At 39.9% G+C, this 66,120-nt stretch overlaps 1 long non-coding RNA gene across 1 annotated transcript; it reads right to left on the bottom strand.

Moving 5' to 3' along the window:
* Nucleotides 1–3,122: 3,122 nt before the first annotated feature.
* Nucleotides 3,123–30,055, bottom strand: LOC125484714. Its single transcript, XR_007263532.1, has 2 exons — nt 29,957–30,055; nt 3,123–4,229 (listed from the first exon to the last, which is right to left on the bottom strand). It is a non-coding gene; the product is annotated as an uncharacterized LOC125484714 (long non-coding RNA).
* Between the last annotated feature and the right edge of the window lie 36,065 nt (nt 30,056–66,120).

A 66,120-nucleotide genomic window follows, 5' to 3' on the forward strand; every position in this document is an offset into this window, starting at 1 on the left:
GTTCTGAGGAAGGGTCACTGGACCCGAAACGTTAAGTCTGATTTTTTCTCGCCGATGAAGCTCTCAGCCTGTTTCTGAGGCAGACTGGTGAATATTTCAGAGTAAGCTTTGAGTCCCAGCTAAGACCAATACTGTCAGCAGATCCAAGAAGGTAAGGGTTGATACCACCAGGAAAATACTTCTCTCCATGGCACTGTCAAACGTCAGAAAGATTCTCAAGCAGTAAATTATGATGCAACCATATACTGTGAAAATTTAAATTTGAATGGATACTTAAATGTGAATGTTACACATTGCTAATTCTAAAATTATTTGCTAAGAAAGTTGCCTTAGTGCGATATATATGAATAAAGTAAGGATGGAGAACTCTTTCAGTGCATTGGATGGAACTGAGATTTTGTTTTAAGGAAATTATACATCAGTGGCTATAACACTAACGCACATTTTAATATGACAAACACTAATGTTCTTTTACTTCAGTGAGACAATCTGAGATATTGTCTGTTGGTTATTAAACCCATGGGCTTAAATCTTGAACATTCTGTCTAGATAGCCATTTTATCATAAATAATAGATTTTACTGAAAGCATTAGGTATGCCATAAAAATGTTAGCCCAATAAAAGATGTCACATTAATACTGCCCGTATTTCACTACTGCTTGCTGGTTTCAAATAAAGTCTGAAAGAATATAATTAATGTTGCCTTGGTCTACCCTGTTCATTTTATGGGTCTCTAACATTTTTGAACCTTTTTTATCCACAGATGAAAATGTATATTCTTATAATTTTGGAAGGTGGATTTTTTTAATGAAATAATTGCTTCTATTTTCAGAAGTGTTATGGGGCATAGAATGGATACTGTGATGTACAGTGTTAAATACATAAACAAAGTATGTATTTGGATTCCATTTTCAACTTGCTTTTACACAGGAACTTCTTATAATGTTGGTCTGCAATGGGACAGGGAAATGGGAGGTTGGGTCCAGTGCAGGGGCCAGAATACAGGCCCACAGTGGGAAGAAGGAGTAGATACGTCCAGAGTTGGGGAAGGGGTATTCGGATCCCAAGTACAGGGAGACAACTCGAGTATGAAATGGAAAAGTGTGGGCCCGATTCAGAGTGGGGAAAGGGAGGGGGAGCAAGTACGAAAAGGGGAATTGGGGGTCATGTCTGAAGTGGGGGAATGGAGGTCAGCTGCCAGGGAGGTTGTTTGGTCTTGGGCATAGAAAGGTAATGTTGTGCCCAGTAGTTGGGATGGGGGAAGGATGTTCAGTTTGCAGCGTGAGAAGGATTGTTGGGTCAGGGTGTTAGGGGTGTAAGGGGTGCAGAGTAGGTACAGTTCAGGGTATGTGAGGTAAATTGTAGTGTTCAGTTTAATAGTTACTCAGAAGGTACACTAGATATTTAATAGTTTTTTTTGAGTAACTATTTACTTAATTTATAGAACCATCAAATTCTACGGTTTAAATGATATTTCTGGAGGGTTCTAAATGTAGTGGAATGCTCAATTTCCCAGGTATACCCTTCAGAGTCTGCTACAATGGGGATTCCACAGGGTTCCTGGTGCAATTTCCACCTATGCTTCAGAAACAATTATCTGGCCATTGGAATATCCAAGCCACTGTATCCACCTAGTCCCCTTGTGATCCCTTCCCAAGCAGCAGGGAATCTGCCAGCTCCAGAGATGAAATCTTTGCTACAATGTTTCTTAGCTAACCGGGAGCTAAATCTATCAACTAGGCTGGCTTCTCCGTCAAGGGATCCTGTTGTATTAAAGGCACACACACTCTAGTTAAAATCCCATGATATTTGGACATACACAGGCTTCCCAGTTTCCTGACAACATCTGATTAGAGCTCCCACTTCAGAAAAGATCGGCATCATTGATTTTTTACAAAATATGTCCATAACTCTTTAATGTGAAAGAAAAAGACTGAAAGTTAAAACCTAGATTTCCCTGGGAGTGTTATATTAATGTTGACATAACTTGTGGAGGACACAGATGGAAAGATCGTGTTAAGGTAGTCAGAGGCTGTGGTTAATGCGCAGTAGACACATTTAATATTCCCGCCATGGTGGTTGAATTTAAAATTTACTAATAAACCCTGGAATTGAAAGTGACTCTCAGTAATAGTGAAACTATCAATGATTCTTGTAAAGCATATTTTTATTCCCACAAATATCTTTTACAGAAGTAAATTTGCAGTTCTGTGCTGTGGCATGTGGGCGAGAACAGTAACTCAGTGGTTAGCACTGCTACCTCACAACGCAAGTGACCTGGTTTCAATTCCAAACTTGGACAACTGTCTGTGTGGGGTTTGCACATTCTCTCTGTGTCTGCGTGGGTTTCCTCTGGGCGTTTCCCAAAGTCCAAGGATGTGTAGGTTAATTGGATTGACCATGGTAAATTGCCCATAGTGTCTAGGGTTGTGCAGGCTAGCCATTGGAAATGCAAGGCCACAGGGATGGGGTGGGTCCTGGTGATTGGATGCCATCACATGGAGAGCTTCAAAAAGTGATTGGATGAGCAACAAAAGAGGAAAAAATGCTGGCTCACAGCAAAGGGGCAGAGAATGGGTCTAACTAAGTTGCTCTCACAGAGACTTGGCAATAGGCTTGATGAGCAGAATGTCTTCCTTCTATGTTGCAAATATTCTATTATAATATAAAAATCTTGCAATTCATCTTCCTTAAAATATAAATCATAACAATAGTCATAAATGTTTTAAAATGAGTTGTTAATCTGTTATGCCTGTTACCACTGTTACATGTTTCAGAAAGTGTACAGGCCTATGTTTCCCATGCAGTATGAAAGTTAAAATCTACTTGTTATTTTTCTCCTGACAGTGAAACCTCCATACCAAGCTTAGCTTAATGAACAGTTTCATTCAATAAAAATTATGGCTCCATGACAAGCTTTACTAAATTGATAACTTAAAATCAATGTTTCTCACTAGACCATACCTGGATAGAATACATCTTTGGTCAACAATGACATAAAACACAATAGAAAAAATAAATCTACATTTCTGTGACTGGCTAATGGATGATCATACTTTTATGGCATCGATTGAACAGGGTACTGCCAGCATCCCAAGATAACAAATGATAACAGTCTTATAAACCATTAGCTAATTGCAGATTTTATTTTTTTTTTACTTGGTTCAGCACCAGCTTCTTGAAACAAACTGCAATACAATAATGGACTAATCATGGCCACAGATTATGAATCCATTGGAATACTTGGTTTGATGCCCATCACTACATTCATAATGAATCATTCACAATGAAGGAGAGACAAATGCCAATGAAAGTAAAGGTTTTCCGAGAAAAAAATAATTTATCAAATGACACCCATACTACCATGAGTCAAAGTTGCCCATTCCCACGTCTCAGGAATACTTTTGACCAATACAGTTGACCATTTGAGAACCTCTCCAAAGTTAAAAAAAAAATGCTCGTTATAAAGAGAATATTGCTTTACTTAAAAACTTTAGAACTATCGATTTAAATTCATTATGTACATGCATCGGCAGTATAAGACTGAACTAAACAGAGAATGAAAGTCTTTTGGTTCAATCTGAACTATCATTTAAATGATTACACCCATAATTGAAATGCCATTGCATGGAGAGCTTCAAATGAGCCTTATGCATTTCAATGTGAGCTGCTTCCTGTATTGGTGTGCAGTGACCTTTGCTATAAAATGGACACGCATGATTGCCACACAGGGATTAGTTCAACCTGTGTGTGATATCCTCTTCAAACAACCAGATCAATAAAACTTGCAAGATTGGTGAGATTTAGGAGAAAGCGGATGGACCTTCCATCTGATAGTTGAGCTAGGAGGCATTTTCTAGTTCAAAGGCCAGACTTCTTTAATGTCTTGGTAGTTAATGGACTTGAAGAGGAATTGTTGGTCTGAAAAGACTGGGTTGCCACTGATGTTGTGTATGAGAGGGATTCCTGGGTTGGAAGGAGGAAAAATTCCATAATGTTAGTGGTCTAAACCTAACTTGTGGAGCACAGTGAAACAGTTCTATTGCTCCTGGATCTGCAACGGTAAGAGTTTTCTATTTAATTGGAGCTCTGTGTCTGCTTTGGGTGGTATGTTTTAACACGTGTTTTGACGAACTTGCCAGAAGTTAAATGCCAGCCTCTGTCTCAACTCAAGCATGAAGAATGGCCACTTAGTCAAGGCACCAATGAGTTGCTCTTTTCTTCTGAGCCTTCAAGAAAGCAGAAAACAATGTGTTAAAACAACTATAAATTTTAACAATCTACTTCACCCACCACTGTCTTCAGTTCATTGCTCAGAATATGACAGGTACAACGTTACCCAGAATTAAGAATGGATAATCCATGTTCAAATTGATCCTAAGCATCACAAACATTTGGGATTTTGGTACTTATTGATTTTCTATGATTATTTTGGCATGACTGAAGTGAATGGCAATGAGAAATATTATATAGCTAACAACATTGTGTGTTGTAAGCATTGCATCTAGATAATAGCTCCTGGTGATGCCAAGAACATACAATGGAGAGCTTTGTTACACATCTCTATATTGTTGGTCATCATAAAAGTAAAACAGGAGTCCAATTTTTGGTCTTGTATCAAAGTGGTCCATATGGATAGGTTCTGCAATGAGCATCTATTCTACCAGTTTAAAAAAAACAAGGAAAATATGGAAGCACTTTTTTTATTTTCCTCATTATTAGCAATGCTTGCTTAGCTATTCAATCAAGATTTAAACATTTTGCTTAATTTTTCCATTTTGCAGGTTTAGTCATTATCTAATTCCAGATCATTTGGTATTAGCTTAACCTCTTTGCTTTCTCTCTCATAGGTGGTTAATGTTGCATGGAAACTTTTCCTCTTAATTTATTATACAAGTGGAAGGTGATATAAGTTCCAGGTGGGAGCAATTTTCTCAGATTATTTGGTCAGCAGTCAATTTTTATCTAAGCAACATATCTAGCAAATATTTAGTCATTATTTGATGTACTGCAGCTAATATCTCTACCTGGAACCTTCTAATAGTACACACCAGTAATAATCCATGAAAACATTTCCTCTCAAACATAATGAGCTATTAAAGGAAAACCAACAAATTGGCAGATGAAATGTCAGATGATTTGCAATTAAGTAAAATGAGAAAATGACAAAATAAATGATGAATTCCTCTCACCAACAGATAAAGTGTACTTTTAGAACTCTAACCATCCAAAGCTTGGACTTTCCATTGGTATTTTCGACTTAATGTATCCAAAATCGACACAACTGCTAGAAAACATTGATGACTTTTAAGCACAAATTATAGTCAGTACAGTTCAAGCTATTGCCATCTTCCATGCTAATTTTAAAAACATTGCTCGAGATGTCAGCCCTACCTATAGCATATTCCTTGTTCCTCAAAATTAATTAATTTCATTCAGCATTCGACTGAAGGCAGGGTCTTATGTTGGACCTTTTTGGTGCTAAGACCTTTGTAATCATTCAATATTTATTAATTTACCAATGCTTTAGTAAATTACTTAAGCTTAGTTCCAATGAGACAATGGTCATCAAGAATCTGCTACCACCCTTCGTCTATTGCAATCTCTAATACTGCAGTTAAAGTTGACCCCACTCTTGAAGATCTAACTGTACTGTGACAGGTCTTCTTTGACTGGCCTTGTTTTTTTTCCCCATCTGATAACATTCATTTGACTATCACTCTGGCATGGCATATACCTGAGAAACAAAATTGAGGTCCTGTCAGCCTCAGTCATCTCCCTATAGGCACCTCTGAACAATACTGGGTCGCACTTTTCTCGTTGCTGATTTTGTTCCTCCAAGTAGTACCCATGACTTTCCATAGTCCTCGCTGGTGGTAGACAGCTAACTTACATGACACCTTTGCTGTTCTCTTCCATGTCTCACTGGCTTGGATTTTAACTGATACCACATTGGACATGTAGGATCTCAACTACATGGTCATGTTAGAGTTGTTGGATGCCTAAGCCATGTAGAGTTGCTGAAAGACGAATGCTGCTTTGATGATTCTTGTGTGGAACTTGATCTCTAAACTATCCTCCCTGAAGATGTTAGCTGGGGAAGTGATTGATGTCCTTGAAGCTCTGTCACCTGGTTGTGAAAGGGTTGGTGCATTATTTTCATTCAGTCATCATTGTCTTGATTTTTTCCACAACTGATGTGTGGCTGACCTTGAAACTCCTGAGCTCAGTCATGGTGATCATATCTTGGAGTGTGCGTGATTCTTTGAGCAGCAAGGCAATGTCATCAGCAAAATTTGGGAATGTCAACTTGTTTCTGTTGCCACAGGATACTGAGTCTGCAACCACCCTCACCTTACTCATGATAAAATCAATGACCAGAAGGAAAATGAATAGGGAAGGAATGCAGACTAGCTGTACTCCCATGATGATAGTGAATGAGTTCATGGATCCCATATTAATTTTACTCAACAGCTGGAGGCTTTGAATTTGTACTTATCCCCTTCCAGCAATCCATACTATCTTGTGATGTACTACAGTCAGTGCTGAGGGATGCAACCAAAAGCCTTCTTGCAATCATTGATCTTGATTAAATGCAGCTTCTGATATGCTAAACTCTTCTCTACCATGCCATTAACTTAAAGATCTGCTATCAGCACGATCTGTCACCTCAGTAACCTTCACAAAGGTTACCATCTACTTCTGCTTTCAATCTATTGAGGAGAAACATGATGAAGAACTTGCCATGTACTGACAGCGGTGTGATGTCCCTCCAGTTGTTGAAGTTGCTGAGGTTCCCTTTCATTGGCAATTTTGATATTGTACCCCATCTCTTGTCATCTAGGAGATCCTTCTCAAAGAATGACTCCTGTATCCCAATATAAATGGTAACAGTTCTATATATATATATTCCATAATTTAAAATTGGATTACTCAAAGCTTTGAACACTGATTTAAAGTGCTTAACATTTTTTGTGAAAAGTCCATTTCAGGTGTTAAACAAAACAACCAAATTACCATTCTTAAATATAATAAGAATCCTTTAAAAACATTTTTTTAAGCAATTATACATTAAATTCCTGCCCGATAGTGGGGATTTATGACAAATTTTCAATTGAACAATAAGTATATGAGTCTGACTGGATTCTCTTTAATAAAATAATGTATTTAAAATTTGAATGTAAATTACATATCATAGATTAATATGTTTCTTTGATAACTAAAAGATTTTTTCCAGGATGATACTGTAGGTAGGGTTACAGGGTAGTTCTTGATTTAGTGTGTGATGGTGTGAAATTTGTGACCATCTGTTTTACATCTTACCCGATGTTAATTTACACAGTTCAAACTTGAAGTAAATTTTCGCTGTGATAGCAGGAAACTAAAATATGACATTTTTTTTAAAAAAATGCAATTTACTTGAAGAAAATGTAGACCCAAATATTTGTTCCCAGGTGGGTTCACAAAGAAGGCAGAATTCCTAGCTCCATGACACTGACATCTAAAAATGACTATCATAAAGTTAAACTCCTCATTTTGAGCAATCAACTCTAGCTGAGAGGGGGCTCTATCTTCAATTTAATCTTATCACTTTAGAAAATCAATCTCAAGTGAACAGGCTGTCCACCCCAGGTCAATAATGGCCCTCTTGTGGCGTAACGGTAGTGACCCTGGACTGAGAGACTTGGGTTCAAGTCCCACCTGCTCCAGAGGTGTGTAATAACATCTCTGAGCAGGTAGAACAGAAGAACAGGTTTAAAAAAGTCCACACATTACATGGGCAGCATCGTGGCTCACAGTGCCAGGGGTTTTTTTCTCCCTGTTTGCACTCCTGTGTTTGTATGAAACTCTTGGGTACATATGTCAGTGCTAATTGGTATGTTTTTAATATTTGTTTTCATCTGTTCAGCATTAAGCACAATAAAGACTATTTCCTTTCTCTTAAAACTTACTAGAAAATCTGTGAGTTTCTCAGAGAAACAACATTTAGACAGTTAAGCAATCACGAGATCGACAAGAAAATTCTTTGGAAATCACCTGTTCTGGCCAATCGCTTCTCACCTGGCTGTTATTATTATATGTATGAATGGAAGCATAGATTCTTGACTACAATTATTGAGCTTTTATATATAAATTATCTTTAATTACAGCTGTTTACAAAGTTGTTGGCTGGACAGAAAATTGATTTAACAAATATGATGAAAGGGTTGGATTATTCGGAGCAAGGAGCTATTTGGTACTCAGGTGGTTCTTTCCTAGACAGAAAAAAAGATCAGAAACGATAAAACAGAAATAGTGTAAATTTGTGCTTAGGTATTCCAGTGAGAAAAGATTGATTTGCAAAAGGCTGCAAATTAGTGTCACCCTCGTCATTGTCAACTCAGTCACCTTGCTTTTATTACTGCTTTACCTTTCTTTTGCTTTACAGTTGTCATTAACTATATTTTCAGATGACAAACCACGAAATAATGAACGAATATTTAATATAAATGTGTCATTTTGTTGAATTTTGAAGGCGTCATTCTTGAATCCAAAGCAATTATATTACTTATTCATTCATGCAATGTGGGCATCACTGGCAAAGCCAGCATTTATTGCGAATCTTTAAGTGACCTTGCGAAGGTGGTGGTGAAATGCCTCCTTGAACTGCTGCAGTACTTATGATGTAGATGCATAAATCATTGTTTTAAGGAGGTAGTTCCAGTTTGCACCCAGCAATGATTGAGGAACAGTGATATATTTCCAAGTTAGGATGATGGATGATGTGGGGTGGGTAAGGTGTGGAAATTGCAGGTGGTGGTGTTTGTTGTGCTAGCTTGTCTTGTCCCTCTCACTGGCAGAGATTATTGGCTTTGAAGGTGCTTTCGAAGAAACCTTTGTGACTTGCTAGGTTGCAAGCTGCAATGTGCCAGTGTTGGAACAAGTTAATGCTTAAGATAATAAATTGCATGGTGGTCAAGTGGGCAGTATTGACTTAGATGGCAACAAGCTTCTCAAGTATTATTCGAGCTGCACACATCTAGGCAAGTGGAGAATATACCGTCACGCTCCTGATTTGCGCCTTGTAAGTGTTAGAAATGCTTAGGAGGGATGGAGTTTGGGGGGTGTGGTGAGGGTAGTCAGAAGGTATATTACCTCCGGCAGTCTGACCTACTCTTAAAGACACAGCACTTATGTCGCTGGCCCAGTTAAATTTCTAGTATTGATACAGACAAGATTCTTGGCAATACTTCTGGCATAATTTACACATTGAAGTGTATAAGTGATGTTTAGCACTTCTTAAGGATGCAATTTGAGTGAGAAATTTTATTTCCAATTTATTTAGTTTTATTCAAAGCATATGACAGCATTATTTTGGAGACAGGAAGAGACTGCACTTTTGAAAGGACTAAAGAGAAGTTACTTTTTACTGATGTTTTAATACATTGCAAACCAGGTTTATTCACAGTAATAGTTACAGATGAACCACCCACACATCCAGGAACAGTCCTTATTCAAGAGTAAACTGACAGAACATGAAAACCAGTTTATTCCACATTGAGAGCTTTGATGACAGTCGAGCAGAGGTATGGAACAATAGGGAAAGTAATATTAGGAGTGACATGGGGATGTGAAAAGTACACAGGCTCCCTGACGGGACTGAAATTCCAGGTCAAAATAGACTAAGAGCCTTTGATAAATTATCAAGATTGAAAGAAATCCCAAACATGTCATTACACAGAAAATAAGACTGGGCTTAGTCGATGAAATACAGCTACGGTATAGTTCAATCAAGGCACAAGTAATGGCAGATGCATTCTGAGGAGTAGCTGTGGTTCAGGGCCATATAAAACGATCTCACTCTTGTAGATGTAGGATCTAATGCTATAGATATAACCAACACTTTACCAGTAAATGTAGGCAAACTCAGATAAAACTATGCAATAAAAATCTGACAAGTTCTTCACAAAGGTTCAAACAATTCTATCTCCAAGGGTGTTCAAAATGTGTTCAAGCACATCAAGTGCTGAAGAGTTATCATAAGTAAAAAATACTTGACAATAATGGAAGATCTGTAGGTGTACAACCATTGAATGGTTATATCAAAGTCGACACATAAAGAAATCCTACAGAAACTCAGTGGGGTCATTTATGTATTACAAAGCGCACAGCAAGGGCACAACAATTGATGTGGTGGTCAGGAGTTTTGAAAGGTATATAGAATTACATGTTGCCATGACAAATCTGTGCCATACGCTGTCAAATACCTACATATTTCATTAAGATTCCCAGAAACACTTTGGAAAGATTTAGCAACGGATTTGTTTAAATTTAGATGAAGGATGGGTTTAGTCCAAGTTGATCATTATTTAAGAGTTTGAAGTGGCAAAAGTCCATTCAACTACAAACAGACTCTGTGACTTAAAAAAGATGTTTGCAAAAGATGGATTAACCTGAAGAGTTAGTATTGAACAATGAACATCAATTTGTGGATGAAGATTTCAGGAAGAGCACTTTGGAGCCTAGTGACAAGTTCTCCCCTCCATCCTTGGTTGAGCAGAGGCAGTAAAAATGATCAGGACTGTGAAGCTGAGACAACAAGGTGCAGGGCTGGATGAACACAGCAGGCCAAGCAGCATCATAGGAGCAGAGAGGCTGACGTTTCGGGCCTAGACCCTTCATCAGAAAAGGGGGAGGGGAAGGGGGTTTTGAAATAAATAGGGAGAGAGTGGGAGGCGGATAGAAGAGGGATAGAGGAGAGGATAGGTGGAGAGGAAACAAACAGGTCGAAGAGGCGGGGATGGGGCCAGGAAAGGTGAGTGTAGGTAGGGAGTTAGGAAGGGGATAGGTCAGTCCAGGGAGGACGGACAGGTCAAGGGGGTGGTAGGAGATGGAGGTGCGGCTTGGGGTGGGAGGAGGGGATAGGTGGGAGGAAGAACAGGTTAGGGAGGCAGGGACGAGTTGGACTGGTTTTGGGATGCGGTGGGGGGAGGGGAGATTTTGAAACTTGTGAAATCCACATTGATACCATTGGGCTGCAGGGTTCCCAAGCGGAATATGAGTTGCTGTTCCTGCAACCTTCGGGTGGCATCGTTGTGGCACTGCAGGAGGCCCAGGATGGACATGTCGTCTGAGGAATGGGAGGGGGAGTTGAAATGGTTCGCGACTGGGAGGTGCAGTTGTTTGTTGCGAACCGAGCGTAAGTGTTCTGCAAAGCGGTCCCCGAGTCTCTGCTTGGTTTCCCCGATGTAGAGGAAGCCACACCGGGTACAGCGGACGCAGTATACCACATTGGCAGATGTGCAGGTGAACATCTGCTTGATGTGGAAAGTCTTCTTGGGGCCTGGGATGGGGGTGAGGGAGGAGGTATGGGGGCAGGTGTAGCACTTCCTGCGGTTGCAGGGAAAAGTGCCGGGTGTGGTGGGGCTGGAGGGGAGTGTGGAGCGGACAAGGGAGTCACGGAGAGAGTGGTCCCTCCGGAAAGCAGATAAGGGTGGGGAGGGAAAGATGTCTTTGGTGGTGGGGTCGGATTGCAGATGGCGGAAGTGTCGGAGGATGATGCGTTGGATCCGGAGGTTGCTGGGGTGGTACGTGAGGACGAGGGGGATTCTTTTTTGGTTTTTATTGCGTGGACGGGGTGTGAGGGATGAGGTGCGGGAGATGTGGGAGACACGGTTGAGGGCGTTCTCGACCACCGAGGAGGGGAAGTTACGGTCCTTGAAAAACGAGGACAACTGAGATGTACGGGAGTGGAATGCCTCATCCTGGGAGCAGATGCGGCGGAGGCGAAGGAATTGGGAATAGGGGATAGCATTTTTGCAGGAAGGTGGGTGGGAGGAGGAGTATTCTAGGTAGCTGTGGGAGTCGGTGGGCTTGAAATGAATATCGGTTTCGAGGTGGTTGCCCGATATGGAGACAGAGAGGTCCAGGAAGGGGAGAGAGGTGTTAGAGATGGTCCAGGTAAATTTAAGGTTGGGGTGGAAGGTGTTAGTGAAGTGTATGAACTGTTCGAGCTCCTCGTGGGAGCACGAGGCGGCACCGATACAGTCATCAATGTAACGGAGGAAGAGGTGGGGTTTAGGGCCGGTGTAGGTACGGAAGAGGGATTGTTCCACGTAACCTACAAAGAGGCAGGCGTAGCTTGGGCCCATGCGGGTACCCATGGCTACCCCCTTTGTCTGTAGGAAGTGGGAGGAATTGAAAGAGAAGTTGTTGAGTGTGAGGACGAGTTCGGCTAAGCGGATGAGGGTGTCAGTGGAGGGGGACTGGTCGGGCCTGCGGGACAGGAAGAAGCGGAGGGCCTTAAGGCCATCTGCATGGGGAATGCAGGTGTAGAGGGACTGGACGTCCATGGTAAAGATGAGGTGTTGGGGACCGGGGAATTGGAAGTTCTGGAGGAGGTGGAGGGCGTGGGTGGTGTCACGGACATAGGTAGGGAGTTCCTGGACCAAGGGGGAGAAAATGGAGTCGAGATAGTTGGAGATCAGTTCGGTGGGGCAGGAGCAGGCGGAGACAATGGGTCGACCAGGGCATTCAGGTTTGTGGATTTTGGGAAGGAGATAGAAGCGGGCAGTGCGAGGTTGGGGAACGATGAGGTTGGAGGCCGTGGGTGGGAGGTCACCTGAGGTGATGAGGTTGTGGATGGTTTGCGAGATGATGGTTTGGTGCTCAGGGGTGGGGTCATGATCAAGGGGGCGGTACTGATGCATAAGAATTTAGACTGAAAATTTTGCTCTATTCAGTTATAGAAGGAGTTTAAAAACAGATTAGTTTTGGGATATAATCTCAATCCAAACGTAACCAAAAGATGGTAAAATAACTGGTGAAAAGCCACAAAATGTACCAGAGCCAAAACAATTCTACTGCAGGGTGTAAATTCTTTCAATCTTAAGGTCAGGTCAGCCAGTCCTGATTAACATACAGCAATCCAAAAGTCATGGCCATTAGAGAAACAGATCAGTGGAGATTGCATATTGCCAACTAACTTAAAAAGTATTCAAAAGGAACTGAAAGGCATTGATCATATTTAAGCCAAGAAATGACACCAACCATGTTTGTCACTTAATGTAGAACAGCCATATCTATACTACATTATGCAAAGTACAAAATAGAACAAGTATTCCTGATGTGGTATAAGACCATCACCATTGTGTTGAACTCAAATGAACTACATCAATTGTCCATTTTGGCCTGTGTGATTCAGAATTTGAGTGGTGAAGGAGCTGAGGGGGTGGTTTTGGGATGATGATAGTTGTAATAATTAAGTTAATAATGATGTTCAGGCTTCATTTGACTGAGTGCGGCATCAAACATCTCCAATAAAACAGGAGTCAATGGGAATCTGAGGGAAAACTTTCTAACGGTTGGAATCATAGCTGGAGGAGAGGAAGATGTTTGTAGCAGTTGGAGATCAGTAATTCCAGCTCAAGGGCATCTCTGTGGGAATTTGTCAGGATAATGTCCTTGGCCAGCTATTTTCAGCTGTTTCATCAATGACCTTCCCTCCATCATAAAGTCAGAAGTGGGAATGTTTGCTAATGACTGTACACTGTTCAGCACCATTCATGACTCCTCAGATACTGAAGCTATCCATGTCCACGTGCAGCAAGACCTGGACAATATCCAGGTTTGGGATGACAGATGGCAAGTAACATTTGCACTACACAAGTACTAGGCCATGACTGTCTCCAGTAATTGTGTATTTAACCACTACCCCTTGTCATTCAATGATATCACCATCAGTAAATCCACGAATATCAATATCCTGGGGCTCACCATTGACCAGAAACTGAACAAGTCATATAAGGTCCTAGACTAGGAACATTGCAGTGAGTAACTCATCTCCCAGCTCCCCAAAGCCTGTCCAATATCTATAAGGCACATATCAGTAGTGTGATGGAATGCTCCTCACTTGCCTGGATGAATGCAACTCCAACAGTAGTTAAAAATCTTGAAACAATCCAGGACACGTAGCCCACTTAATTACCACACCATCCAGCATCCACTCCCTCCACCAACAATGCTCAGTGGCACCAGTGTGCACCATCTACAATAGGAACTGTAGAATTTCATCAAAGCTCCTCAGGCAAAATTTCCAAACCCATGACCACTTCCATCTGGAAGGATAAGGGCAGCAGATACATGCAAACAGAATATATGCAACTTCCCCTCCAAGCCACTCGCCATCCTGGACTTCGAAATATATCGCTGTTCATTCAGTCAGTGGGTCAAAATCATGGGGGACCTACCTAGTGGCAATGTGGGTCTACCTACTGTAAATGGACTGCAGCCATTCAAGAAGGCCACTCACCACTATCTTGCTTAGGGCAACTAGGGAGAGGCAAGAAATGATGGCCCATCCAGCAATGCCCACATCCTGTATTTTTTTTAAAATAAGATTACAAAGATTGTCAGAAAATAACAATAAGCTGCTGGAATAATGTAGACCATGTAGAAAGAAGCTGAGAGATGGTGGATATGGCCTATAATTCACATTCATTTTTCATTATTCAATTACAAATCATATGAATCATGTTGACAGAAATGACCACATTACTCTAAAACTAGTAAGAGAGAAGACACTGATCTTGAATGAACTTGTGAAGAGAGATGACTTAGACAATCTACTAGAGGGCTATACTTGATAAATTACGATGCACAGAAGTAAAGAAAGCAATGTTACAGTACATAAGGAGTTGAAGAGCTTTAATGAGAAGAAACAACCTCAGGTACAGACTGTATGCAGAGTATTACAGCCTAAAATACATCAGACTGATCTCTCAATGTGCAGGTAGCAGTATTAGCTTAAAGCACAAGCTAAAGCAATTATACAATACAGTGTTTGAAGTGGCTATCAGGTCTCATAGCAATCGAACAATAAACAGCACAATTACTGAGATATCACCCAGGGTGAATGGCAATGGCTTGAAGTTATCTTGCAGATGAAGGCACCTGGCACTAGGAAATGTAAAACGCTGAAAATCAAGTTCCCACCCTTGCACTGTTCCTACTTACCCATTCCGTGGCTCCCACTCGGCAATCCTCATAATGCCATCATTTACCTTTAATCTGAGTCCTTTGGAAATCCTGGGATCTGGAGGTTATATTTCTGGTAGCTGTCATTGCTCCTGGTGGCACTGTGGAGTTACGGGTTTTTGACCATATTTGTATCAATATAACTTGGGCTGCCAGTGTCAGGAATCCTGGAGAAAGACCATTAGTTGCCACTTAAGTGCCTATGGGGCATTTAATACCAGTGGATCTTCCTCATGGCAATCTTGGGTTTACACCACTCAGAGCAAGATTGCTATTAGACCAACGTTATCCCAGCCTCAGGATGAATACTTAAGTTTTGTATGAAATACACTTTATTGGATAAACCTTGAATGGAATAGTTGTTTTGTGATGGTAATAATTTGAGTTTCGTAGTCAAGAAGTATGTGATGATCTGTAACCAAGGGTTGTTGAGATGTAGGACTGTTATACACTGGGGATTTGAAATTCTGTTCACAAGAAATTAATTATCTCCTTTGTTTCTCACCTTCCTCTTCCTACTTTTTCCCTTCTTCTTCCTCCTCCATTACTTTCTTTTCAGGTGCTTACCATTTCCCTGGCAATAACTCTGTGCTCAGCCAGCCTGTTGAGTCCACAGCAGACCACCACAACTCCGGACTCCCACTCAGCCAAGTACAGACACATTCCTCCAGGGAGGATGAACTATCACTTTGCCACTTTAATAGTTGACTGAATAATGTGTCACCCCAGCTCCTATTGTAGGCACTGGACTGTAACATGGAGGCACAGGCTAGGTTTAAGGCAAACAGTCCTTGTCAGCCAAAGGCCACTTCCTGGTTTGACATGCTGGCTAAACTACTTAAAAAGCAGTGAACTGGTGAGACTGAAAATATCTTTACTGACTATTCACCAACCATGGTGTGCTGAGGGTTATCACTGAGCAACTCCGCACTCAGCAAGTTGGAACTTTTGCTGTTTTGGTGCATCTAACCATTGAGATAAAGCACCCCCAAAACTGAAAGCTGTGTGTAGTCCAGTTTAACCTGGAACAATCTTGTGCTTGGTACGTCTGCACATTTCTGCTCAGAGAGAAAACAATGAATTCATCTCTGGCTACACAGAATCCTTTTTTTCTACCTTTAGCACAGCAGTTGATAGGGATCTGGGAGATATTGAGGACGTTGCCTACTCCCATTAGAAAGAACCCGGTGCAAAGAAATTCAGGGCCATAGTCATCTTCACAGCAATTGGCAATCCATCTGCTCCCTGCTCTGAGGCAACAGGTCTGGCTTGAAGATTCAGCAGAGTTCTGCAAGCACATTGTTCATGAAGTACATTAACAATATCACTTTCATATGAAAATGATATACACATGTTATCAAGTAACTAAGGCATAAACCAAAATTTGAGCAGCAGTCTACAGAATTATTGTGTAGCTGTTGTTTTGAGTTTTGGTGATTACTGCTGTGTATATTGAGACCCGTGGAGCAGAGTTGCCTTTGAGGTTATCATGTCATGTATGCATTAGTTGTAATCCTCAAACAGAATTAACCTACGAGAAATTTAACAATCCTTATGCGTGTTTTTTTGATGGTTTGGAAAGAAGCCAGAACCGCAATAGCACAGCTCATGGAAACAATTCTCCTGCTTTAGGACAAGGTAGGAAAAGTACTCCTTCTGCTGAGGATCCTTCTATCCCTCTCTCCCCCACTTTCTGAACAAATTAGCCTCTTCTGAGCTGTCTCTGTCTCATGATTCTCGTGATGCAACTGTCACACTGTAACTGAGGGCAAGTGGTATTCCCAGAAACCTTGTATTCACAGCCAATGGTTTCTCCACATGCAGCAGCACATTCTGCAGTCTTGCCCAACTATAATCAAAGTTTCAAAATATCCAGCACTTCCATTAACTCAGATCCTGAATAAAGTAATCAATATCTGGCCTGCAAGTTGTTGATGATTATTTTGATTCAAACTGATGCTGGCTCTCCCTGTTGTTGATTGTCTCTGCTAGTTAGAGATGATGTTAGTGAGAACAATGGGGTTGAACATAGCAATGCTGACAGTCATGACTTCTGTACTTTGCATACTTCTGGCAAGCATTTTTAATACCCATGCTAACTATTTCTGATCTCTCTGTCCAAACTGGAGTAGAAATGCAAACATGTTGTGTGGACACTATTTTACAACCAAAACAGCACCAGTGATCTGAAACCTATAGGAGCCACGGAGTTCATACACTATATTTTTGTATTTTCTTGATATATTGATCAAATTCATGACGATAAATCCATAACATGTTACAATATGTAATACTTTCAGGTCAGGTTATCATTTGCATTTAGTTTGACTTGTTTTTTTGAACAGTGTTCATGTATAATATGTCGCAATCTTGCCTCTCTTATATTTCAACAAATCAGCCCCTAAAACCTAATAAGGGTTTTGCTTCATCTCAGTATAATGTATGTTGGTTGCATCTTTAAAAAAAAGACTGATGTTGATTTGACTTGCAAACATGTGGACCAGGCAATCTTGTAGTCAAAAATCAGTGATTAAGAAGTAATATAAATTCACATTTGCCTTATAGCACTTGCAATGATGCTACCTTGAGCTAAGAGATGGCTCACTTCTCATGCTTCGAAAAACAACCGCTCCAAGGCTCCAATTGTTGCTAGCCTCAATTTTTCTTAGCATGACTGAGCTGAACCTGATTAGTATTTCCAGTCATCAAGATCCCAGAGACTGAAATGGAATTTGAAAAGGGCAAAGTTGAGTCAACTGAGAAACAAGACAGGATTCCACACCAATGACAATCAAGTCTATTCCACAGTTGTTTCTTTGAAGTTCATGTCCAGACAGCAAAGTGTGAGAATGGTTGAAAGATGATGTACAGAATTTTATCAAAGAAAGAACCATCTGTGTTAAGACAGTGCTGACAGAGAATTTTTGTGGGGCTAATTACAAAACCTGGCTGACATGGACCAAAGGGCCTATTTAAATGCTGTACGGCTCTATGACTCTATTCTGCACATAAGTAAGGTTCCTGTCAACATTCTACCAAAATTAGGGCAATGGAATTTGGGACAAGTCATGAAAACATTTCCAGTGTAAGTATAAAAATGAGCCTCTGTAGTGAAATGGACAGCTTACTGAATTTTTCAACTAATGGTATGAAAGTAATACAAAGGTTGTCAGTTAAAGTTCCACTGAAGTCAATTTTTAGGGTCCCTGCCTCTAGTCCAGAAGGTCTAGTTTCATATATCACCTGTACTTGGAGTGTGTCATTCCATGTCTGAATATCATGATTAAAACAATGAAATGCTGCAAATCCATTTCAAACCCATATAATACCCTTTCTAAACTGGCAAAATGTTTAGCTCAAGCATATAACATTGAAACTATTTCAAAAGCAAAAGCATGTTCTGTTCTGAAATTCTCAAATTGAATCCCATAAACCCATTCAGAGATAGTAATAACGGCCAATGCTGGATAACAGTGTGGAGCTGGAGGAACACAGCAGGCCAGGCAGCATCAGAGGAGCAGGAAAGTTGACATTTCCGGTTGTTTCCAAAGAAGAGTCCTGACCCAACTCTCCTGCTCCTCTAATGCTGCCTGGCCTGCTGTGTTCCTCTAGCTCCACACTGTGTTATCCCATAAACCCGTGTTGTTTGCTAGAACGTGCACTTCCCGAAAACTTATTTTCCATCATGATAGTCATTTACCATACTATTATCTATTGGTTTAATGGGGTAATTTCATTTTTCAAGATATATATGAATAAAATTGTACAATTGGTAATCTCTCAAAGATGATAACAACAAACTGAAGTATTGGAACAAAAGGTTTCCACTGACTATGGACTTTACTTACATGGCATAGTTCCTCATTCACCCTTTGACGAGCTCCACAGGAAGTGTAGACTATAACCGTTCTTGATGACTGGAACCAACAATGTGGGCTTACAATATAAAATGTCTAGGTTGCACTCAACTGCAAGCAAAAACACTCAAATCCAACAATAATAGAAACCATTTGGACAACATATTCACTGTAAGTAATGTATCCTTAAAATAACAGATCAAAATTATGTGGTGCCTTTAATCCAGGCATTGCCTAGAGTACATTTCAAAGAGACGAATAGATGCCAAAGACAATTAGGGATGGTAGTCAAAATTATGGGTTTTGAGAAGATGAAAGATGAGAATAAATCAAGTGGATGGAAGAAAGTAGTTTGGAGATCAGAATTTAAGGTTTAGAGGTCTTAAGAGATTGACCTAGGTTTTAGGATCGGGGAGGTTGCAGAATTGGGTAGCCAGGGGGTGGGAGAAGATGGATGGATTTGAGATTGAGATACTTAAATTCATTACATTGTCTATTGGAAAATTACTGAGGTCACCAAGGTATGGGGTGAGTGAAGATTACTTTCCAGTTGCAGTAAACATGGCAGGCAGCGATCTACATACTGACATAGTGAATTATTCCAGGGTTGAGAAAGAAAAACAACAAAAAACAGGGATAGTCATACCAGCAGTGCTCCTTCATCTAGCTTGGAAAGTTTGCCTGGTATGAAATGGATGATACAGTAATTTACCTAAACATAGAATTTTTGAATTTGGAAGCAATGGATCGAGTAAAAATCCTTTTAAGGCATTTTTACATGCTGCCAATCTAGAATTGATGCATGATTTTTCCAGGCTCTGTTTTGTAAAAGCAGTGCCAATCTACGTCCTGATCTCACACACACGCATCTAAACATGTCAAAGAAATGTTACATATTTTTACAGAGATAGTAGGAACTGCAGATGCTGGAGAATCTGAGATAACAAGGTGTAGAGCTGGATGAACACAGCAGGCCAAGCAGCATCAGGGGAGCAGGAAGGCTGACATTTTGGGCCTAGACCATTTTTACATACGCTTTATGCATTTAGAAGCGAATTCACCTGCGCAGACATGAAGTTAACATGCACAATGCACAGTTTGAAATACCAAGTCAATCAGTGAGCACTACAACGGCCAACTTTCAAGCTAACTGATTTAATTCATGGAGATTCATTCGGCAACATTGTCCCAGCCCTACTGGCGAGAGAAGAGATGGTGGAATGTGTAGCGCAATTCCCCGATACAGTTCCCTGAGCCAGAGGTCTCCCAGGACTGGACTGGAGTGTAGATTGACTGCCTGCTACATAGCTGCAGGCAGCCTATGTAAATAATTAAAAACCCAATCAAGGGTGATTTAAAAGGCTGACCAACACTTTGACAGCAGCACAGTGAAGAGGTCATTGCCAGAAGAGAGTGTTTGAGCTGGAGTCTCCATCCCCCAAAGAAAAGCCCTCATGTTGGCCTCTCTTGGAGGAGCTGCTGTAACAACTGAGTTAGCAGCAGCCTAAGCCCCTCAGACAACCTTAAATAGGTGGCAAACTTGAAGACAGTACATTAATTATTGGAAACAGCAAAGTGGACTGATTGTGTGGGGTCACCTCTTCAATCGATTGTGAAGAATCAGATCATTTTTCTTCAACTGAAATATATTGGCAACTTTTTTTTCACTTGCGAGACCCCAAATAAAAAAAGGTGGGTTGTGACAAAGAAGAGTGCGATGAAAAAAAAATTTATGCGGAAACATTAGTATTTTTACAAAAGAGAGAAAAGTCAAGCTAAAATTAGAACTCTGTAAATAAATCAAAATTTGAAATTGTTATGAATAAAGAAGAGCAGTCTGAATTTGTTTATTTGTAGTCTGATTCAAATCTTGAACTTGTTTTTCAAAATAATAATGCTATATATCTTCTTGGGTTGGATTCATCAAATAATCAAACTTCCACACTATTAGGGTCTCAATAAAAGTTTGATGAATCTAGTGTGCAAAATACTCAGTCAAAACAGCAAACAGGAAAGGTGAAATTGGGATTTCTTATTTACTTTTGTAAATGAAGATCTGGTGAGCTAATGCCAATCAGGCAAACTGCAACCTTTGTCATTCAATAAGCCAGTGACATGATTTGATGAGGAGTTTCATTCAACATTAATTTTCATCACAACCCAGAAGAATTTCTATACTCTTCAATCAAAGGCTGAATTATCACAAGCCACTGAATGAAACGGGCAATGGCGAGTCAGTTGGCAAAATATGACGTCGAAACTAAATTCTTGATAACTAGAATAACAGTTTTGAACAGCGAATGAGAATCTTATGAGTGAGCAACAAGAAATCTATTTGCTTGGACTTACATTTCTCATTAATTAATCTTCCCTCATTTGGATGTAGTTTCCTATTTTCCCAAATGTCGGAGAGAAACTAGATGGCAACAATTCCAGAAATTTCAAATGGGCTGTGTACAAAGGCACGTCCTTGGTCCATTGTTCATCATTTGAGCCCTTTGTTCCAGTGAACCTTTGTTAGTTCATCCTAATAATTTGGTGTGTTAACATTTTGCTCCTTCAGTTTATTTAGATTTTTTTTTGTTTTATTTTACTTTTTCAGGCCCTCAGATCACGGAGATATGAACATCATTTATGTCCATTTTGTTAGGGTCTGATTTTTGGTTATAGAATTGCAGAATCTTATAGTAAAGAAAGAGTCCATTTGGCTCGGCATTTTGCCTTTCCATTTAAGAAGCTGAGCTAGAGACAAAAATGGACTTGGCCTCAAATCCTTATCACCAGGGAAGGGGGTGGGTCCAGGTCCAAGCTAAAGAGTTGAATTTAACTAACGCTGAACTTGGTTCATCTTGTTGGGGTACACTCCGAGTTGGCTTTGGTAGAGCTTACATGAAATTGGGAATTGAAATTGGCTTGCCTTCTGTGCTGCAGCCTTTCACAAATTAAATAAAATTTGCTCCTCTATTCTTCTTGCCAAATCACTTATACTCACATTCTTCCACATTATATTCACTGTCTTGATTCAAATCATTAATATACACTCCACTAGTTACAAGTTGCCATGCTGTCAATGCCGCCTTTATCCCAACTCTCTGCCTTCTATCAGTTGGCCAATGATTAATAAATCTTTTTTCCATGTTAATACACTACCAACAGCACCATGGGCTCCTATCATGTCAAGTAGACCAGTATGTGCTGCCTTATCAATGTAAAGACACATGTCCAGCCTAACAATTCAAATGCTGCAAGTTGTGCAACTATTGCTCCTTGTTTTCACTCTATTGCACCACACGCAGCCCCACAGTCCCCAGAGGCCCAACTAATTCTCTTTCCCCCAATCCCTTCCTCCCCTCAAATGGCCTGACTTTCATTCTCTTCCCAAATCTCCCCGGCAGCTTGACGTTTATTCACCTTGCCTGCCAACTGATTCTCATGTTCTCTCCTCAGTTGGCAGCAGTCTGGCTCTCATTTTTGCCCCATCAGCTCCCTTCCCCACCCCCCCACCATCCCCCTTCCCCCTACCCTCCCCCAGAACCCCCACCATCCCCCCGCCCACTCCCCCCCCCCCCACCCCCACACACACACACACACACACACACACACACACACACAAAGACAATGCCTCCCCATGAACCTTGCAGTCCCTGAACCCCGTGCCATGGACTTGCTCCCTTGACTTTGGGCCTCGCGTAAAACAATCACTTGCACTTTTTCTGCCCATCCAAAGACAAAGCTATTTATCTCTCACAGCATAAATGTGGCAGAGAAACAACCTCTGATTGCAGGAGCATATACTTGAGAAATCCTCCAGTTACACCTAACTATCATTTAAACAATAGCCAGATGGACCTCACAGGGTCCCTCGGCTGGCTACACTGGTGTTCAGGTGTGCCTGTTGAACAAACTTGCTCTTAAAAGAAGCAAAGTTATTATTTGTTTCCTGGCTTCAGCTTTGTTGAGGAATTGCTCTTTTATCCATTACAAAAGACTTTCACTTAATACTAAAGTGCCTCCAGGAATTTACCATATTGTCTTATCTGTACTTCTGCAAAATCTTACTTCCTTTTCTTACACTTCCCAAAAGACATGTAGAGATTGTGTCACTTATGCAATCACAAAAATTATCATCATTGATCAAAGATAAGTTAAAATCTTGCAATTCACAAATGACAGATTCTTCAGTCTTCCCTCAATTATTTTCAGAAAATGAAAACATTCGCCTGAAGAGGAGCCAAATTAATTCATTCAACTTGACAAATGCAGAGATGGCAGCAGTGCCAGCATGCATTAGGAACTAAAGTGGTCTGCTTCAAAATAAATTCACAAATTGCATATTTGCTCTCTATTCCATCCAGCTGGGAAACTGCAGTGCTTGCCAGAGCACATATAGACCCTCATCCAACTAAAAATGTTAAGCGTCTACTTGACTGAACAATCATTCTTCAATAGATCAATTGAAGCTGGCACGGTTTTGGTCTGTCAATTTTAATAACTTCCTCCAATGCAATAAACAAAAATCATGTCTTCTCTTACCTGACAAAAGTTACATGGCAATCCTGACTTTATGTAGATTTAAACTGCTCAGGTAACAACCCTTTCCTGAAGCAAATGAGAGTATTGTCTGTATTGCACCTTTCGGTTTTGGCTAAAGGTTTTACTTGCCACCAGTCAGGAGGAAATAGTGAAGATGTTGTCTCGAATGGTAAGTGGTAAGCCTTTCAAAGTACATGGCTTTGTGTTGAAATGCTTTTAAACAAATCAGCCAAGCAAATGGTAAGATTCCTTATCACTCAGTTTGCTTAAATAGTCAGTGAACATTACCACAGAAGGCTGTGATTGAGTGTAGCGAAGTCATCGAGTGTATTTAAGACAGGGATAGATACGTTCCTGATTTGTGAGGGGATCAAAGGTTATGGGGAGAAGGTAGGAAAATCGGGTTGAGAAACATTTCAGCCATGATCGAATGGAGGATCAGACTTTGATGGGCTGAATTTCCTTATTCTGCACCTATATGTTATGGTCTTATGATCAAAAACGTTGCCAACATTTCTCACCTCTACAAGAAATGAAATGCCCAAGACGAACTGTGCTCACCACAGCAAGTAATTCTTATCAATCGTAAGAACGAACTAGTCCACATGGGTGGACATATAACATCATGTTTACTGACTGCTCGATGAATCCAAGGGCTTACTCAATGGGTTGATGAGGTGTTCAGATCAGAAACAGCTTAACTTCAATCCTTATTCTATGCTGTGTCAGTTGATCTTAATTAAGATGATGCTACCATCATTAGAGCTGCATGCAGATCTCCCAGTTTAGACCGGGGAAAATCCAAAGGATGGTTTTTTTTTTAACTTCTGATCAATGCCAATCAATCCTGCTGAAAGTATGCATGCATAGACTTTAGACAGACATTTTACACACTCTGTGTGAACAGCTTGTTGTCCCTTGAATGAGAGACTGGCGAATGAAGAATACATGAGCAAGGGATGGTTGCTATAAGGATAATCTGTGAGAAACGTGGTAAGAGGAAAACACAAGTGTTAATATTGAAAAACGTGTAAGTGCAAGAAATTACCTTTTTTAACTTGGGAGCCTTGACATCACTTCAATGGACAAATAGGCATTTCCTGCACAGCTCAGGTACTGCTCTATAAGGACTACAGCGTATCATGGTGCACCCTCTGCAAGTGCGGGTAGAGTCCAATTCTGTGCTATCCTAAAACTACACAGGCCAACCTCGTAATGTGATGTGAAGATCCAAAATTCAAGCAACAAATGTTCAAGCAGTGTCTGTGTTATTTATTCAATTAATTACTTATTCAATTAATCTTACTTAAAGGGCTAGGCAGGTTGACTGCAACTCAGTTAAATGTGTAAAACCTTTTCCATTGCAAAGGATCTGGAAGAAAAGGCGGCGGGGGAGGGGGGTGGAAATGGAAGGGTAAAACGCCCTCCAGTGGGGAACAAAGCAGCAGGCTAACATCTGTAGGGGTAGATTCCACTGTGTGGAAAAATATGAAAAAAATGATGGAAAAGGATAACTCAGGAGAGGTTATTAAAGTCTCTAGCACAGACACAAATAGGACAGAGTGTTTGGAAAGGGTGAGAAATCAAACGTCAAGCACACTGGATAAATGAGTGACAATGAAAGGAGGGACAGTTAATACAGGACTGAAGGTGTTGTATCTGAATGTAAGCATTATAAGAACGAAGGTATATGAGCTTATGGCACAGATTGAAATTGGCAGATATGATACGGTGGGCATCACAGAGACAAAGCAGCAAGGGGATCAGGATTAGGAGCTGAATATCCAAGGGCATACATCTTATCGAAAAGATAGGCAAGTGGGCAGAGGGGGTGGGGTTGCCTTATTAGTAAGAAATGAAATTAAATCAATAGTAAGAAACAAAGTAAGGTCAGATGGTGTAGAATCTTTGTGGATAGAGTTGAGAAACCGCGGAGGTAAAAGAAATACATAGTTAGAATTATGTACAGGCCTCCAAACAGTAGTCAGGAGCTGGGGTGCAAGATACATCAGGGGATAGAAAAGGTGTTTTTAGAAAAGCAAAGTTACGGTGATCATGAGGGATTTCAATATGCAGGTGGACTGGGAAAATCAGGTTGGTAGTGGATTGCAAGAAAAGGAACTTGTAGAATGTCTACGAGATGGCTTTTTTGGAGCGGCTTGTGGTGGAGCCCACTAGGGAAAAGGCAATATTGGATTTAGTGTTTTGCAATGAGGTAGATTTGGTCAGGGAGCTTAAGGTGAAGGAACCCTTAGGAGGCAGTGATCATAATATGATTGAATTTACTCTGCAGTTTGAGAGGGAGAAGAGAATCAGAGTAATGGTATTACAGCTGAATAAAGGCAACTAAAGTGGCATGAGGGAGGAGCTGAGCAGAATTGACTGGGAGAGGAGCCTAACAGGAAAAACAGTAGAACAGCAAAGGCAGGAGTTTCTAGGAGTAATTCAGGAGACACAGCAAAAATTCATCTCTAGGAAAAACAAGCATGGTACAGGGACACTGAGGCAACCATGGCTGACCAGGGAAGTCAGGGATAGTATAAAAGCAAAAGAGAAAGCATATAATGTGGCGAAGAACAGTAGGAAACCAGAGGACTGGGAAGCTTACAAAGACCAACAGAGGGCAACAAAAAAAGAAATAAGGAAGGAGAAGATTAAATATGAGGGTAAGCTAGCCAGTGATATAAAGGAGGACTGTATGAGTTTCTTTAGATATATAAAGGGCAAAAGAGATGCAAAAGTAGACATTGGACTGCTGGAAAATGATGCTGGAGAGATAATAGTGGGGAACAATGAAATGGCTGAGGAACTGAATAATTACTTTGCATCAGTCTTCACTGTGGAAGACATGAGTAATATCCCAAAAATTCGAGAGTCGGGGGACAGAGCTGAGTATGGTGGCCATCACCAAGGACAAGGTACTAGAAAAACTGAATGGCCTGAAGGTGGATACATCACCAGGACCAGATGGACTACACGCCAGAGTTCTTAAGGAGATAGCTGAAGAGATAGTGGAAGTGTTAGTGGTGATTTTTTAGGAATCACTAGAGTCAGGGAGGGTCCCAGAGGACTGGAAAATGGCTACTGTGACACCCCTGTTTAAAAAGGGAGTAAGGCAAAAGAGTGAAAATTACAGACTGGTTAGCCTAACCTCGGTCATGGGTAAGATTTTGGAGTCCCCCCATAATGAAGAATGAAATTTCTGAATACTTGGAAGTGCACAGTAAAATAGGGTAAAGTCAGCATGGCTTCAACAAGGCAAGGTCATGCCTGACAAATCTGTTAGAATTCTTTGAGGAAATAATGAGCAGGTTAGACCAAGGAGAGCCAATAGATATTATCTGCCTGGACTTCAAGAAGGCTTTTGACAAGGTGCCGCACAAGAGGCTGCTGAGTAAGATAAGGGCCCATGGTGTTAGAGGCAAGGTGCTAGCATGGATAGAAGATTGGCTGTCTGGCAGAAAGCAGAGAGTAGGGTTATAAAGGTCTTTCTCAGGATGGCAGCCAGTGACAAGTGGAGTCTCGCAAGGGTCAGTGTTAGGACCACAACTTTTCACTTTATACATTAATGATCTAGATAAAGGAACTGAGGACATTCTGGCTAAGTTTGCAGACGATACAAAGATAGGTAGAGGGATAGGTAGTACTGGGGATGCAGGGAGGCTGCAGAAGGATTTGGACAGGTTAGGAGAGTGGGCAAAGAAGTGGCAGATGGAGTACAATGTGGGAAAGTGTGAGGTTATGCACTTTGGTAAGAAGAATAGAGGGATAGACTATTTTCTAAATAGGGAGAAAATTCAGAAGTCTGAAGTGCAGAGAGACTTGGGAGTTCTCGACCAGTATCCTCTCAAAGTAAACTTGCAGGTTGAGTCAGCAGTTAGGAAGGCAAATGTAACTTTGGCATTTATTTTGAGAGGACTTGAATATAAAAGCAGGGATGTACTTCTGAGGCTCCATAAGGCTCTGGTCAGGCCACATTGGGAGTACTGGGCACATTTTGAGCCCCATATCTCAGGAAAGATGTACTGGCCCTGGAGCGGGTTCAAAGAAGGTTCATGATAATGGTCGCAGGAATGAAAAGCTTAACATATGAAAAATATTTGAGGACTCTGGATCTATACTCGATGGAGTTTAAAAGGATGAGGGGGGATCTAATTGAAACTTACAGAAAACTGAATGGCCTGGACAGAGTGGACGTTGGGAAAATGTTTCCATCGGTAGGAGAGGCGAGGACCCATGGGCACAGTCTCAGAGTAAAGGGAAAACCTTTTAGAATGGAGATAAGGAGAAACTTCTTCAGCCAGAGAGTGGTGAATCTATGGAATTCATTGCCACAGAAGGCTGTGGAGGCCAGGTCATTGAGTACATTTAAGATGGAGATAGATAGGTTCTTGATTGTCAAGGGGATCAAGGGTTACGGGGAGAAAATGGGAAAATGGAGTAGAGAAATTTATCAGCCATGATTGAATGGCAGATCAGATTCAATGGGCCGATTGGCCTAACTTCTGCACCTTTCTTTTATGGTCTTATGATCTAACCCTGGATGTTGGAGGTGTTTTAATGAGTTTCTGAATTTATCAGAGTTAGCCGGGGTGAGTAGTTAGTGATGGGAGGTAGAAGTGGAAAAGTCAAAGAGGTTGCCATGGGCATAATCACTGCAACAGCTGTGGAAGCTAACATCTTGGTGTACATGCACACATTCTCATGTAAAGCACCCCATCCGGGTTTTTATCTGAGTTCCAGTGGACTGTCAAACTTCCTTCACCCTATACCCAGGTTGCAGATCAATCATGCCTGAATGATTCACCGTCCATTTAATCTAACTCGAGATTATTCTCTGCGATAAGTGTAGCACCAGTATCTAAGTTGGTGGCTATGAGTGTCAGATTTAGAGATGGGGACTCTTTGTTAACACTGTGCTACTGCTTGCTTCCCTCATTATGGGCCTCCTATAGTTGCAAAGTTTATGTATAAAACTCAGGAACTCAGAAGGGGAAGGTTGATGTAAGGGAACTGTGTTTGAGTGGGAAGCAACAGATCCATAGTCACACCCTGTGCAGTATGAAAATGAGCTTGAAGTCAAGGAATGTCATAAGACACAATCCCAATCCTCTCACTGACGTTAGATACCATGGAAATTCATCGAACATCCTCCAAAGCCACCCACCCATTATTCACTATGTACTGTACTCTGGAGCCACACAATAACAATGGAGAATATCAGTTTGTATAAAATATCAATATGTATAAAATTGGTTAAATTTGTGGCAATTGAATCAAGCTCTCATTCAATAATCTGCTGTTTATACAAAGATAAAGATGGAAAATAATTTAGTCCTGTAAGTGACCATTAAGTTGTATAACAAATAATCATGTTCAGAGAACCCCAACAGTGCAAAGAGCATCCCTCTCAGACCACCATCCCAGCCCCATAACCTCCCATGTCCCCCACCCCATTTTCCCTGGCTAACCCTGGACACTATGATGCAATTTAGTATGAAAAATCCACCTAACCTGCACATTTTTGGACCGTGGGAGGAAACCAGGACACCAGCAAAAACCCAAACAGACACAGGGAGTACATACAAATTCCACACAAATCATGACCTCAGGCTGGAATTGAACCTTAGTCCCTGGTGCTGTTAGGCAGCAGTGCTAACCACTAGCCACTGAGCTTGATAGGGTAGTGTGCCAATATATTTTTCTACATTTTTGAATGCATTATGACACTTCCTCTATGACAAAATGTATTGTAATACATGTGATATGGACCAGACCAAACCCCCTCAAAATATTTTAAGAGGATAGCCGAGACCCTAACTTTTTTGTGTTTTTAGGGGCGAATGTGAAGTGCCTATTCCGAATGCAATGTGACTGGTCAAACTACTCAGCATTAAGCAAAACACAATTTATTTAAACACTAGTTAAATATAACCAAGAAAGAGGAATTTAGAATAACTTAACTCTATAGGAAAACTTAACAGAATAGTAGATACAGCCCTTATTACTAGTTACCTGTTCCAACATCCTGTAAACACACCCCTTGGCAAAAAAGGAAATTCAGACATAGATTCTCACATGCAGTCCTCCCATCCAGGAGGAGAAAGCATCAAGAGAAAATTGAGAGAGAGTAGCAGCTGAGAGACATTTCCTGAAGCTTCCAACTCTGTCAAGACCCCAAAATCTTCTGCTTAAAGCTAAACCTAAAAACCCAGAAATCCTGATCTGCGAGAGCTGACCACATCCATTAAGGCTGTTAAAAACAAAGACAAGGCATCCTAAACTGTTTACTGTTGTGGTTTACTAGGCTGTTTGATGCCCTCTGCCTTACAACCTCTCCTCAAAAACAACCAGGACAAAATAACTGTTTTACAGACAAAATAACTTCTTAAAGTCACAGCATCATCACACATATCAAAACTTCAATAATGCTGGTCAGTGCAATTCTCAACATATCTTAGCAAGATAAAGCCCTACGATGAATTATTACATTAAACACATGTATGTTACAATGCAGCATCCTTAAACGTGTCAAATCATTTCACACTTACTTACAAGGATGTTTCCAACTCCTCAGGAGACTTCTTTCAGTGGTCACAAGCTCTTCAGTATGCCTAAAGCCCTCACAATCAGGATCCTGACCTCAGAAGTGGTGTGTGTGTGTGTGTGTGTGTGTGTGTGTGTGTGTGTGTGTGTGTGTGTGGTATTTTCGCCCTAGCGCATCCTGACCTATAAGAAGACCTGTGTTGGTGTGGTTTTGGCACAGCAAAGGACAAATTGATTTTTCCTGGCAGATAAATCTAAACTATGTCCTTGACTTTACAAGCTGATCCTATTTCCACAAGGACACGGTGATCTGTAAAACAGTGCTGCAGGGCTCTCCTGTTGTTTGCAGATGCTGCAGGCTACAGCCAAGAGTAGAAAGCAGCACAGGATTCATTCAGACCAATGTTACTTTTGTTCTGATTAGATTGGTGGTAGAAGTTTGTGTTTTGTCCATCTTGATCTGAATGGACTCAGGCAAGTCGTAAATCATGACTTCAAGTGCAAAGATGGATCTAACAAATTTCATGCTCAAAAAACTAGGCAAGACGTTTGAAGACAAAGAATACAGAATTAACTTCCTCACACAGAATTATAAAAGCAGATTCTCCAGATTAGAGTAGGATGCAGCATTTATACAATATGAATGAACTGAACCTCTAAAGAAAATGTTGGCATAAATAACACTGAAACACATTCATTTAATAAACAGTTAAGTTTTAGTTGCAAGCTGTCCTTATCAGGAAAAAAAAATAGAGCAGCTGTATGTTCTAATAATTTCCTGAGGGACTAGTATTTCTCATTGTGTGACCATCATAAGTTTTAAAAAATCATTGCGGCTTGGAGCAAAATCTTCATATTTCCACAGAGAAAAGCAGCTGTTCATAAACGTTAAGATAAAATACCGATCGAACTGAGCTAAACTTAGATGAAAAAGTGCATGCTTCTGGCATAATGCATTGCTGAAGGATCTGCTTCCGGTTGCCGTAAGTATACTTAACAAGGTAGAGAAACAGGAGGCTAGAAGAACACAGCAAACCAGGCAGCATCTGGAGGTCAGGAGAAGTCAATGTTTTAGGCATTACCTTTCTTCACCCCAGTCCTGAAGAAGGGTAATACCTGAAACATTGACTTCTCCTTTCCTCGAGATGCTGCCTGGTTTGCTGTGTTTTTCCAGCTTCCTGTTTCTCTACCTTGGATTCCAGCAGCTACAGTTTTTTTTTGTCATTATATTCTAACAATGACTATTAAGCAAATCCAGCATTAAAAAGAATCTGCAAACAGAAAGAATATGTCCAGGTACTACACCTTTTTATCAATTACATTTAATTACTCAATTGTTCCTGAGTGTGTTGTACATGGCAACACATTGACCTATTAAAGTCCACTTGCCAATTAATCAGCATCTTTTCTCTCTTGCAGTACAAATTGCTGTTCCCTTTAAAATTTGATGTGGAGGTGCCAGTGTTGGACTGGGGTGGACAAGGTCAGAAATCACACCACACCAGCTTATAGTCCAATAGGTTTATTTGAAAATACAAGCTTTCAGAATGTAGTCCAACACTCCAAAAGCTTGTGTTTTCAAATGAACCTGTTAGACTATAACCTGGTGTTGTGTGATTTCTAACTTTGAAATTTGAGTCTCTCATGTCTGTCCTGATGAGTTCAAGGTGCAAAGAGTTGCCTGCATGTCTCTTTCTCTGGTAATTGAAAGAAAGTAATTTTTATTTGATCACAGTGGATGGTATTTGAAAGATGAGAGTATAAAATCGAAGATTTTGAGCTGGATTTAATGCTGCTTGTAATGTTGGGAACCACGGTGGCTGGACCCACTTAAATGTGAGTGAGGCCTTTCATTAGTTTCCTGGTAGCACCGGACCTTCCCTTTTTAATGCATGCGGAGTGGCTTTGGGTTCCAAATCTCAGTATACAGAAAAGCAACCCATACCGATCGAATCCTCAACTTCCACAGCCACCACCCCAACATCCACAAACAAAACTGCATTAGGACACTATTTAAATGGGCCAGGACAGACTGCAACACCCCGGAACTACGCCAGGAAGAGGAAGAACACTTATACAAGATCCTCGCTTTAAACAGATATCCCCGCAACTTCATCTACAGATGCCTACATAACAGACAACAACAGGGGGACACAATACGACCTAACACACTTACCACACTTCCCTACATCAGGAGTATATTGGAACTGACAACAAGACTCCTAAGACCACTAGGAGTCATGGTTGCCCACAAGCCCACAGCCCCTCTACGACAAACACTTACAAGGATTAAAGACCCCATTTACACAACATGCAGAACCAACGTGGTTTACAAAATACCATGCAACGACTGCCACAAACATTACACCAGATAGTCAGGAAGGAAACTAGCCATCATGATACACGAACATCAGCTAGCAGCAAAACGGCACATTGAACTCTCCTTAATATCTGTACATTCAGACAATGAAGGCCATCAGTTTAACTGGGACAAAGTAACCATAGTAGCCCAAGCCAAACATAGACACGCATGGGAATTCCTAGAGGCATGGTTCTTCAAACAACAAACATATAGAATTGGACCCCATATATAAACCCGTACAGATCAACACCGGAAATGACAGTACTCACCATAATAGACCGGACAGTATAAATTCCAAACGGAGTAGAATAACATCACTTCATCAGAGGCTCCACTGATGATGTCACCTAGAACAAGCCAGCTTGGCAAGCAAGTCAACAACCTCATTCACAACCCAAGCTGCAGATCTTTGCCAAAAACTTTAAATGTGTTGGTCGCAATCTTCCAAATTCTCTACATTTTGCAAATGCCCCAAAAGACTAAATAATCATAAAATTAACACCTCTATCTAAGAAAGGAGGGGGGACATTCTATTATTAATTAATCTCACTTCATTAATGTACATTAACAGCGACAATTCACACCATGAAAGTCAGAGTGGGGACTTTGATCTCGAACTACCTGATTGCTCCTTCGAAACTGACATCTCAGGGTACACTCAGTGGGCAGTGATCACCTAAATTGTATCACTGGAAGTTGGCGTCAGATATGCACAAGACTCACCACAACCGCCTGGCACATTTCTGACTCTCATAAAGTACAGTTCTCCACTTCAATGCTGCTCCTTAGAGCATACCAGTACGTGGCATTGTAATGCTGCTAGCGGGACACTTTGCACACATGGACACGCACCTAGCTCACAGATTCAATGAGAGTGCACCTCAGGACTTGTCACTCGGTCCCTTAGCGCTCACTCATTTTGTGTCTATCTGGACACTGACAGCATCTCTGCCTTCCATTGCCTTGCCTTTTTGTGCTTTTCAACATCAGTGAGAACTTGGAGGCTCAAAGTCCTTCTGCATTTCCCTTACTGTTAAGCACAGACACAAAGCCAGGCAGCTCATTATGGTTGTCAGCGGTGATCAGTCAAGGGAGTGGAATGTTGCTCTATGGCACCATGATACATCAATGTCATACCTACAGCAAATGCCAAAAGAATACGAGGTAAACACAATAAATTTCAGTCAAACGGGCACATCTAAAAGACTAAGGGGAGTAGTTCTCACTCAAACCTTTGGGGAATGTCTTTAATTAGGAGGTAGCAGCAGAGTAAGTGAAAGACATTCTCCCATCTCAGTCCAGGTGCTTCGACAGAGTCAGTCAGCCACTTGGGGCAACTGGGGTGTCTATATTTTTACAGTCCAGGGAGAGGATGACAGTCAGACCTGCAGGGCCAGTGTAACCAAGCTAGGGATTAGTGGTAGGTCCATCAGTCAGGGGTCTGGTCAGTCACCAGTCAAGTCTGTATGCTCAAGGCAGTCTGTAAGTTCCAGGGTCAGTCCTGGGGGACAATTCAATAAAAATCAAGTGGGATTATCAGGGCCCACTGCGATGGCAGGAAGCCAATTCTGGATAGTTGAGACAGCATGTTGATGTGCAAATGGGACAATAATCATGAAATAAGGAAGATCAACTTTTAAGGGAAGGGCACTATGGTACATTAGAGGATATGGGTTACTACAGAAAGAAGGGTCATCAATGGTCACACGCACCTTGTCCTCAATGGGGGAGACAGTGCAGCATAATGGTTGGCACATTCAATCTGTAGGGCTGGGACTCAGGGGGTGATATTGGGAGATGAAGTCGTAATTCAAAGTGGTGTGCGCGCGGGAATGTGTGGAAACTCAGTACTGATGGTCTTAACAGGGAGTTCCAGGAAGAAAGGAACAGGGAGATTTAGGGGGTGCCCTTAATTGTTTGATTTGATTTATTGTCACATGTACCTAAGTACAGTGAAAAGATTTGTTTACAAGCAGTGCAGGCAGATCATAGCAGTGACATACGGATCATAGGGTAAAAATAATCTTGCACAGAGTGAGGCATACAGGTTACAACGCTCAGGATGTGCACTAGGCAAGGTAAACATTAACAAGATCAGTGTTATTTGAAGTTAGAGAGCCCATTCTTCAGTCTAATAATGACAGGGAAGAAGCTGTTCTTGAACCTGCTAATGCGTGAGTTCAAGTTTCTGTATCTTCTGCTCAATGGAAGAGGTTTTTATTTTGATTCATTCACAGAATGAGGACATTGCTGGCTAGGTAGCATTTATTGCCCATCCCTAATTGCTCAGAGGGCAGTTCAGAGTCAACTACATTGCTTTGGGTCTGGAGTCACATGTAGGCCAGACCAGGTAAGGATGGCAGTTTCCTTCCCTAAAGGACATATGTGAACGAGATGGGTTTTTCCGACAATCGGCATTGGATTCATGGTCATCATTAGATTCTTAATTCCAGACATTTATTGAATTCAAATTCCACCATCTGCTGTGTCAGGATTCGAGCCAGGGTCTCCAGAACATTATCTGTGTCTCTGGTTTAAACACTCCAGCGATAATACCACCAGGCCATTGCCTCCCCTCAAGCACTCAGTGATATACGAATAACATGGTTTTCAGAGAGCATTACTGGGGTGCGATGGGTCTTTGATGATGTTAATTACCAGGTTGAGCATTCTATGTCAAACTGTGCCAAACATGACTTGAATGACTTTCCATGCACACGTAAAGTAAGTATGCAAAAAATATGGAAAATAGCTGTGACTATACCCACAGTGGGCAGCATAAGTGCCTTTTTTTCTGTTTGAAGATGTACCTCTACTTGTGAGTGATCTGATATGAAACCCTTCAAGGAGCAATTGTATTATTCAAGCACTTATATAATCCAGGTCGAAGACCTGTGATTATAAGCACCTGCTAAAATGCATGTCCGACGGTGTGGGATATAAAACCCGATCAGAAATAAATTTGGCCAATGAGTATTGAAGGTAGTTATTTCTATGAAGCAGGAGTAATCATTAAGGATCTTAAAAGTTGCATCTGCAGGCCACCTTCACAAAACCAATCCAAGATCATATAAGCTGCACAAAGGCAAAAAGTCATAGACTCTTAGAGTCATTCAGCATGGAAACAGACCCTTCAGTCGAAGCAGTCCATGTCTGTCACTGATTTCCCCTCAGATTTATCTGTAAGCATTTACCAGAATGCTCTTATATGCAATCCTGACGTTCTTGGATGATATGGGTATGAGGGGTGGGTTTTGAAGATGTCAGGAGGGGAGGCAATGGAGAGACCTGGCAGATGGTAGAATTTAAATTTATTAAAGAATTTAGAATGAAAGATCTTATGATGACCATGAATCCATTGTTGATTGTCAGAAAAACTCATCTGGTTCACTAATATCCATTAGGGAAAGAAACTGACATCCTTACCTGTTCTAACCTATGTGTGACTCTGGACCCACATCAATGTGGTTGACTATTAATGTTTGAGGATGGACAATAAATGCTGTCCTTTTGCACGATTGATAACACTTGGTGCCATTGGAGAGGAGAGGAAAGATGGAGTGGAGTGCCGTCATAATTGCTTAGACCCTTGTACTTCTGAGGCGTCTATTTTATAATCTGAACGAAAGAGATGTGTCAATGCTCCACATCACTCAGCATGCTAAATATTACCCTGTGCTAAACCACATTGATAAAGTGGCTAGATGTACAGCTCTTAAATTTATCTTCAGAATTTGGTACAGGTTTATCAATACTTTAAACTTCTGCCAATAAAACACTTCCTTATGGACACAGTGTGCTGGCTACACAGTTGCAATTCTATCTGATGAATAGCAGAAGAAATGGCAGACAATCAATACCTTTGCTTAAAACAAACCCTATACTTTTGTTTGGATACCCCTGAAAATAGAACTTTGAATCTGTGCATTATTATTTACTCAGTGATGGTTAATGTGCTTGAGAGATTCAAGTGATAAATGAATGGTTTGAGGAGGAGGAGGTAAACACTTGGCCTGCTGAAAGCTCATTCAAGATCCACCTGAATCATTTCTGTCCAACACACAGATTCTGGCTACCTCTGTCTTTTAATGGAGGTGTCTGCTTCCCAAAAATACTCTTTGGAAATATACAAGGAAACAGGCACCCGATAATGGTTGGACCATCACTCAATCACCAACAGGTCTTAATTAAACCTGTTTCAGAAGAATTCCCTTTAGAAAGTGAGATTAAGGTAGATTTAGAGTAGTTTAGTCAGTGCAAACTTGATGGGCTGAAGGGTTTCTTCTGTACTGTGTGATTCTACGATTCAATAGCAGTTTGTTTTTGCTCTAAAGTCCTTTGTTGAAATATTTTGTCACTGTTTGGAGTGAATGTCAAAAAAGAGTGGAAAGTTTGAAATGACTGGCCTCTGTTTCTCTGGGGGAAAGAGAAAAGGAAGAAATTCTTTGATTAGGTGAAGGTTACTTTTCACAGTAACTGGTTTAGTGGAATAACTTAGACAGAAGTACTCTTCCTTCCAGTGATGTTTGACTGTAATTGAATTGAGTCGCAGTCAGATGCCAGTTAAGAAATTCTGTATTGGAAGTGGATGATAGAAAAGAAACAAACAGTAGGATACATTGATTATCTTTTCTGAACTGTTTCTCTTTTAACTTATTGGTGCATATAAAATAAACAGCTCCAGCAGCACTCAGCTAACATTAATCAGAGTTTCAGAATCCAAATCTATCACAGGCATTAAAAAGAGAATTACTTGTTTATTTATGTTGCAGCATAAATTATGATTTTTACCATCACTACCTGAAGACAACACAATATATTGACTGATATATTTTATTGTAAGATTATATCAGATATAAATAAGTTTGACAGCTTAAGTCCATTTTTTCAAGAGTGATGTTATTCATATATCACTGAGTGTTTGACGCTCTGAAACCTGCTCTTATTTACATGTATTGAGTTTGATCTGAATAACATATGACACTATATAATGTACTCCTCATTGCTTCTACTAACAGGGAAATTCTCACCCTTTAATTCCAAAATTGACTTTTCTAAATGATAAGAATAAAATGAACTGCTTTATAAGGTTTTGCACCTTTCTCATAAGCATTATTGTTCGAAGATAGATTAGTGTTGGTGCCTTGATTATGCTGCAGTTAAAACAATTGAAGATGTCTTCCAGCTTTTCAATATGAAAACTCTCACAGCTAAGCTTTCACACAAGCCCTCCAGCTGGAATCATTCACTGGTGCGCAGGATTGGATACTGGCTGAGTTTTTGCCCCAAAACTAAAGAATACTGGCACCACATTGAGCTTCCTAACTCCTGCTCAAAGATGACTTAAGGGCACCACTATGGGTGGTTGTGTCTTTAGCTGTCTCATTCTCAATCACACCTTATTTTAGTTGGTCCTTGAAACAAGTCTCTGTGACTATCCATCATTAATATCGCCTTTTGTGGCTCAGTATCAAATAACCCTTTTATAATCCACTTCAATGAGGGATTTTACTACTTTAACGGCACTATTGAATTGCAAACTGCTGTTGTTGATGTTAATTTAACAGCAATTGGAAATTAAACCTGGGGTGTTTTTGTCTTCGAGATTTAATACAACACTGGCTAGTGTCTTTGACCAACTGAGTGAGTTTAATTATTAATGCCCTTGATCTTGTTTCTTGAATCATTCTGAAATAGGTTATTTCAAGATAAAGGTGTAACATTGAAGGCACACTTTGAAGAACTAGAATTCTAATCATTCATAAAGCAGGTAAATGTTATTCCACTATTTGCTAACAAAGTCCCTGTAAACTATTGATTTTACTGAAATTTTGTTCAGAAGCATTACATTAGTTGTTAAAATGAAGAAAAAAGCAGTCAGGCAGATTTAAATATAATGAACAGTGTTTGTTATTCAAGAACCCAAAATATAATATATTTTTAAATGCCAGATTAATAAAGATTCCAGTTATTGGGTGTTCATTGTGAGTCTTTTTTAAAGTGGACAACGTAACCTTAATCCAAAATGATACAGTGGGAATGGTTTGTTGCTTTCAGCACACTTACCTTTATTCCCTTATTTTGCCTTCCATGGTAGCGAATTTAAGAAACAATACAATGTGTTTCTCTGTGTGGTATAAGCTTTTTGAAGCGTGACAGGTTTCTGCAATTAAAAATGATCATTTTCTGTATTTTTTGCACTGTTCTTTTACTATTGTCATCACACAGCTTTCCTATTACCTGTGAGCATGATCCAATGTCACTTTTTCTTGCTTTCCATATGGCCATTAAACTATTTACAAGAGGAAAATAAGCCAAAAGGCATCTTTATTTTTCTTCCATTACAATTGGTCCAAGTTATCATCATAGTGCATATCAAAAACAATAGCTGACAGTGCATTGTGCTCTTAACACTTTTGTATGAAATTTCCTTCCCCTAGATAGTTTAATTAGTTAGAGCAGAAACTCATTTACTTAAATTGGGCCAATGCTCTTGCTAAAATAGCAGAGCAAAGTATTTCAGTCAAACACATTAAGTAGTTGAGTACTTCTGTACCATTGCATAATTTCGAAGCCATAGCATTGTATTGAATTCCATCATCGGTCGCAATGATTGGTTTGCATACTGTTGTGGAGGGAATGAGAATCTGCATATCATGGCAAACAGCTGAAGCAGCATTTGGCTGTTTCGACACTACTGTCTGAGCTGCAGCTCAGCCATGTAATAACTCTATACTGAAGGCTGTGAACCATTATATTACCAACAGGAAAAAGAAATATATGAACAAGTTTCAAACATAAAAAAATTGCAGTAATTCATGCAATCAAGAGAAACTGCCTCTTTAACATTGGAATATTGCATCCAGAACATTACTAATGCAGGTCTGAATGGCCATTGTGATATTAGAATCTCACAACAAAACTATTAGGGATAAAATAAACCTTACAATGCTCACTCAGATTTTGAAAGAATGAAACTGAATTCTGTCTGGAATTTAAATAGGACAAGCAGAGAGAGCCTATCAATATTGTAAAGAGCAAGGTAAGTTAATATAACAGATCATACAAAAAACTTAACCTGTTCATTTCTTAGAACTGCTGATTTACCACTCTGTCTCCACCATGTTGAGCTTTTGTTTTAGATATATGTTTTCTAAACAATGTTTCCTTAAATAAAATTCTAGTTGAATGTGATGTGTGATTACTAGTTGGTGATTTAGTTTTATCAATGTAATTTTTTGCAGTTGCATTTATACCATTTACTAAGATATTGTCTAGTTAAGATATTCTATTGTTAATAAAATTCAATTGTTAATGTCATTTAATTAAATGTTTGGGACAGTATAGGCAAATCCTTGATCATCTTTATCCTAAGGTACACAACACCAGGTTATAGTCAACAGGTTAAGTTGAGATCACAAGCTTTTGGAGCACTGCTCCTATGTCAGGTGACCCCTCAAATTTAAAATTCTCATCCTTGTCTTTAAATTTCTTTCTGGTCACATTGTTTGCTAGCTCTGCTACCTACTCCAGACCTACAACCACATTTCCACATCTCTCCCTCCCTCGACCTTCCAGGTTTCCTAGTTTTTTTTGTGTTTGGACAACACCAATACAGATGCCATAGTACATGTCTTTTCAAAGGTCAATAGGAAGACATGTATAATAGTTGTTAAAATAAAATCCATTTTACATGATCCCTCAATGTTAAAACTAATTCTGGTGTTTATCTGACTTTGATTTGATTCAGTCCACATTGGCCTTCAGCTATCTCTACATCAGAATATTGAATTTCCTCTATAAATGCCTCTCCATCTCTCTCTCTTCCTTAAGTATTTCCTTAAAATCTACCTCTTTGAGTAGACCTTTTAAGAACTTTTTTTAAATTTTGGCATTGTATAATTTGATTTCATCTGATTTAGTCTGATTTCATCTCTGGGAAAAGAGTTAGAATCTTTTCAAACAAGAAAAATGTCTTACAGATGGCATACAATTAGTGTTGAAATGGGAAACATGTTACCCAAGCTTTCCATCTGCATTTACCAGGACAAATGTAAGAATGCTAAACTTTCTGGATTATCCAGGAACTTGGGGAGCCTTTAGTTTCCCACTTCTATTCCTGTGTTAATACCTCAGCCAAACCAGAGATTACTCGCCAAACAATCATCAGACTCCTGTGGTTAAAAATTACGGTGTTCACTTGAAACTTGCCATTCTTGCATTCATCATGATGAGTATTAGATGAAAAACTTAGAAACATGTTTTTTTTTCAGCAAACTGTTCTACTGAGTAACCAATAGTTATTGTTGAAGATAAAGCACTGGAAAGTTTAATTTAATGCAATTGTGAGTAAATTGAAATACCTCTTCCCCTTGCTCATTGGGCAAAAAACATTAAACACATTTTATCATAACTGGAGGCAGCTTTTGTGAAACCAGAAATGAGTCTAGGACCTCATCCAGCATATTTCATCCTCAAGCTATCCATTTGGCTACTTAATTAATGATTGGCGAGAACATGTTATGCTTCCTGGTGGCAGTGAAATTAACTTCAGGCAAACAGCCAATCATTTTTTTTCCCACAGAGGATAAAGATCTACCTGTTTTTTCACCTAATGGCAGCAACTGGGATGCATACTGGGAATCATATTCTTGGTTGTCAGCACTTCTGTAACATCTCATATCAGCAATGATTCTTGTTATGTGACAATGGATATTACAGAGTCATAATAGCTATTCAGCACACAAACAGACCCTTCAGTCTAACTCGGCTGCAGCGATCAGACATCCAAATCTAACCCGATCCCATTTGCCAGCATTTGGCCCAGATTCCTCTAAACCCTTCCTAATCATATACCCATCCAGATGCCTTTTAAATGTTGTAATTATATCAGCCTCCACCACTTCCTCTGGCAGCTTGTTCCATTTGACAGAAAGTTTTCACAAGCATAAAACCGCCATAATCAAGCTATGTTTTGAGTATCAGTATCTTGCAGCTCAGGGATCCCTATAAATGCCCACTTTAAAGTATGTCATGTTTCTGGCCTATTGGCTTTCTAAAGAGCCTGCCCTGTTCAAATTTCTTCTATGTCATAGAGTCATAGAGTCAAATGACATGGAAACAGACCCATTGGTCCAACTCATCCACATTGACCACACATCCTAAGTTGACCTAGTCCCATTTACCAGCATTTGACCCATTTCCCTCTGTACCCTTCCTATTCATATACCCATCCAGATGCCTTTTAAATGTTGTAATTGTACATTTACTGCTCAGATCCTTTTTAAATCTTTCCCCTCTAACTTTAAACCTATGTCCTTTAGTTTTGGACTCCTCCAACTCAGGAAGAAAAGACCTTGGCTATCCACCTTATCCATGCCCCTCATGTTTTTTGAAACTTCTATGAGGTCACCCAATAACCTCTGACACTCCAAGGAAAATAACCCCAGCCTATAGAGCCCCTCCCTATGACTCAAAATCAACTGAAACCCTCCAATCCTGGCAGCATCCTTGTAAATACTCGGATATAGCAAGAACTGCAGTTGTTGGAGACAACACAGTGTGGAGATGGAGGAACACAACAGGCCAGGCAGCATCAGAGGAGCAGGGAAGTTGAAGTTTTGGGTCGGGACCCTTCTTCAGAAACGGGGAGGGGGAAGAGAGCTGGGAAATTAATAGAGAGAGGAGGGATGGGCTGGGGAAAGGTAGGTGGAATGGTGATAGGTGGATGCAGGTAGGGGGTAGTGGGGATTGGTTGGCAGGAAGGGTAGGGCGAGTAGGTGGGGAAGAAGATGGACAGGTTGTGTCAGGTCAAGGAGGAAAGGGAGGTTTGGACGTGGGATGAGGCCATAGGTGGGAGGATTTTAAAACGGGTGAATTCCATGTTTAGACATTGGGCTGTAGGCTCCCGAGGCGGTATATGAGATGTGGCTCCTCCAGTTTGCGGGTGGCATCATTGCAGGAGGCCCAAGATGGACATGTCACCAAGGGAGTGGAGGGGAAATTAAAATGGTTGGCAACTGGAAGCTGTTGTCGTTTGTCACGTACAGAATGCAGATGCTCTACGAAACGGTCCCCGAGTCTGCGCTTGGTCTCACCAATGTAAAGGAGGCCACATCAGGAGCAATGGATACAGTCTACACGCAAACTGGAGGAGCAACACCTCATATTCTGCCTCAGGAGCCTACATCCCGATGGCCTAAACATAGAATTCACCAGTTTTAAAATCTCCCCACCCCCCGGCCTCATCCTATGTCCAAACCTCCCTCTCAAACTCGCCTCCTTGACCTGACACAACCTGTCCACCTTCTTCCCCACCTATCTGCCCTACCCTTCCTGATGACCAATTCCCACTACCCCCTACCTGCATCCCACCTATCACCACCACACCTACCTTTCCCCAGCCCCAACCATCCTTCCTCTCACTTCCTTGATCTGACCAAACCTGTACATCTTCAATCCCACCAATCCACCCCAACCATCCCACTGACCAATCGCCACCACTCCCTACCTGCATTCACCTATCACCATCCCACCTACCTTCCCCAACCCCACCCCTCCTCTCTCTATTTATTTCCCAGCTCCCTTCCCTCTCCCCATCTTTGACCCGAAGCATCAACTGTTGCTGCCTGGCCTGCTGTTTTCCTCCAGCTCCACACTGTGTTGTCAACCTCCTTGTAAATCTTCTCTGCATCCTCTCAACTTTAACAACTTCCTTCCTGTCGAAGAGTGACCAGAACTGGAGTTCCAAAGAATGGCATATTTCTAAAAATATATTTTAGTTTAAGAATGTGGAGTCTGGATATAAAATATTTAAATATTTCTCAAATTCTGGAGTCATTACTCTCAAACCCCAGTACCAGTGTTCACTCCAAGCCTTCCCTACCAGGACTGCCTTAAGACTGTTGGCATGCAAGGTATACAGACTAACGTTCATGCTGTTCAAGTGCCAAGTTGCCTGTCGAGTTGAAACAGGGGTAGGCAACTCTTGAGGACAATCATTCTCAAGCAAACATTCTCAAGGGCTGAAATCCAAAATTGGGTTTGCTCACAAGTGTCATGTCCAGGATGTGTGAACTTCAGAAGATCTTAACCACTAAAATTTTCGAGGGCTTTAAACTATAAAGTTAGTCACAAGCAAAAATCCCACCAGATATTGACACATTCATGCAGAACAATTCATTGAGTAGGAATCAGGACCAAAACACATAACTTTCACTGATAGCAGCCAACACAGCACAGAATTATCTTGAATGCGGTCCTTTAGAACACTGTCCAGTTATCTCTATCTGCTATGTTTTCCAAGTCCTTTTTTTCATTTCTTTACTCTGAATGCCTTTGATTCCAAACTGGGAGAATCCCTGCACTCTGTTTTTCTCAATTGCCATAATTTGTTTAATTTCATACCGGGTATTAACTGCTTTGAGCCATTGTGTGAAACAAAATGCAAATTCAATGAATTCATGCCACTGCATCTACGCTGTGTGTATTTCTTATTGTGTCTTTGCTGTGAGCAGCTGTTGCTGTATCTGTCATTTTGGCCTTGAAACATTAACTCAGTTTCTTTCTCTACAGACGCTGCCAGACCAGTTGAATTTCACCAGCGCTTTCTGTTTACAATGCTATATCCATGTTGTATTTGCAGAAATTGCTGTAGCCATGCTATAATTTTGCCATGTTTGTGCCGTGTTTGGCAGTAGCTGTATCTGTGCTGCATGTGTAGATGTTTCTATATCTGTGTTATAGTCCTTGATATATCTGTGTTGTCTGTTGTTGTTGCTGTACTGTGTGTTTAACTATTGCTGTATCAATGTTACATTTGTAACTTGAATTATCTGTGTGTTGTTTTTGCTGTATTTGTGCTACTCAGTTTTCTTTTTAGCTGTGTGTACTATGATGCATGCAATCTTGCCGTGTCTGTTTCAGCTCAATATTAAACATCTATAAATATCAAAGTCTTATATCTGCTGAGTGTATTCAGCAAGGTTCTCAAAATTCAAAGCAGCAATGTATTAACATATCGTTTGCCATTTAAGTTTGTTAGCCTGTTCTCTTCCTGAATTTGGTGTTAAGATTTGCAAACTGTTGTTGATGATCAAAAAAAAAACTCAAATAGTAATCCTATTTTAAGTTGAGGATGTAACTGCTCCCCACAGGAAGCACCTAAATAATAAGTTTAAAGAATGACGGATGGTTAATCACTACATCAGTTTAGTGACTTGTGTGTGGGACTGAAAAGGTTAATACTAAGGGAACACCATAAGAACCATGAAATACGATGGTATCAAATCGACTTGGGAAAACAGTCTATAGGTGTGAGGCTGGAAAAGCACAGCAGGTCAGACAGCATCCGAGAAGCATAGAATGAGTAGTGCAACCTTTTCCACGTCTCTAACAATGTCAGTCGTGTCAAAGCACCCTGCAACAATTGATAATATGCAATAAATTATATATTGCTAACTACAACAGCCTCATATAATTAGACCAGGAACTGGTTTTCCTTTATCAAACTAAACCAAACAGACTTTGTATTTTCCTACACTTAAAGACGATGGTGGCATCAACCTTTATCATGAGAGCAGCTCATACTGCATAGCGAGCTAGCATGCCCATTCAACAGTAACTAAATATCAGAACCATCTTCCAATCATTAGACTATCTCATGCTATGCCAAAAGGGATGAACTAGAATCTTAAAACTCACAAACACTGCTCAAGTAATACTCTTTGCTGTGGGCTAAAATTCATATGTCTTTGTCAAACTAATACATATACTTGGATTAAAAAAGAGCATATTATTCAACAAAGTGAACATTCATAGTGTTTACTCAACATTGCTGTTTACAGCATATTTATTGGTTATTAAAATGATGGATTTGTACTGTGTACATACTCAGTATCTGTGCATATGGGATGGCCATGTGTCATGAATCTTGGATGTTGAAATAAATGGTGGACAACTCTTTGCTGTCATTTTAATAGTAAATATTGGTAAACATCAAGCCAGTACATATACCTGGATGAGTATGATTACTTTATTCTGTTGGCTTCAAAATAACCCTTACATGTTCCTAATTCTTTGTAATTCTGAAATCAAATGAAGAATCGTATCTACAATGTTTCTAATTGCCATGTATCTCTCGCAAATGAGAAACAAACCCATGAAATATTTTGAACTGAAATGCATACTGCAGTAGCACTCTTCCTCTTCAACCCTCTGGTACTTTGTGAACTGCCCTGCCTCCTCAACCTAGAATGAAAACTTAGGCATGTTTAAACTCGGAGACAATAAGCTTTGCAGATGCTGGAAGCCAGAGTCTATAGGTGTGAGGCTGGAAAAGCACAGCAGGTCAGACAGCATCCGAGAAGCAGGAAAGTCAACGTTTTGGGCCAAAACACTTTGTCAGGACTGACCTGCTGTGCTTTTCAAGCCTCACACCTATAGACTCCACCCCATGTTTAAACTTGACTGAATTTCTGCGGGGAGAATATTTGCACATCTCACGAAAGAGTTACTGACTCCTTGCAGTCTAGTTTATTTTCTTTTCTCATTATTTGAAATTTCCACTAACTCTTGCATCTCAAAGATTATTTTTGCCCTTAAAATGGTGAGTGGTCGAGGTGATCAATTCTGGTTCATAAAGGAATTATTCACTACATCTTTTGTCAACCCTCTACACACACCTACTACCCTTAAATACATAATCACAAAATTTATGTTTTAGGAACAACTCATTGTAACACGTCAACACTAGATGTTATGAAAATTATATGATGCCTTACATTGTGATACTCAATTGACTTCAACAGCATGGGGTTCTGAGACAAGCAACTCAATTTCTTAAAGTGTCTGATACATTGCTTGTGATTCTCCATAAAACCATCAATTCAAAGCACTTTCTTTAATTGTGGAGTTGTGTTCACCAGGGTGAGAAGATATGAGTATTGAGGAATTAAATTTTTAAAACATCATTCACGGTACGTGGGCATTGTTGACTAGGCCAATGCTGAAAGTCCATCCAGAATTACTCAAACCTAAGAATCAATGATAAGAGAGAGAGGGAGAGTGTGTGTGTGTGTTTGTGTGTGTGTGTGTGAGAGAGAGAGAGAGAGAGAGAGATAGAGAGCACTGTCTATAGAGCATGCAGTGACATTGTGGGGTTAGATGAAAACTCAGAAAAGCAAGTAGTGAGCCGCTACAACTAGGTTACTACTCTGACTGCTCATCGGGAAATTCCTACCATTTAATTTCTCAAGAAAGGAGACAAGAACTGCAAGCTGCAAAGGAATCAACTAAGTTGAGATAATGATGAGATGCAAATGCACTGCAATAAGGTTTCTGCTGCTTGTTAGCAAGATTCCGAACTCTGTTTAAACCCTACAAGGAAAATCAGATTTTTTTTCTCAACATCGAAAGAGGTCATAGATATAAAGTGAGAGGAAGTGAGTTCAAAAGTGAGGTAAGGAGATTTGTGAATTTATGGAACTCATTGCCTCACAGAGTAGTAGAGGCAGAGTCAATCAACAGATTTGAGAAAGTAATATATATGTTTCTAATGAAAAGTGGGATATAGGACTATGGGGAGCAGGCAGGAAAGTGGAGATGAGACCAGACCAGCCATGTTCATGTGAACTGGCAACGTGGGTTTGAAGGGTTAAATTTATTAATTATTAAAATCTTATTTTTCCAACTTTTTCACTATTGCCTAAGCTGCAAAAGGGAGTCAAAAATCCTGCCCTTGATATGCAATTTAAAGTCCCTACGTTGTCACAGAGTTGTCTCTCAATACTGTTGTGTATTTTTCTGTATGCGACAGCTCACAATCAGGTGGTACATTTACTTTCAATGAAATATAAAGCATCCAACATTCAGACAGCAAGAGGTTTTTTCACATATTTCAACCCAATCCCAAGTCGTTCTATTCTTTTGTTCTCTCAAAGCAATTCCATGAGGAATGTTCATGAGCAATTTAAAGGTACAGGAGAAAAAAACAGTGGACTTAGGTCAGAAAAATTTTCTTCAGTTTTTATAATTAGTCCACAGAATAGTACATTTTCCACATAACGCGTAAGTCAAATATAACATATCTTCCAAAAAATTCTCACATGGCAGGCATTGATGATATGTGTCATATGGGAAAACAAAGTCATGGCAATCAGTCGACTGAAAATTAATGTCATAACAGGTCAATTTAGGAAAAAAATATTTGGCAAATTTCAGATTTGACTTAATTTAGGAATCTGAAAATACACATCTTCTCTGGGTGCAAGATGTTACTTCTTACCTGCAGTGTTCATTTATAGAGCCCTCATCAGTGGAAAGGTCTGTCATTAAGATATCTGGACCATTAGCACCTCAGTGACTCATCTGTGCTGTGCAAATACTTTGAGAACACTTACAAGTCAACAGAGATAGGAGATTTTTATCTGCTCAGTTCAGGCTATGGTTTCAAATTCAAAATCTAAAATTTAACAAAAAGATCAGTATATTAATCAACCTTATTAGATGCAACAACAGATGTGTTAATTACATTGGATTAGGACAATTCTACCAAGAGACCAAGGAAAACATGTATGGGATAAAAATATGAATTCCAATAATCCCTTATTAACTCAAGATTAGATGATATGTCACATATCAAATATTAAAAACCCTAATGCTACAAATGGAAGTTCAAGCTGGTTTTTGGAATTGAACTTGTAAAAAAAAAAGTTGAAATATGACTGATGAATCAAAACTAATAGAAAGAAAGTTACATATTGCAAGTTGAGAAGGAACCATCTGAACACTGGCCACCACCCCCAACCCCACTGATGATGCTGGTTTGTGAAATTAACCCCTCTACCTATGCATGTGACTATCATGGCTTAGAAACATGTGGAGCCTGGCCTGGGCACTGTCAATATTAGAATCTACTTTGCAATCCCCAGCATCTTACTGGGGGTGAGGTTTTGAACTTTGGCCACCATATCACAATCAGTAGTCCTCTGGTAGCTTTTTAAAGGAGAAATTGAAGCAGTTGGGTTGTGAGGGATACATGGGACATGACGAGGTTTGGGAGGATGACAGGGAAATGAAACACAGGAACTGAAGCAGACCAGTCATCGCAGAGCGGTGAGGTGGGAACAAAACCTGAGCCAATCAGGGCTGATGTGCAATGCTAAGCAGGAGGAAGGTTTAACGTTGCATTAAGAACAGGCAAGAGACGTACAGGGTGGCCAATATTGCCTATGGTTCTGAATGGGTTAATAATTGATTGAATACAGCAATAACCACCCAATGTGATGATATTATGTTCACATAGAGTAAAGAAGGAGCTATCAGGCAACAAACAGGATGCTAATATGCCTCAAAAATCTAGAACAGTTTTCATAGAAATGTTGTTCATGCTCATATTAGCTGTAAATAGTCATAGTCATAAAATAAACTTTATATTGCTTATTGAAAATGATAAACCACTGGTTTCCCACATCCCACATGCTATGCCTCTTTGAACTTAAAGGAACTGAGACACACAACAATCAGCAGTGCTCCATGGTTTTAATGTGGAGTGTGGGCTCTACATTCAGACAAACCTTTTTTTTTGCCATTACCTTTATGGTGGTGTCCTGCAGTGATCTGTTTAAGCACAACAGCAGGAGGGTTCATCACATCTCTTCACTAGCACTACTGGAAAAGATCAGTGTGGAACTTTCATGTGAGGTAGGGTTTTAGAAGCTGCATGAGACAGGAACATACTATCATTCTCAATGTTCTCAACAGTGCCTCAGTCACTACTAGCTCTATATGCAGAGCACCGTCTCTTCCCAAGGAGTCAGGAGATAATGGAGAGCCTAAAGAAAACAGATAAAAGAACTGTGGATGCTGGAAAAACTCAGCAGGGTCTGGCAGCAACCGCGGAGAGAAAGCAAAGTTAACTCTTCAGGTCCATTGACCCTTCTTCATAACTGGAGGCATTCTGAAGTAGGGTAACTGGGCCCAAAACTTTAACTCTGCTTTCTCTCCATTGATGCTACCAGACCTGCTGAGTTTTTCCAGCCTTTCCTGCTTTGGAAAATGGATTGCCTATTGCCCCTTGTTATGTGCAATCTTGTCCTACAAGAGAGTGTCAGTAAGTGGGTTGCACCATACTTGAGTGATTTTCCTGTCTTTGGTAAATAGTTTGTAGTGTGTGGGCTTTGTGAGAAGTAGGTGGGAGATATCCATCAGTGGAAAATGTGTGAAGGTGAGGTGCATCATTTGGAAGTTAGGTCTGTGCCCTGATTACTGGTGATTAATAATGGGTGAATGACAGGGAGGAGTAGTCAGTCACTGCTGCTAGAAGATGCTAGTCTTGACCACTCATGTGAGATGTTTGGATTGCTTAACAGAAAAGAAGCAGAGAGTAGGGAGAAATGAAGCACTTTCAAGTATTGAAGTACTGCAAGGATCTGTGCTGAGCTCTTAGCCATTTACAATCTATTACAAGAGGATTGGTGTACAATGCTTGCTTACATTATGCAGGGTTTTGATGAGACTATATCTGGAATACTAGGTACAGCTTTGGTCTCCATTTTAAGGAAGATGAGAAAGGAAAGGTTCGCTACATTAATTCTGGGGATACAAGGGCTACTTTGGGATGAGAAGCAATCTAAATTAGGCCTGTACACTTTGGAGTTTAGATGATTGAGAGATAATCTCATTGAAACATGAAAGATTCTGAAGAGTTTAATTAGATAGATACTGAGAGACTGTTTCCACTGCTAGAACACAGAGGCTTAGTCTTAGGAGAAAGGAATATTTTGTTTTCATTTCGGTTGAGATGAGGAGGAATTTCTTCACTTAAATGTTTGTGGAGTTTTACAATTCTCTACACCAGTCATTGAGTATGTTTAAGACAAAGATGAAAAGAATTTTGAATTTTTCAAGGAATCAAGGGATTTTGAGAACAGGCAGGACAGTGGATAGGTTTGGTTGCATTCAAAGACAGGGTATATTTGATGGGCTGTGCTGTTTTCCAACACTAAGTTCTAACACTGCAGCCAGATCCAGAGGCTGGACATAGTTTCTCTCTTCAGAGAGAATTAGAGAGCAGCCCTATGGTCTGGTAAGACTTTGGCAACTTTCCTTTCTTGACTAGCCTGTCATGAATTGCCTTATCAAAAAATAAATGCTCAAATCAATTTTAACTACATCAAATGCATAATTCTCAACAATCGTTCTAGTTATTTCCTCTTTAAATTTGATAAAATTTGTCTAATATGACCTTCCCTGAACAAATACATGCTGACGAGCCCTGATTAATTCATGACTCGCTAAGTGCAAACAAGTGTTGTCCTTCAGAATTGTTTCTGATAACTTTCCTACCACTGAGGTGAGACTGACCAATCTTGTCAATTCTGGTCTATCCCTACCTCCCTTTGTTGTGACAATGGGACAACATGAGCATTTCTCCCGTCCGTCTGGCACCTCACCTGTGACCAGTGTGGATTTGAGGCCATTAGCACCTTTTGAGATTTTGGGAGCACTCTCTCATGGCTCTTGTCCCATTAATGATGTTATTCCTTTGCTCAAAGTCTTTTTCCCACACCATTAGCTCCACCAGCTATTGCAGCTTGATTACACCTCATCTTTGAGAAGTGTTCTCCTGCCAGTCATGCAGTTATCCCAGTCTTACGTGCACCTGGGTCTCCAGCTGAATATGCATCCAGTCAATAATGCCTCTAGCACGGGCTGCACATCATGATCATTTGAGATAAGCAGAAAACATAAAGTTTACATAATGTCTGCATCACCTTGAACACGAATGCACCAAAGCAAATTTTGCACGTTCGATTCTTTCTTTGCATGGGCAAAGCCCAAAGCTCCAAAAGCCTGTTACATGATGAGCATTGTGTGGCCTATGCAATATAGCAAGCCCACAGTTTATGGGCGTCTTGAATGTGTGCTTCTTGCCTGCTATATTGCAGACACAGGCATTCATTTAGCACCCAAAGGCATATTTGTTCAGCCTATGCATTTAAATAAACTTGAAATAATGCTTTCGGGAATACTTCTAAACATAGCCATGCTTAGAAATAGCTGGTTTATAAAGTCATCAGGGATTTGCAATGGGCTTAATAAAAATATGAGTAAACTAGTATTCCATGACCTTTTCCGAACAGTGTGTAAAGAAACTGCTTGTTCCCTCTCCTTCACTCCACTCCCTACCAGCAGATTCCCCTGGTAATATGTTCTCTGAAAGGTTAAATGATAAAACTGTAATGGGGCACTCAAGAAAAAAAAAGTAATACAAGACTCACCTGATCATTTGTAAAACAGTAAAAAACAACATCTCCAAACAAATGTGAGAGACATAACCTATGAGGCAATTTTCTTTTCAGAAACAGAGAATACCATATTATGGTGAAATCATTGGTATTCCATCACACTCCTTAGCTGTGGCTTGTAGATGGTAGACAGGATTTGGGGAATCAGATGGTAAATTAGGCAAACTTTGTCAGGCATGCCTATGACCTGGTAGGATGGTTCCACCTGTTTTTGTGTACACAGTGCCTTGCAAAAGGGCCAGCTATGTGGGAAAACTCCCCAATTGTCCCTTACACCTCTATCCCTGAGTGGAACCAGCCTGGCTGATGCCAGTGAATCAACTCCGCTTAGCTGTGTTTTAGTGATTACCCTTCTCCTGATGCCTCCCACAGTACTGGCATTGACCATTGCTCCCGATGGTGCTGGCGATACCAGAGAACTGCCAGCCTTTACATGGCCAGCAGCTCTCAGAAGCGGGATATCCCTTCCATTGCACAAAGGAAAATTAATGGTAGGTAACACACTGCCCGATTGGGATTTTATTCTATTGAATCTGCTACAATTGACCATTGGCTTACTTGCCATTGGATTACTCCATCACCTAGACTATTAAGGCGTGCAAGAAGAAGTATGAAATGAAGTCAGCATGAATGATCAAAATGTCAACAAGGGGAAAATGTTGCCAAGACCGTGGGTCAGGGGGTGTTGAAAGATACATTTTTTATATCATTGACATAGTAATCAGAACCATTGCTGAAATGACTCACGGAAACAGTAGTGTAGAAAATCCATTCAATCCTGGAGAAGTAAAAACATTTTGAAAACATATGAGTTTATAATTTAAAAAAGTAAGTTGTCATCAACACTCTTGGGAGCTGCAGCAGGGGAAAACTAATATCTCAGGAGGAAGATTTCATATCACAGCTTGTAGGCTGTGCAGAAATATATTCTGTGGTTAAGGAAGAAAGTAAAAGCTGGTCACATTGAAAAAAGACTTAATCCATGGAGAAGAAGGCTATAAACTTGTATTAAGTCCTGGTCCAATTCTGGCCATATCTCTTCCATTGACTAGCAATGTCACAATGCCCAAGCCTTAATAGCAATTTTTTTGAATATCAGAGGCAAGTAAAGAAGGGCACTTAGATTAATAGACTTTTATTTGTCCCAAATTACATTCTCAGTTGTGTGTAATTAAATCCAATTCACCTGAACACCTTAATTTGGCAGATACATTCAACTGTCCTCAGCCAAAACATTCTCTCTAAAACAATTGCTTTTCATTTGGATTGAATACATGTTTGAGTCGGACAATAAATTCCTGCAAGCGTTGCATAACCAAAGCATATTGTACGGTCAAACCAAACTTGAGACAGTATTTTCATTGCAGTGACATGTCTCCCTGCTAGTCGTTTAACTATCAGATCTGCCACAATTCGTTCAGGAAATCGTATATTTACTGTTTATGCAGGCATTAATTTCTTTAGAAATTATTCACTCACACTGTTATAGAACAATCCCAATTCATCAATTTGCATGTGTAAAAACATCTACCACTTGAGGTTAAAGATTTTGGGATGGTCTAATCATATAGCTTTGGCTGCAATGAGATGATCTTGTTATGAGCTGGTGTGTGTTCACACAAGATCACAGTAGAGCAATCCAAATATATAGCATTTCCTTTCCAAGACCACTAAAGGTTATGCGAGGTAAGTGTAAATTATTGTATCGGGTAATGGTTTAGAGAGAGCTAATGCTAAAGTTATACTGATGTCATGCAGTCTTTGGTTGGAGAATCAGAAGCCCAGTGCAAAGTCTCAATAGACACATACATGTCAACTACATCAACTTACTGTCTCAACTAATTAGTCTACCTAATCAATGTAGCTTGTCCCTAATGAAACTCGAACTTGTTATGTAAGTCAAGTGTCTCTTCATGATAAAACTCACCAGCGATCTATGCTCTATCATTAAAAAATGGACAGGGCTTGGACATAATATGGAAATGAAGTTATACCCTACTATATTCCAACTACAACCTCCAAGTGATTGGTAACCCAGAACTCAACATCTTATGGTGGTTTGCAGTGGACAGCATAGCTGATGTGTGTCTCAAAGTAACAATAGTGGTGAAAATCCATTCAGGCCTGGAGAAACAAAACAAAAATTGTGAAGAACAGTCTTAGGAGCAGCAGCGGCGCAAAAACCGCACTCCAAAAGATAACTTTCACACCTCACTTGTAGAAAGTGTGGAATAAACAGAGTGGGCAAGAAAGAGATTAAAAGTTAGCCATATTGGAAATAGAAAGAGTCTATAGAGAAGAAGGATCTGTAAACTTGCATGAGGCTGCTCCCAATCTGACAATGACTTTGTCTTTGAGTAGAGAATTGAACAGTCTAGCACGTGATCTCAATAGATGCAATTGTATCACATATGATCACGATAATCTTAATTATAGCTAACTAATCAATGTAATTTTCACTTCTTGCTTTCTTGCAATAACTGCTTCTTGTTATGCAAGACAAGTGTCTCTTCTTGTTAATGCTCACCAGTATCCATCCTCTACCTGATGCTCAGCATAGATTGCAGGGTTAGAAGCTTTTTTACCTGTTAAAGTGAATGTTCTGTTATAGAGTAGAAGGAATTTATGGCAGTAATGTATCTGAGCCGCAAGCTCCAAGTTGTTGGTAACCCAGAACCAGTTCAGCACACAACCATAGATTTAACATGTATCCCTTTGCTCAGCCATCAGACACCTCCAGTCAAAGTTTTGTGGTATGCCCAGCAATTAATTATAATTCATACATGTCCATGCAAACATTATTTTTAATTTCTTTATTACCTCTCTTGAAAAAAAACACAAAATATAGATGAACTATTGTCCTTATTTTCAGATAAACCAGAAACAATATCTTTCAAATTTCTTTATTTTCAACAATGTTTTAATTTCTTGTCCAGCTTTAAGATTGACCTGTGATTTTGTATGGCATTGACATGAAGCATTTCCCAAATTTAATTTCTGAAAACTTTGGGATGCTTGTTTACTTTAATTCTTTCATGATATAAGTTCATTTAAGGAAAAGATTGAAATATCAAATACTCCTACTAATTAGGGCTTTCTTAAAACTTTGCTGCATATAGTCTGGATGTTTAATGTTTTCCTGGGTCTACTTTCCTCAGGGGAATATAACACCAGCTGTCCATTTCTTCATCTGAGGCCAAGCAGCCTGTTAGGTTAAGTATTATCACATCTTGGATAGTATCCACACTTGTGGGTGTAAGCACCTGGCATTTCAAAGTTGAATTTGCATTTAACCAGGGTTGCTTTGTGATAGTCAAAGGAAATGTTTAAAATTTTTAACCCTAACTCTAATAAATACCAAAGAATCAGATAGCTGCTTTTTAAAAGGTCCTACTATATGTTTTCTATTCAGGAAGTATTGATAGGTTAGTGTATGGAAGAATTTCAACACTTTTAAACAATCAAATATTTAATCACCATGGATTTTAAGAGAGTTTCTCTTCATGTGAATTAATGGCAGAGTAGACTGCTGTATCATAGAGAGCATGGAAATCAGTTGTTTCAAAATGCTATTTTTTATCATTGCAAAATTGACAGGTTTACTATTAATTACTTCTTAGCTTCTATTGTGTTTTAGGTTTGCTGATTAGAAGCAGCCAGAAGGCAGATTTCCTCTGAACATTAGCATGATATGGTATAATGAAGTTCTACTCAAGTCAATCTAAGAATGGGAATGATGAATTATGAGTAGCACCCTCCATTTATGTAGGCTTAGTAGTGAATGTACATTGAATAACTTTCCAAGGCAAGGGGAGGTCAACTTGAATGCAACAGGAAGTTGAATTCCTTGAAATGTGAGTTGGGTCAGGAACCTGGCATGACCTCATCCTCATCAAAGCAAAGTATGATGGATGTTGAATGTTGGAGATTGGAGATCTGAAATAAAAGCAGAAAATGCTGGGGAAACTCAGCAAATTTGGCAGCATCTGTAGACAGAGAAAAAATATTAACATTTCCAGTCTCATATGACTTCCTGAATTCCAAAGAAGTGTCATGCCGGAGTTGCCCATTTGTTCTGAGACTGTGATTTTGGGTCCTAGTCTCTCCTCCTCGTGGAAACACCTTCCCAACATCTATACAATCCAGAATGTTGTGAGTTTCAATCAGATTCCCCCTCACCCTTCAAAACTCCATCAAGTACAAACCCAGAGTGCTCAACTTCTCCTCATGACAAGCGCTTCATCCCTGGGATTATTCTTGTAAATGTCCTCTGAACCCTCTTCAATGCCAAGATATCCTTCCTTAGATACTGGGCCTAAAACTGATCACAATGTTCTGAATGCGGTTGTTGCTCACAGCAGTCCTTACTACTGAGGGCTATCCGTGCTTGCCCCGTGACTATTGAAACCTTTCAGCACTTCCTTGTTGTCAATCTTCGTCAGGGGCATGGGACCAGTTTATAGAACTAACTGCATCAGTGTTGAAGAGTGGGAAGAATTCCAGCACCAATAGCACCAGACCAGTCACATTCTCCTCAGCACATGCTGCTCCATTGAGCAGATTGACCCTATTCAGGAAGACACGATCCTCAACATTGGGTCTACAGGCAGAGGATTACATCTCTCAAGGCATGTGAAGATCAGTGCCTCAGGAAGAAAAAAATCATGTTAGCAGAAATCTAACTAACTGCGTTCCGACAAGCTAATTTTGTAATAAAATGGGAAAGAAATCATATAGTCTCCTCTAGCTTAAAATAAGCTGAAGAAAAGCCGCAAATCACACCCATTTGTGGCTACTGCATGTGATCTGCTCTGACAAAAATTAAAGTATTGCTGATAAAGTATGTAATAATTCCTAGTTCTCCATTCTACAAACTTTCTCATCTCTTTGTTTTTGTTGGCAACTTGCTTCGTCATTATCTTTTTGCTAGAATCTACTTTCCAACAGAGCTCTCAAGTGGATGAGACTTCCGGGAAGAATAATCGTAGAGAATGACAGTGCGCTGTGTATGCAAGAGGCAATAGGATGAGTGTAAGATAAAAAGAGCAACTATTGGAAATACTCAACAGGTCTGGCAGCATCTGTAAAGGGTGAAAATATATTTGAGTTTCAGGTTGATAACTTCTCATTGATCTGCAACAGTATTAACTGTTTTACCCTCTACAATCCTGCTTAATATTTCTGAAATTATCTGTTCTTACTTTGTATTTATATAAATCTGCAGTATTTTGCTCTTATAGAGTGAATGCGAGTTGGTTGTTCAGTTAGAATTGAAATGTAGGGGGAGTGAAGAAGGACAGCAACTGAAGCTGTATTGTATTGAGGAGAACCATGCAGGGGAATGCTGGGAAATTTAGTGTCTGGGCCTTGGCACCTGACAGCGTAATGAGTCTCACCTTTCCTACCTTTATGTCTCTCAATCCTCTTCGTACACTGTCTTCAGTTTGGATGGACCATACTCATGAGGCTGACTTCCCACCCACACTTGTCAAAGTTTGTACAATAGCTTTCCTGAAACATGTCTCGGTTTGTTTTCCTATGTTAAGGCAACATTACAGATTTAATTTGTTTCTTATATTCATTTTATGCATAGTAGCATCTGCAAAAGCTTGCACATGACCCGGCTCTCTAAAAATTTTCTTTGGTTCCCCCAACATGCTCTGAACTCTAACAAGGGTTCCTGGGTCTAACGGGTAACAATTCTCCCACACATTTAAATGCCAAGGAATAATTCACAGGACGTCTTTCCCTGGTTTGCACATATTTGACATAGGAGTACAGGAGCAGGGATGTTACGCTGCAATTGTACCTGGCTTTGTTGAGGCCACACCTGGAGTATTGTGAATAGTTCTAGCCTCCTTATCCGAGGAAGGATGTTCTGGCTATGCACAGAGTGCAACAAAGGTTTACCAGACTGATTCTTGGGATGGCAGTACTGATAAATGAACAGAGACTGGATTGGTTAGGACTATGCTCATTGGAGTTTCGAAAAATGAAGAGGATCTCAGAGAAACCGATAAAATTATAAGAGGACTAGATTGGTTAAATGCAGGAAGGATGTTCCTCATGACCAGGGAGTCCAGAACCAGGAATCACAGTTTAAGGTTACAGAGTGGCCATTTAAGACTGAGACAAAGAGAAAATTTTTCACCCAAAGAGTGGTGACCCCGTGGAATTCTCTGCCGCAAAATGTAGTTCTGGCTAAAACATTAAATGTTTTCTAGAAGGAGTTTTGTTCCTACGGCTCAAGTGATGAAAGGGTATGAGGAGAAAGTAGGAACAGAGTATTGAGTTGGATGTTCAGCCAAGGGTTCAACAGCCTTCTCCTGCTCCTATTTTCTATGTTTCTATATGCCAGCTCATGTGGACAGATGCACTTTCTGCTAATCAGCCACAGTGTGGCAGGAAACAAGAGTGTAGCATGTTCCTGAGTAGTTTTCTGCTTTTTCATTCAGATCACCAAAACATTCAGCAACAATAAGACAAATATATAGTCTGCTTCAAAGCAGTCTTCAAACATCAATTTTGAAATAAATGTTGCAGCTAAAAGGCAGTTGCTGAGAGATGCCAGTTATATATAAGGATTAAGTACACCCATGAGACTGGTCCCAAGGACTTAAACAGCTAGCAATGAGAAGTGAATGCACAGGGAATAAAACATTGTAAAGTATTATTGTAAAGTATTGTCAGAACAAAACACTTACAGATAACCATTTAAACTGATGTACTAATGATTCAGTACATATTAGGAAGCATGATTAAAAACTAAAAACGTACTATGGTGAATTGGAAAGCCTGAAGAAAAGCATAAGCATAAATTTTTGGGAGCGAGGTTTCAAAACACCTAATGAATCAAACCATGAGAAAAAAAGATCTAATTAGTGAGTAGCTTATGACTTTTTTTTGTCATGAGAGTAGCCAGAATAACTCACCACTGCCAGGGTATCCCTGGCACTAGTGCCCACTTTGGAACCCGGCCTTGTACCAGGTCAAGCATTGACGGAACAGAGTTACACTTAACCATACACATAGTAGCATAAAGGTCAGAAATCGAAACTTCTCACGGCACATGGGTGGTGTGTCATTAGCTTCCTTGCTTGTACAACTGCACGTTCCACTAAACACTTCAACCACAACCTTTGTTTAAGAACCAGGCCCACCCAGGTCACCTGTCCTTAACCACAACCTATCTTACAACCCTGTGTAACACACTGCTCATGTATCCCCAATGTTTACCAAAGCTTAGCATCTTATTATTGATCATGTGGGACTGTCAGAGAAAGGAAAATCTTGAATCACTTTGAAACATTCTTGTTTATCCGCCAACACCAGAACTAAACAAAATCAAACAAATAGTAATTGTAAGTGACTCAGAACAGAAACAAGCTGCTCATCATGTGAAATTGCCAATTTAACAGGCAATGAGTGATCCAGCTTTCATCTACTAGAAGTGGATGTCAATTGAGCACTGTTTGGCTTGTAGCACCTGATGCTGCTGTGCACTGTCATACAGAATGTGGTGCTCCCCCTGCACAATGCCCACATCTTCTTCCTCAGTAGCCTGCTCCCACTCACCCAGTTCATCAGCCTTCGTCATATCTACTCTTTGCCTGCTTTGGTTGTACGAAGCACAGCAGGCCAGGATTATATGGTACGTTCTGTCTGAAATGTTCTGCAAGGCTCCCTGAGACCAAACTTGCAGTAAACCTGTGTGCAGAGCAGAATAAACAGAAAACTTCCTTCGTAATGTGGATAAACAGCATTCACATTACAAAGGCCCAGCTGTCCTTAGATGAATGGAGTACCCAATATTCATTGCAGATTTCATACACTCAAAAATATAAATTGTCATATATCAAAATTCATTCAGGGAGAAAGGTATAGCAGGCTTCCAGATCATTAGAAAACTAGTCTCTTGCTTCAACGTTTATATCCAGTTTAGGCACTTATGATTATATTTTTCTGTCTTTAACATGAGTGAGGAAATATCGCAAGAAATCTCCTTTAATCGTCACTGCAATTTGAGTGTAATAACATTTTTTTTGTGTCGGCCATGGTTGGTATCACCCTGAGTCAGAAGGAATGAGGGTTCATGTCCCACTCCAAAAATTTGAGCATAGAAACCTAGGCTGACATTAAATGATAATATTGAGGAAATGCTGTACGTTGAAGGAACTGCTGTTTAAATGACAGGCTAAAACAAACTCCCATCCAGCTGGACATAAAAGACTCCAAGGCACTATTCAGAAGATGGTTAGGGGAGTTATACTCAACATCCTGGCCAATATCTTTCCTTCAATCAACATCACTAAAAAATAGATTATTTGACACATTGTTTTCAGGAATATGGTTTATGCATATTGGCTGCTTTGTATCCCAACAGAGACGACACTTCAAAAGTAATTTATTGTCTATAAATTGCTTTGGAATATATTGAAATTTTGCTTTTATTCCCTTCTTTCACTTATATAAAAGATCATTTTGAGTTTTGAGCTTTTTCTTTGAAGTGTTGAAGGCTGACATATGTACAGAAATGTGTAAATATCTCTCTTGACAAAATTAAGGATTACTGGGTACTTCAATACTGAATAAATGCTTTTTCCATACTTGCCCTGAAAGGATACATTTGATAAAAAAGGATAGCACTTTTTTATAGTTGAAAATGTCTATGTTGTTCCTTTAATCTAATGTCATTTACTTGATAGCTGCCATCCTCTCTATCTGCCATAGACCCTTCTGTACGTAAGAAAGAAACAGAATTGATTAAGGACAATGATGATGATGCAATATCGATGATCCAAAAAGGGACCCTAGGATAGGTCTCAAAGCAGTGACCTTCTAGCTAGATTTTTGACTTCCACATGTGCTTCCTGTCCATGATTCACTCATTGAGAAAATCAGTTATCAATGCCAATGATATTTTCAGCTATGTTATTTAGGTAGGTGGAAGTGTGGAGAATTAAAACAATAATGGTCCAATCATCTGCCTCACACTGGGAAAATGAAGATAGTCAGGTCCAATGAAGTACAAGATCTACTCTTGGATGCCTCTATTACACATTTTGTTTTCCCCTCAGATTTTCAGAAAAGTACATGATGGAGTTCATTATTACTATTTGATCAAACCTGCTGTTATTCAAAGTTAATTCAGCTGCTATCCTGCAGATTTGTCAACTCCCCTGTCGTCAGGCAGCAAGGAAGCAAACAGCTGAATTGCAGTCACTTTCGGTCTCAGAACAGGCAAACCCACTTCTATTGTTTCTGCTGAATCAACGTGAGCCTCACTAAAGTGTGTCAATATGTTTGGAATGTTTTGAGATTTCTTGCAAGTCCAATGGAACTATCAAACAAGTTGGAGTACAGGAACATGAAGTGGATTTTGGCTTCAGCATGATATTTTAAATGATGTGGCAATGCTTATTTTATCCCTTGTAACAGAAAACACCAGGCATGGAAAGTGTGGTCTTGCTAGATCCCACAGATGTTCATTACAGCTGGTCAATACATGAACTACACTCAGATGTTACATTCATAAGTACATCAGTGTCTGGGCCAACATTAGGCTATTCAGCTACAAAGAGCAGTATGCTTCAAGTGATAACAAGTAAAATGATGTCTGAAACTATTACACCCTGTTATAGGAAGGATACTATTGAGCTTGAGAGGGTTCAGCAAAGCTTTGCCAAGATATTGCCAGGTACGGAAGTTTTGAGTTATAAGGAGAGGTTGGATACGCTGGGACATTTTTACTGGAGCATGGGAGGTTGAGGGATGGGCTAAGGGGCATATTTTTAAGGTAAGGGGAAAAATATTTTAAAAAGACTTGAGTGCAGTTCATGTATGGAAAGAACTTTCAGAGAAAGTGCTGGATGCAGGTACAATTACAACATTTAAAAGACATTTAGATAAATATATGAATAGAAAAATGTTTGGAGGGATAAGGCTGAGCGCAGACAGATGGAACGAGTTTAGTTTGGGATGATGATCAGCATGGACTGAAGGATCTGTTTCTGCGCTGTACAATTCCATGACAATGACTCAAGTCACAAGCTATGATACAGTGATGATAACGTGAGCATGTCTCTTAAAGCATTACTGCCATACTGACTGTGAGGCATGACACAACATAACCTATATTCAAAGAGAATTTCAAGTTAGGTAAAGTGAAGTAATTTATCTGAGATAGTCCATTTTACATCCCTTCTGAAATAATCGCCTGAAAATGTTTTCCAGGACTAAGAAGAATTGTTCATTTTGTTTCAATATAATTTTCCTACATCTAAACAAATGATCCTGAAACATTGTAGTCATGTTTTATATTTTTCTAGTAATTCCTTAAGCTTGGTAGAATTCAGAAAACTAAATTTTGGTTGCTTTCAAATCTTATCTCAATATTTCTTGCACTTTCTCTCAATACTATCTTCCTGTGGCTAAAGCATTGAATCATTCAAGCCTCCTGGACCTCAATACAAGATCAATAAAGGATTTCTCCAACAATCTGCCCTTATGACGAAATGGAAGGTCTGACTTCAATTTGAACTCAAACTTTGTAGCTGGTCCCCAGCATCATTACTCTTGGAAGAAATCTTTTTCACTGGAATTTCTGAGGATTATTCTAATTGCTTGCTGTTTCTTTAGCAGTAAGTTGTTTTGATAACAAATTAAAGGTCAGCTACTTATGCCATTTCTCCATTATGTTCATCACCTACCAAAAGCCCATGAAAATGCCTAATGTAAGCCTATATGACTCTTTCTTCCTGTAATTTATCTGTCTGTTTATCTCTGCTTCTACATTTTATTTTTTCATCTCTTCTCTGGTTTTGTTTTCATGTACAACTCTTTCTGTTTCACTCATTCTCTCCCTGTTGAGTGTTCACCTGGTATTTCTCTCATTCTCATTGCATCTGTTTGTTTCCATCTCTTTTTGTTTTTCTCACACATTTCTATTCTCACTTTTTCTTAGTTTATCATTCAATACGTTCTCTTCTCCATGGCTCTCTTTACTCTGTATCATTGGCAGTAGACACACAACCACAGAATCGATAGGTGTTGGCATGTCTGCAAAATGTTCCCACAAACTCCGATGAAAAGAAAATTAAGTCTAGTGATTAGCTCAGGCTAATTGTGAGTGGGAATTGGGGAAATTTGTGGTACTCTGTTGGGGAAAAAATGAAGCTGAGGCTAAAGGCTGGGAGACCTATGGGTTCAAGTACTTAGTTCTTTGTTAGTTGCAATACAGATAGACAGGATAGATAAGAAGGCACTTGGCACACTTGCCTTCATTGCTCAGACCATTGAATATAGGAGTTGGGACATAATGTTGGGGTTGTGCAGGATGTTGATGAAGCCACTTTTGGAGTACCAGATACAATTTGGTTACTCTGCTATAAGGAAGGACATTATTATTTGGAGAAGGTTCAGAAAAGATTTACCAGATGTTGCTAGGACTGGAAGGATTGAATTATAAGGATAGGCTGGATAGGCCAGAACTTTTTTCACAAGAGCATAGGAGTTTGAGAGGTGACCTTATAGAGATGTGTAAAATCATGAGGGGCATAGATAAGTTGACTAGCAAACGTCTTTTCCCTTGGGTGAATGAGTTCAAAACTAGAGGGCAGATTTTTAAGGTGAAAGGAGAAAGATTTAAAAGGGACCTGACAGGGCAACTTTTTCACACAGTGGTTGGTTCATGTGTGGAATAAACTGCCTGAGGAAGTGGTGGGTGCAGGTACATTTGCAACGTATAAAAGACATTTAGACAGGTACATGAATAGAAAAGATTTACAGGGATATGGGCCAAAATGCAGACAAGTGCGACTCGTTTAGTTTGGGAAACTTGGTCGGCATGGATGATTTGGATTGAAGTGTTAGTTTCTGTGCTGTATGACTCTATGTCTCTATTATAAAGGTTGTGGTTGGAGCTAAAATCAGGAGAAAGCCAGGTTTTGAGGTAGAAAGGACAATCTCAGAGAAAGGCAAGAAGAAGGTTGACACTGATGCCAAGTATGGGATGTTGGTATTCACCTTAGAAGTAGGAAAGTGCAGTAGAGATGGAGTATGTGAATGAAGTGATTCAATAAGGATGAAGTTGCAAAGTTTGTGGCTAGCAGCGCTTATAGTAGACAAACCAGGTAGTGCCAACTGTCAGTGAAGTACTGCAGAATTAGCAGAGCATAACAAGCTTAGCAATGTCCAGAAATGGAACCAGATGCTGAGGGAATATTATGGGGCATCTGGTATCCAAAGCAGACAAGTAGGAATGAATGAACAGCAGAGTGGTAGAACTTTACATAATTCCATCGACCAAGTTTTGATTGCATTTACAATGATATGGATCACTCGTTCAGAAATTCAAAGCAAATTTAAATTCATTGTGAATTAATGTTGTTTCCCAGTTGAAGTGCTGAAGATGGCATTTACAGGAAACTAGCATTTATGAGCAACTGAAAGTGTGCAGAAGTCTGTTAATCTGTTATATTTTTCACTTGTGAAAATTTGATTTGTGTGAAGCTAATTTACTCAAATACACCCACCTGTTCACTTCTGCTTTAAAACTGTCAGTTTATGCTTGATGCTTATAATTTCATTCAGTACAATCTGCCAGTTTGTTCTTGATGCTTTGTGATTCATAGCTTATTCATTGAAATTTGCCAATTTGTTTATTTTGTGAATCAGAATGTGCCCATTTGATAAGATCTCATCTTTTACATGTTGAGACAGCTGTCATTATTCAAGTTTTATTAATTATTAATATGTTACTCTGTTGCTTCTTGTATTTTGAAAAAAAATGAAGGATAATGCAACAGGACAAGGGAATAGAAAAGATTACTTAGAAGGGTAGAATTCAGGGTTTTTTTTTCCATTTTGTGCACTGATCTATGTTGCCAGATAAGTTTTCTCATCACAGCCAGAAACCAAACAAAAATCTTCTTTGGCACAGAGTCTGCAGAATTGTGTGTGTGTGTGCATGTGTGTGTGTGCACACGCGTGTGTATTTTGCAGGATGTGGAATATTCTCTTGCTAATTTCAGACTTGAAGTATTAATGGGGAGCCCTAATTGTCACAGATACTTGAGGACAACGTGTAGATTGGAAAATCGAGACAGCATTCATTGATGTGAAATGGTGTCATCAGTTTGATGAATTTCTCAAAATTATCTTCATGACTGAAACTGTGTACTAGATACGGGTTTTTTTGTTCAATCATGTCAGTCAGCAATGATCATTAGAACAGATATAACAAGATTAGCTCTTCCTGTCTGGCTTGTATGGATAGTGAATCCACGGCACTGCTGTAATTAATTTTTAACCCACAAAAATTTAGCAGAACAGGTTCATGGTATTAAACGAAACACTCCTGCTTCTATTTCTTATGTTCTTATGGTGCAAAAATGATATGGAATTTTCAGGACAGATGCCAAAAGTATATACATCTTTCTTGTACCACCTGAATTTTATTTCTGTCCAAAACGTGAATGAGGTGGACAACTTGCTTATTACCCTGATATCATTAATTCACACTGTTCACACAACTGAAACAATAATTATGTTTTTGCTTATTAATGTAAAGAACAATGCATAACTTTATGTTAATTCTTTGAACTTAGAAGGTGAAGACATGATTTAGTTTGATTTTTTATTACTCTTGTGGGTTGTTACTGAGACATCTGGAGATCTGATTTGTTTGCATTCATTTTACTGAGGTTTTAAACTTAAGGTGAACAGTTCAAAGCACTGAAAATGTTAGAGGAAAATAGAAACACCCATACCACATAGCGGAAATGCGGAACAATCCAAAAGTTAGTCATTAAGTATGGTATATGTTAGAGAGTGAAGGACAGATGAATACTGGGTTTATGATATCAGGGCAATAAGCATGTTGTCCACCTCATTCATGTTTTGGACAGCAATAAAATTCAGATGGCATGTGAAGGATATACATATGTTTGGCACATTAAGTTGCTCCGAAGTTAAATGATTATTGAGTTTAGTTTGCAGTTTGTTTAAGTATCTCAGAGAGAGATATCAGATGATAAGAAAAATCAGGATAATGATTGTTCTCAGGCCAACATCTCTGTCTCAGGCTTGCTGCAGTGCTTCACCAAAGCTCAGCACTAGCTGAAAAAAATAGTGCCTTATTTTCCACTTGGCGACCCTGTAGCCCTCTGGATCTCATATTGACTTCAACAATTTTAGGGCTTGAGCACCTTTCCCCATTCCGCTCCCCAAGTCTACACACCAGGTGTTGTCATAACACAGGCTGCTACCCATTGTCAGCCACTAGTAGTCCCCATTAGCAGCTCCTCATTCCCCAAAGTGACCTTTAACCACTCCTTGATAACAAGGAGTAGAGCTGGATGAACACAGCAGGCCAAGCAGCATCAGAGGAGCAGGAAAGCTGACGCCTCGGGTCTAGGCCTTTCTTCAGAATTTCTGAAGAAGGGTCTAGACGCGAGGCGTCAGCATTCCTGCTCCTCTGATGCTGCTTGGCCTGCTGTGT

This window comes from Rhincodon typus, chromosome 1 (assembly GCF_021869965.1).
Source record: "Rhincodon typus isolate 14 chromosome 1, sRhiTyp1.1, whole genome shotgun sequence".
Taxonomy (NCBI): domain Eukaryota; kingdom Metazoa; phylum Chordata; class Chondrichthyes; order Orectolobiformes; family Rhincodontidae; genus Rhincodon; species Rhincodon typus.